This window comes from Dioscorea cayenensis, chromosome 19, assembly GCF_009730915.1.
Source record: "Dioscorea cayenensis subsp. rotundata cultivar TDr96_F1 chromosome 19, TDr96_F1_v2_PseudoChromosome.rev07_lg8_w22 25.fasta, whole genome shotgun sequence".
NCBI lineage: Eukaryota > Viridiplantae > Streptophyta > Magnoliopsida > Dioscoreales > Dioscoreaceae > Dioscorea > Dioscorea cayenensis.
Genome location: NC_052489.1, coordinates 5,215,882 through 5,279,633, shown reverse-complemented (window position 1 = coordinate 5,279,633; position 63,752 = coordinate 5,215,882). Strand labels below are relative to the sequence as shown.

Here is a 63,752-nt window from a genome sequence, read left to right as displayed (position 1 = left end):
CCCATATATATTAATTTGGGATATGTTTTCTTATAAATAGTCTTGATACAATTTAGGTTTAATTGCCGTATAGGTCCCTATAATTGTGTATTTTCTGCTTTTTTAGTCTTTCTAATACTTTTAGATATAATTAAATCATTATATTTGGTCGAGTTGGGTCATTCTAGTGCACGACAATATTTTTAGGTACAATTAAGTCCTTGCAATTTACACTGCTGACTAGAATGACCCAACTCGACTAAATATGAGGACTTAATTATACCTAAAAATATTACAAAGACTAAAAAGGCAGAAAGTACACAATTACAGGGACCTGTATAGTAATTAAACCTACAATTTAATAATAAACTCTTACCTTTCCTTGATTAATGTTTTGAGAGGGTTTTATAAAAGAAATTTATATATATATATATATATATATATGTGCATATCTTGATTAATGTTTTGAGTTGCCTATATATATATATATATATATACATGTTCTGACTTATGAGCTAGTTGCAAAAAAATTATGTAAGATGAAGCATGGGATCAACTAAGTATTAATAGGATGTGTGATGATTGTATACTCACATGGTAATTGATATTATGCGATTAATGTTGAGTCGGATTTTAGAAATGTAAACACAATAAAAATAATATCTTTTCACGTCTAATAGGGACAAAACATCATTGGGATGAGAGTAAATAGTGGAGTTTATAACATATTATAACATATTAGGTAAGATCTAGGTGTTTGACAAATTGAGTGAGTTTTAAACTATATACACACATAGGACTCTCCTTGTATAGAAGACCAACCCTCTAATTAAAAAAGTACCACGTGCCAACATTTGAGGCCATCATGGGATGAAAAAAATTTCTTCTTTTATAAAAAAAATACAATGAATGTCTATTTATATTTATGTTTTAGTATTTGAAAATGCATATATATAAATGTTGATTGTTTTGGGAAGAGTAGGGGATTGTTTGGCAAGTGTTTGACTCTAAGACCACAAAAGAACCTTCTTTATCTTTATATTTTTTTATTACATTTAAATATAAAGATATTGAGAATTACTTAGAATTTCTTTAATGAATTTACAATATAGTTTGAGATTTTACATATGGCTTTTGATAAGGGTCTAAGAGAATGAATTATTTAAAAAAAATCACTTCTATATATGTAATGTTTTAAATTGTTATATAAAATATAATTTGTAATTTAAATTATTGTATAAGATTTAAGTGAGTTTTGCAAATTCTAATTAAAAAGAAAAAACTATAACATCATAGTGTTAATGAAAAGTTTGACAAATATTGCTGTTTTATTAGTATTAATTTTTGATAATAATTGTTCTTATTATAGGAAAAAAATAAAATAAAAATAATATTTACATAAATACTTATTCCAAGTGAGATAAATACACATCTTTTTCCCTACTTACATCCACACAAATTATAGATTATGTTTTAGGTTATAGATTGATTGCATATCTATAATCTATTACCATATCTATAATAAAAATTTTATATTAATATTTATACATTACTTATTGTGATAATAAAGTGACATATGATTAGAAAATGTTAAATTTACTAATTAAAAGGATTATTTTAAAAAAATATCATACAAAATATTGTTTGGTTTTTTTATTTATTTTATTTATTTTTTAGATTTTGGTTTCATTGTGTGTTGTTAAGTTGTCAATAGGAACATCTATGAATAAAATTTTATAATATTATTTTTAGTGTTTATGTTTGGAAGCAGATGAGTTTTCATTAGAAAAGCAATAAGATAGATTTTTAATTTTTATATTGTTATGATTTTGATATTTGTTTTGACTAAAGAAAAAAATGTAAGAAATATTTTATTGCAAGTTGTAAAATTTTTAGACTTGCATTAGAGGAGATGATTTAAACAATCCAATAATTGACAAAATACTAAATTAAAAAAAAAATCATTTTAAATCAAAAACAAAGTTGATAAAAAAAACTATAAAATTAATTTTTACTAAAAAAAATAATTACGAATCATTCTTCACACATAGCTACCATCTCCCTACATACTTTTTAATCTTCTCCTCATCATAAAAAAAAAGTGAAAATTACCAAAAAAACCCTTTAAGTTTGTAAAATTGCCAAAAACACCCCGTTAGTTTTGCAATCCCCAAAATCCCTCTCCTTTTTAAACTCTATGTTTTTTTCAAACCCCCAAACCACTAGAACGGATGTGAGCGGAGTGAGTTTCAAATTTTTTTGGGACGAAAAATGCCCTTGCATGGGGAGTCGTGGGCTGCAGACCATCTCGGCGATTTGAGAGGAAGTGGGCGGTTTTCCGTAGGGGTAATCCCGAGAGGCAATTTATTGGAGCCTTTTACTTGCTTTTTTTCTCAACTCACGTCTTGACTTTTTCCATTTCGAGTCGTCTCCGAAGTTGTCTCTACGTGAAGCCTCCGTAATTGGCATTTCATCGACTTTTCCCTTTCCACGCAGTATCTCGAAGGAGAAGTCTCCCGCGCAACTAGTTGGCATTTCATCGCTTTGAAATCTAAGGTATTGAGTATGGTTTTTATGTTAAGCTGCTACATTACAAAGAAAGATTTTTTTCGGTTTTGTTTTGTGCTCCTGTTTTTGTTGGAAGATATTGAAGTTTGCGTGAGGGATTTCTACCTGGGGTTTTTGTTAGTCTGCGAGGAGATTTCTCGGTGGGGTTTTGTTTTTGTTTTTGCATTTTCGTATGTATACACTATCGAAATAGTTTTTTCGATTGTTATGATTTGTGTAATATTTATAATGTACATTTCCCCTTTCGTTTGATATGGTTGCAGTTTTACAAAGGAGGTTGACGTTTAAGAAATGAGATGTTACAGTTTAAAATTTGTTGTCTCTGTTTAAGTATTCTCGTCTCTGTTTAAAAAAAATGGGTCTCTGTTTAACATTTTATATCACTGTTTAATAACTGAGAGTTTACCGTTTAAAACCTTATATTTCCGCTTAAACTTTTGTCAATACTGCATGTTGAATGTGTTGTTATTGTCGCAGGCTTGTGATTATGGCGGTCAATCTAGTTAATGGGCGATGCTATTTGACACCGGTTGTGGAGACCTTAGCTGAATTGAAAGATAACATGACCCCTCGACATCGGGAGATTATTCGAAGGACACCTTTTGCGGCGTTCATTGAGCTGGAAGCTATATACCAAGAGAGGGTCCTTCTTGATTCTCTTTTTTGCAAAGATGACGATTGTCGCACCAATAAATTCGAGGATCGGGGAAAAGCTCGCTGAGTTTCGAGACCTCAAGATGTGGCCCTCATTCTTGGTACTGCGTTGCGATGGCGACGTAGTGGTCTTTCGGAAGAAGAAAACCGGTCGCGTCGAAGGGTCGTATCTATCAAAGACCTACGAGAGCACGGAGACTCCATCAAGAGCACTCGGTGCAACTTGTTCGACGAGAGGGAGAAGAAGATAATTTTGTCAAACTCACGATGGTGTACCTCATGGGGACGATCCTCTTCCCAAATACATCATGCTCGGTTCCGAGTCGGATCGTTGATTACGTCGATGATCTACCGGACCATGGGGGCGATACTGCGTAGGGCGCGAGCGACGCACAAGTGGCTTATGGAGGATATTCCACGAGCGGCCGCCCGAGTGCAAGATAGATGCTGCCGGGAAGAAGACCAACACGTGGTACATTAAGGGTTGCTCGGTCGCGCTTAACGTGCTGGTTTTCTGAGTGACCGGAGCGGGGAAGAAAGTCCGTTTCAGCGAGATCCCAAGGATCGTTTGTCTACGGTGAAAGTACTTACCGGAAGCAAGCGACGGTGAAAAGCGAGCTTGTCATCGCTCGATGGAAAAGAGGTAATAAATCATGGACAATGTTTAACATAAGTCTTTAATGTTTAAACATTTTATTTAGCGCTTTAACTTTAGTATTTACCGTTTAAAACTTATTCATACTGGTTTTAAATATTTTGTTCTCCGTTTAATTATATTCTATAACGTTTAAATATATAAACACTCTGTTTAAATATAGTTTTTTTATAGTTTAAAATGAATGATTTCATTTGAAATTGTTTGGTTTACATATGTTAGTTTCCTAAGTTTGGTTCCGCGAATCGTCGAAGAAGAAATATTTGTTGGGGCCAACCCGAGCGGATGGATGCCATTGCTCGGGAACCACTTGCTCGAAGGCAAGATGAGAGGCGGCCTCTATCGTGCTGCTGGACGCCGTTCTCCTACTTCCAGCCCACCACGTGCACGCATTCCTCGACGCCGGAGAAGCCTTCCCCTACCACGGCAGTTTGCAATAACCCCCCCTACCACGACAACGATAGTCCCCCCGATTGTGGCGGACCCCCGACCATGGCGAGCCCCTCCGCCGTGAGTAGCCCCACCCGGTGACATTAGGCGAAGATGTCACCGCAACTCTTATCGCGAGCATGCCGGATATTGATGACCGAGTTTCCTCGGCTTGTCGCTCGTGTTGAGGCGCGGGAAGGACGTTCACAACCGGCTGCGCCATCCCTCGAAAGAACTGAAGCACCCGGGATGAGCGAGGCGTCGAATTTGGCGATGATGACATCATCGGGAAGGTCATTCCAAGGCGGCCACATTCGAAGAGACTTGCGAAAAAGAGGAGAACAATAGTGCCTCTGTCTCCACCGCCGGCTGACGATGAAACAATAGCAACACCATCGGCTGGCGATCTTTGTTGTTGAGAAGGACATCGTAGATGATGTGGCCGTTGCTTGCTGTTGAGAAGGCCGTTGACTCTCTCTCGATGAAATCCTCGACCCGGTGGAACCGGGTCTGCGAGATGCGGCATCAAAGATGGACACAATCCACGAAGATCAAGAACAAGTTAAGGGTGTGTCTCCCAATGATCGTCGTTGTCATGGCCACGGTTGAGAAGATCGTCGAATCCGGGTTGCCAGTGGCAGTGGCCGTGGCCGACAAGATGCCATGACCCAAGCGAGACACAATCCCACCACAACAAAAACCATGTAAGGATGTGTCTGCGGTTGATCTTTGTCGCCGTCGTCCCGCGATCGAGCCGGACACAATCCCACAACAAGAACAACCATGTAAGGATGTGTATGCAGGTTGATCTTTCGTCGCCATCGTCCCCCGCATCGAAGGAAGATCTCTCGAAGACCCCGACCGAGCAACGAGAGAGATGATCGAGGCCAATCAAAAATTGGACCGAGACGGCTCGAAAAGCTTTTTATTCGAAGAAGAAGAAATGGGTTGGCTCGAGGTTATCTTAACAAATACTGACGAGGAGTTGATGAGGATCTTCCTCAATCGCTCTATGGACTCGAGTAAGTGTAAAAGTTTTTTTATGATATTATTTAAAGGTTTTTATTATAGTGTTTAACTATTACCTAATAGTGTTTAATACCTTTTATGTTATCATTTAATTTGTCTACTTAACATTTAATTATATATAATATCATGTAACAATTGATAATATCATTTAAATATTTACAATATGGTCTTATTATATCCATATCGTTTAACCTCAAAGACCATCGTGTAGGGAAGAATAGCCAGCTCGACCTACACGAGACAAATTATACACGCTTGAGGGGAAGGAGATGGTCAGTCGATGATGTGATGGGACGCTTTTCGTATGCATAATACAAAAAGTCGCCGAGCAAAGAGCCATATCCTTACAAGAAGCGCCGTCCATCACCGCATCGCTTACATATGTTTATGTCAAAGCGAGACGACGCACATGACACAATTATGGCTATGATCGGGGATGCGTGCATAGAAACTGCGTAAAGTTCAAATTGTCATCCTCCCGATAATCATGAATGGCCACTTCCATGTCGTCGTCCCGGACAATGATAAACAAGAATATGGCATTATTCTTCATGTCCAGAGTACGATAAGGACGCGTTGGACATGGTAAGTTCTTTAATTATGTCCGATTAATATCGTGTGGTATTTAAATCGGTATTCTAATCTCGACTTGCATATCTCGACAGCGGAATCTATTCGACATTTGTGTCGATATGGAGTTCGGTGAGTCGGCGACGGCAAAATACCCACTCGTGCTGCGACATAGAAACCCCACGCCAAAAACAAGGAAGCGTCGATTGCGCGGTCCTCACGTCATGCGGTTTATCGAGCAGTACTTTGGGGTGAGAAGTTACGACTACCGCTGACGGAGCGTTCCTTACCTCGAGATTAGGGTATGTTACCCGCATACTTAGGAGGGAGGGCAGATCGCCCTACTGAAGTGAGTCGTCGCAGCGGGTTAAATTTTGTGTTTTGAAGAACATGTCCTGTATATCCCGAATGTCGATTTTGTTTTCGAATGTAAATCTGGACAAAATTCAATTCATTGTTTTCGTGTTCGAAAGAGCATGACTTGTATATCTTAATGTAAATTTTTGTTTGTTTTGAATTGTAAATCGAAGTTAAATTCCATTCGGGTTTCATTTCATTGTTTAATTTACGTTCTAATTGTGTACATTTCACTTTCATTGTTTAAATATACTATATATCGTTTAAACATCGATTGAAATATTTCAAATTACAGATGTATCCGTTTAAAAATAACAATGTCTCTGCTTTAAATATGGAAAGTTGCCCATCAATACTCGCTCACACCACCCCTTCTATGAGGTAAATGTGGCACCCATCGGTTAAAAATTCCCTTTAACTGAAATCGACACCCTGTTTTTAAACAAAATCGAGACCTACTAAATCACAATTTACAACTTTACACCAACTACAGGTTCAAATACATAAATATCATGAATACTGATAACTCAAATTATGGTACAACCGCTACAAGATCACAACAATCAACGATACAAGAAATAAAAGAAAAGGGGGGGACCCATCTGCAGTCCTGGACTCAACCCCGACTAGCTCTATAGTCGATCGAGCAATCTAGGGTCCTCGCCTCCGCAGTTCTGACAAAGCATTCGGGTTGGTCAGTAGTGGCTTAATAATTTCAAATACTTAAATACTGATATATATATAGTATATAAATACCAACTTCTCAAATAATTTTTCCAACTTTTTCAAAAATACCGAATTTTTAGCAAAAATACAATCTTTAAAGAACTTTTGAAACATAAATTCAACATAGATCAACATCAATTGATTTTTCCTCAGAAAAACACAAATTTTTGTAAGATCACGCCTCATCACAATTCAAAAATAACATAAATTTCAAATTCAAAAATAACGCAATACCCAACGCTCACCCAAAGATAACATGAGTCTAGAAAACTCTCTAAACCTTCGCGTGGTCAGCAGCTAGGTTCGTAGCCGTCAAGGAACTCATGTCCTCAGCGTTGACCCATCGGTTCCACGCTCGCGTGACCCGACTATCCGATGAATATCCAGTCGGGGGCTCTCCGCTCCCACCCCGAACCGCCCTCGTAGAAATCAATACTCGGGTCCACCACGCCACCTCTAAAAGGGTCGGCCCGTGGGGACCCACTCATCGAGTAGTCGGGCCTTAGCCCGTCACCATCAAAACCATCAAGTAAATACATGAATAATACCATCGATATAAATCATATCACGGGATCCTTTTTCCAGACAAGTATTCACATCACTGGAAATAAACATTATTTTCCACAAAGCCAATGCCAAAAGTATAACCATGCATAATACCAGTAAAGATCCATGATACCATTCCTATACCAAGAATGAAAACCAATTCTACTAACAATCGCCGATAAAAACATCTTTAATATGCTCACATGGTTTCGTAAATCACTCCAAATCAAAGCATATATACCCATCAAAAAAATAAATAGAAGAATTGAATAATTAAATCACATATACATGTATTTTTCACTATTCACAAATACGTATAATTATACAAAAGCGATGAATCATCACGTTATCATGGCACATTGTAGGAAAAATAAATATAAGTATATTTCGACCTTTATCGTCAATTAAACATGATAAAATGAAATACTTAAACATTTATTTCCAAAATACTAGCCATTAAACAATTATTTCAAAAATAATAATAATTAATCATTTATTTAAAATAATAGCCACTACCAACTCACTGGTGTCCTTGGGTTCCTTACTAGACACTGAACTCCCTCCCAAGACCTGAACAACACCTAATAGAATAATAATAAAAAAATAAATAACATATTTAAACTCAAAAGAAAATACAAAAAATAATAATCAACTCTATCGCCCACTCACTCCAACCGGTTCAAACGCGACTTGCATAATCAAATTGGTCTCCAATTGCACTTAAGCCCAACTCAATTTGACTGAACCATTCGGACCAACCCCGAACCATCCTCAATTCCATCTGAACCAAGCTCAAATTCACTGAACCAAACTCAATTTCACCGAACCAGGTTTAATTAAACCAATCAGCCTTGAACCAACTCAATTCTTATACAAAAATATATTGAACCAACTTGGTTTCAGCCCCAAAACCCTTAGCCCAACATCCAAACCAAACCCAAATCAACTTCAACTAATTCAATTCAACCAAACCATTCAAGTCCAACCACACTCAACTTGATGTAATCAAACCCCGACCGGATCAATTCAATCAAACCCAACCAGTTCAATTCTCATCCAAACCCAATTCCAATTCAATTAAATGAACTCGGGCTAAACCAAATCAAACTCAACTCAATCAATTCAATTCAATTCAACTCAACCAAATCGATTATAACTCTGGTTTGATCCAACCAAATCAACTTGGCTAACTCAACCAATTCCAATCTAACCATCATCATTAACATCTTAATCATCATAATCATCAACTTAATTAACTAAACCAAACCCTAATCTCGGCTACAAGTAATTGCTACAAGAAAACCGAAAAATCTCATCCTTCGATTCAAGCTAGATTCATCACAACATACTATGATTTTTTTCAACACAAATCAAGCAATCATCTATAACCATTAAACATGTTTTTCTACTCAAATCCATCATTATCTTCATCAAATCCATCAAATACACATATATACATGCATACATACACTCATTCATCAAAAAATGCACAAAAAAACTCTTACCAACTAAAACCATCCTCCCATGGACTCCCTCCCGTGATCTCCCATCCCCCACCTCAAATCTCCCATTTTTCTCCTCATTTCTTCATTTTTATTTTATTTTTCTTCTCAGGATCAGTAGCACAGAGATGGGTAAGTAAGATTTGAACAATTTCTCAAACCCTAGATTTTTTTCCTCTAAATTACATTTTTCAGTCGAAAATTCACTTTCAATCCCTCCAAATATATTTTCTTACAAAACAGTCCCTGAAAAACTCACCAATGATCCCTGAATTATGAAATAGTATTCTCAAAAGGTCCTTTCAAATTACCCAACGGTCCCTGAGGTTATAACACAACATTTTTAAAAAGATCCCTTCCATCTTACTTTTCAGTCCTCGGTTTCCATAAACATTTCATGTCCATCCTTTTCATTTATTTTTTTAACCCAAAATTTTTTTAAAAACTTTTACATTTAAGTCCTCGTTCTTTCCGCTTGGGTTTCTCACCAAAAATTACTCCTATACAAAAAATATTATCAGAATCGTAGTAATACCTCGAATATATTTTTCGATAGAATTATCCAAAGGTTCGAGGTATTACAATCCTTCCCCTTAAAAAAATTTCGTCCTCGAAATTTCTTAGTACGCATCAACTCGATATCACTTTGAATTTCATTTATCGGTTCCAAGATCCGCTTTCTCTTGCTACAAATATGCTTAATAGTAAATAATCACACTCTGCAAATCACTCATGTACGATCAACAAACAACATGCCAAACACACTTCTTTGGCATCTTCAAGTCAACTCATTTTTGGATAAAAACAATTCACATGAAATATCTCAACCCATGATCCCGATTACAAGTACACTACTCACCTCTTTTGTCTCAAAATGTCAAAACCTACTCATCGGGTCCCTCAATCCCAACATGCAACTTAGGTTTAACCCGATTGGAGACTCTAAATACTTCTATTGGGCCCTCAACCATCTGTCTAACCCCTACTAAACCTCTAAGTCTAGACATCGACTTCTAACTTAGGCTCGGATCACAACCCGCGATCTCTACCAAACCGGATATCTCAACCCTACTGACTGACTACCAAAAAGATGTCACACCCAATTCTTCTAATCGAGGTAACGTAGCACCCATCGCTTAAAAATTCCCTTTTAATCGGAAACCGACACTCTGCTTTTAAAACAAAATCGCACTCTACAAATCACAATTTACAACTTTACACCAACTACAGGGTTCAAAATACATAAATATCACTGAATACTATAACTCAAATTATAGGGTACAACCGCTACAAGATCACAAACACCAACGACAAGAAATAAAGAAAGTGGGGGACCCATCGCAGTCCCTGGACTCAACCTCGACTAGCTCTATAGTCGATCGAGCAATCTAGGGTCCCCGCCTCCCGCCTACTACAAAGACATTCAGATGGCTCCAGTAGTGGCTTAATAATTTCAAATACTTAAATACAGATGATAGTATATAGTATATAAATACCAACTTCTCAAATAATTTTCCAACTTTTTCAAAATACCAGAATTTTAGCAAAATACAATCTTTAAAGAACTTTTGAAACATAAATTAACATAGATCAACATCAATCGATTTTCTCGAAAACACAAATTTTGTAAGATAACGCCCTCATCACAATTCAAAAAAATAACATAAATTTCAAATTCAAAAATAACGCAATACCCAACGCTCACCCAAAGATAACATGGTCTAGAAAACTCTCTAAACCTTCGCCAGCTGCATGGCTAGGTCGTGAGCCGTCAAGGAACTCATGTCCTGAACGCTGACCCATCTGGCTCATCGGCCGACGACCCTGGCCACCCGACGAATATCCGCCGTGGGCTCTCCGCCTCCCACTCGAACCGGCCCCTCGAGAAATCAATACTCAGTCCACCACGCCACCTCTAAAGGTCAGCCTGCGGGGGACCCACCATCTGCAGAGTCGGGCCTTAGCCCGTCACCATCAAAACCATCAAGTAACACAAAGAATAATACCATCGATATAAATCATATCACGTGATCCTTTTCCAGTGACAAGTATTCACATCACGAAATAAACATTATTTTCCACAAAGCCAACGCCAAAAGTATAACCATGCATAATACCGAAAGAAGATCCATGATACCATTCCTATACCAAGAATGAAAACCAATTCTACTAACAATGCTGATAAAACATCTTTAATATGCTCACATGGTTTTCGCAAATCACTCCAAATCAAAGCATATATACCCATCAAAAAAATAAATAGAAGAATTGAATAATTAAATCACATATACATGTATTTTCACTATTCACAAATCACGTATAATTATACAAAACTGATGTAATCAATACTTGCTATCATGGCACATTGTAGGAAAAATAAATATAAGTATATTTCTGACCTTTATACTGCAATTAAACATGATAAAATGAAATACTTAAACATTTATTTCCAAAATATTAGCTATTAAACAATTATTTCAAAAATAATAATAATTAATCATTTATTTAAAATAATAGCCACTCACTAACTCACCGTGTCCTCGTCTCCTCGCTGACTCTGAACTCCCTCCCAAGACCGAACAACACCTAATAGAATAATAATAAAAAAATAAATAACATATTTAAACTCAAAAAGAAAATACAAAAAATAATAATCAACTCTCTATCGGGCCCACTCACTCCAATCTGCTCAAACCTCGACCTAGATAATCAAATTTGGCTCCAATCGCACTTAAGTCCAACTCAATTCTGACTAGACCATTCCTGACCAACCTCGAACCATCCTCAATTCCACTCGAACCAAGTTCTCAAATTCACGAACCAAACTCAATTTCACCGAACCAGTGCTTTAATTAAAACCAATCACTCAACCAACTCAATTTTATACAAAATATATCGAACCAACTTGGTTCAGCCCCAAAACCCTTAGCCCAACATCCAAACCAAAACCCAAATCAACTTCAACTAATTCAATTCAACCAAACCATTCAAGTCCAACCACACTCAACTCGATTTAATCAAACCCCTCACTGTGATCAATTCAATCAAACCCAACCAATCTAATTCTCATCCAAACCCAATTCCAATTCAATTAAAACGAACCCTCGCTAAAACCAAATCAAACTCAACTCAATCAATTCAATTCAATTCAACTCAACCAAATCATTATAACTTGGTTTGATCCAACCAAATCAACTTGGCTAACTCAACCAATTCCAATCTAACCATCATCATTAACATCTTAATCATCATAATCATCAACTTAATTAACTAAACTAAACCCTAATCTCGGTGCTACAAAGAATTGCTACAAAGAAACCGAAAAATCTCATCCTTCATTCAAGCTAGATTCATCACAAATACAATGATTTTTCAACACAAATTGAAGCAACAATCATCTATAACCATTAAACATGTTTTTTCTACTCAAATCCATCATTATCTTCATCAAATCCATCAAATACACATATATACATGCATACATACACTCATTCATCAAAAATACACCAAAAAAAACTCTTACCAACTAAAACCATCCCTCCCATGAGACTCCCTCCCATGATCTCCCATCCCCACCCTCAAATCTCCCATTTTTTTCTCCTCATTTCTTCATTTTTTTATTTTATTTTTTTCTTCTCGAGTTATCAGAAAGCACAGATGGAGAAGAAGATGTAACAATTTCTCAAACCCTAGATTTTTCCTCTAAATTACATTTTCAGCCGAAATTCACTTTCAATCCCTCCAAATATATTTTCTTACAAAACAGTCCCTGAAAAACTCACCAATGATCCCTGAATTATGAAATAAGATTCTCAAAAGGCCCTTTCAAATTACCCAACGGTCCCCTAGGTTATAACACAACATTTTTAAAAGATCCCTTCCATCTTACTTTTTCAGTCCTCGTGCTTCCATAAACATTTCATGTCCATCCTTTTCATTTATTTTTAACCCAAAATTTTTTTAAAAACTTTTACATTTAAGTCCTCGTTTCTTTTCCGCTGGGTTTTCACCAAAATTACTTCAGACAAAAATATTATCGCAACCGTAGTAATACTCCCGAATATTTTTTTCCAAGAATTATCCAGAAGGTTCGTAGTATTACAAATACACAATGTTTCCGCCATCGCTCGGGCTTTATTAACAATGCCTAGTCGTGCGATAAGCTTTCATTACAAGATCGCTCGATCGCGACTCGGATTCATGGCAAAGAATGTACATTTCACTTTCATTGTTTAAATATACTATATATCGCTTTAGACATCGACTGAAATATTTCAAATTACAAATAGTATCCGCTTTAAAAATAACAACGTCTTTGTTTAAATATGGAAAGTCGCCTATCAATACACAATGTTTCCCCGTCATCGCCGAGCTTTTTATTAACAATGCCTAGTCTGCGATAGCTCATCATAAGATCGCCGATCGCGACCGATTCACGGCAGCTGGGTCGCAATGTAACTCATGACATCAAACGCCATGCGACTCGATCCTCTTTCGCCTAGGCCGCCCAGTCCGCCTTCTCGCCACAAAGTGCCGTCAGAACGAAGCTCACGATTTCCGCCCCAAGCGCCCGCCATCGCCGTGTACGGGGAATATAGCTTCTCAGTACGCCAGCTTGTAATTGTCGACGTGAAAGCACCCGCTAATAAATTGATGTACGCTAGTGTCCGTCTCCGCATTATCACGCGCAAGCGTTGTTTGCAAGGGATACCATAAACTCGCCACCTTCGACTACGAACAAGTTCTCGATGGCTAGATCCACGTAGTCTGTCGCGACCGGTCGATCACTCAGAACGATCATCGACACAACCACCAACACCTAAGACGCTCTACCGTCCCTCAACAATGATCTCTACCTTGGAATGTATGTCCGGGCATAAGTAGGTCTCCCATTTGTCTGCTGCTCACGCCAGCTACATAACATGCGCATCAACTCGAACTCGCAAATAAGGTTAAACAAAGACAAATACGGTTAAATAATTTGTAAACATGTTTAAACATTATTGTAAATACTTAAACGAAAGGACTAATATTTAAATTCAGACAAGTGTAATTAAACAAAGATTGGGAATGTTTAAAGGTTAACACTAAATGTTAAGTGTAAACCAACATTCGACATCTTACGGAGTCGCACCATTTTCGTCACCTAGAACGACTTTTGAGCTTCCTCGATCCAAGCATCGAACGACTCGACGACGCTTGAATACATCTCACCCCAACGATCACCTCCGAACAGATAATTCGACCAATGTGTCATATCCGATTTATTAATCAACCAGATGATGAGCTTCAGTGATGCGGCTCGCAGCTCATCTCACTAGATCATCGAAATCTTTTAGCCGTGGATGCTCACGCAACGCGGAAGCATATGACTCAAGACTCCTCCCTCAACGCCTTCCCAAGTCCCGACATCGCTTTCATAAAATTGGCCTCCAAAATGTCGAAGACAAGATGCATGTGGCGAAGAAGGGAAGACTCGCACATTGCGCTCACAAGGCCCTCGACCGTCTCGACACGAAGGTAATTATCTCATGATAATCTCCATCCTCGTATAAGGCATCGCCTAACTTAGATACGTAACCAAGTCCAATTGGCATCGGGTCTCGTCTGATCGACTATACCAAGGCGATGTGGAAAAACCATTATTTTCCATCTTTCCCTCTGCACCCAAAGAGTGTACCCCGATATTTTCCAAGGAGGCGGGTACCATCGAGAAAACGAAAGAAGTGGCCCTGCAAGCCTCTCGAATCCCACAATACACGCTACCGAAAGAAAAGAATGCATGTTTAAAACGATCACCGCCTCTTTTCCACGATCGCAACCGCCGGATTTGTCTCAGCCACTTTTATCCACATACCAAAGCAAACAAATATACCGGAGATGTCATCGCTGCCGAGGACCACCCGCATGCTCTTTTTCCCAACCAAGCTCGCTTGTATGGTATGTGGGACACCATGTTCCCGCAACATGTCCTTCTCGAATGTCGACGGCCTCAGCATAAGGGACGGTCCTCGAGCTTCAATCACCGTCGCGCTAACCCATTTTTCGACGCTCGGATGTGACGCCGAACCTATGCCACCACCGCAAGTGTGCGACGGTTGATTGTCTTGATTCGAAAGTATTTTTGTTATACTCTTTTGATGCATGAAGGCGCCAACGACAACCACTCGGCAGCAGATTCCACAACACCCGATGTTTTTCGTCTTTTATGAATTTGAAGTCAAAAATTCCTTTTTGATCGCATGATTTGAAGTACATCCTCTGAAAATGTTTCGACAATCGCCAAAAACATTGTCCAATATCCAACGACAGCCCTTCAGAATGATCTGACGAGGAAGAAAGACATCCCATAACGCCGTGGTCACCATGGGGGATGAATCGGGAGCACTCGCAAAATCAATTCCCCGCCAACACTTCACCAAATGAAAAGATCAATACGTTAAGCTTGAGAATATAATGTTTAAGCTGATAATGACAATATTTAAACGTTAAATTAAATACTTAAGCAGCTAACTAATAACGTAAACCACTAGTACAAGATGTTAACCAACGACTTTTGATATATTTAAACAATAACTGACCCCTGCATAACCGGAATAATTAAAAGAAAAGGAACTTACAACGAGTAAAACCTCGCTTTTCATTAGGATTCGGCAACGGCACATTTTCCGTCTCGACGACAAGATCAACTACAAAGACATTTGAAGATGGAGTGGATGCGACACATCCGCCGGAAGTCAACATCGCTTTTCTATCGGGCAAACCATTTTATATCCATCCGTGTGATGAACTTAACCCCCGACAAGAGAAACTTCGAGACCCCATCGCTCACATATCTCAGCCTAACACCAACTCCCAAGAAGTCTCGAGCCGTGAACATTAGCACTCTTCCTCCCCGTCGAATCTAGCAATACCACAAAAACTCTCCATAATATATCGGCCGAAAACCAAATCGATCAAAACCAAATGAAATGAAGAACAAAAAGAAGACGAAGAAGAATAAGTAGAAGATGTAAAGAACAAAAGCAAAGATTGTAAAGGCAAACAAAAAAAGTGCACAGATTGTATGATAGAGGTTAGACTAGACGTGATGTGATCGGGCGTATTTTTTTCCCTCCATCCCAAGGGCAAAAAGGGAAATATATGTCATCGTCATGAGGAAGATATATTGTCATCGTTCGAATGAAAGTTCTCAACTCAACATGAGTCTCGTGTAAACGCTAGCTTTTTTTATGTTTAAACAGATACATATAGTGTTTAAAAATAACGGTTAACCTGCTTTAACTAAAGTCTATATCATGTAAATAATATGTTATTGTTTAAATTGAATGCTTTCACCGACATCGCATAAGATGGGTACCTCCCCGGGTCACTGCTTAAACATCTTTTACGTATTTTCTTAAACACCGTTGTCATTGTTTAAAGAGTAACTTGAGTATTGTTTAACTTTTTCTATTGTTTACAATGACTTTCTTTTGTTTCCCACATTGTTTTTTTACTAGGTCTCTGCTTAAATTTCGTAAGTTCACAAATCAAATAAGCTTATTTCATTTTTATTTATAAAAGATTTACAACATTTACAACATTTACAACGTCCGCTCGGGACTTTGACACTCACGACTCGACCTCGTATAATCGAAACAAGTGTCTCAGTACATTCGAACGCTCACAACGATCGCATAACATGCGCATCAACTTGAACCTCGCATAACGCATAACATTAAAAAAGGTTAAACAACACACATTCATGAAAAACGACTAATAATCAATGTGTCATGGTCGGACTTAAACGAAGATCCTGATAGTTAAACACAGAACGTAATAGTTGTACACTGAAGTCATTTTCTTAAACGGTAATGTAAAAGTCTCAGCGGGTAAATGTCAACCTCGCCTTTAAAGGATAGCTTTCCCGATCTCCCTCCTCTGAGAATCCTCCGCAATCACGCACACGTGAAAAACTTTTTTTTCATTTCTAGTCGAAATGCTCCCTTAATTGCTTTCTCGCCATCCACCGCTGGGGAATCCTCCGCGATTCGTGCAATTATGAGAGCATTTCGCCTCTGGGCAGAAAAAGATAGTTTAACTAGTTCGGGTGATTACGGCTAATTGATTATCAAGATAAGGGAAGAAGGCTCACGAAACATCCTTTCGGGATAGAGCGGTTGTCCATGGGAAGAGGAGGAAGAGGAGGAGGGAGGAGGATGAGGATCGTGACTGACGAGGAGTGGTTGTCCACTGGGAAGGGTTCTTCCCCGGTTATTTATGGTGTGAAGTCCACAAGCAAGTCGACTCTTCATATCCGAGAAAAAAATTTAAACGCACAAAGTGGACCCACATCGATCGATGACAACGAACGGGTGTTCGGATAGTTTATAGTATCGCGCATAAGAATTAATGCCGCCATTAATTCTATGCACGTGATACCATAACCTTACCACCTGCCACGTGGCAACTGCCAACAATTCAGATCAAACCAAAAAGATCACGGCTTTACGCAGACTTTTGAGAATTTACACGCTAATACGATTAATTATACATATAAAGATAATGTTAAACGGAGATGACAAGTATTAAACGGATATGACAATTATTAAACATATTAGTAATATATTTAAACGGATAATAGCAAATATTTAAACATTATTTAAAATATACAAATAGATAACAATAAACGAGAAAAACTTTTACAACGAAATGAACTCGCTTTTTCAAACGGAGACGACAATGGCACATGCCTCGCCTCGACAATAAAATCGACTACGACTCATTTGAAGATAAAGTGCACTTGACCAATCCGATGGAAATCAACTTCATTTTCTCGTTGAGAAACCGATTTATATATTTCGGGTATGATAACCTTCACCCGCACTACCACAAATGAGTCGCCATAATAAACACCGCGGAATGGTCAAACCGATAGCAACGAAGAGATTCTCACCAGACACGAAACCGCAGTAATCAAGTCGAACAAATCAAATGAGGAGAAATGAGGATAACAACAAGATGTAATGCAACTCCTAGGCATTGTCTAAGCAAAAGCTCTTGAAAAAGGTCGAACACGATGTGATTCTGCGCTATCCTTTCCCACCATTTTCAAGGCCAAAAATGGGATTTCACAACATGGACCCTTTTGAAGTGAACGGTAGGGGTAAAAGGGAAGTTAAATACTAACGGAAGGGCTGTCCGGGGTGTGTAAAAGTAGGAGGGGGTTTTTGGGAAGTTTTGAATATTACGAGGGGTGAACAGTAATTTTCCCTAAAAAAACAAAAACCAAATCCAACAAACTCAAATCTTAAATCAAAATTCAAATAAAAAATATTTAAATGAAAAAAAAATAATCTTTGTAATTTTTCTCTCTCCATTTAGTACTGATAAAAAAATAAAACAAACAAAATCAAATATTGAATCAAAACTTAATGAGGAAAAAAATAAACAAAAAATTGAAAGAAAATAATACTTTCTTGAGCTATTTTTTTCTTTAATATCTAACCACTGAACAAAATCAAAAATAAAATTAAAACAACAAATCATATATTTGAAATTTGGATTAACCACCCGAGATACTTTGAGTTAAAACCAATATTATTTAGTTTTACTTATGATACCTCTTAAAACTTAGCCTCAAAACCAATTGAGAAGGATTCGGACCATCAAAACCCCACTATACATATCAAGCCACTTGGACATCCCCGCCACAACGACGGTGAGTGTGGTGTTGAGGTACCCGCTGGGGGCAGTTGCGGAGGCAGGCGAAGAAGAGGGAGCTCGCAGTGGTGATGGTGCCATGAAGGGTGCGGGCATCAAGGATTTGGTGGATAGCGGAGGAGGCGAGGGCAGAGGAGAGAAGGTGGAGAGCGAGGGCGGCGGCCTTCAAGAGGGCAAGCAGCGAGCAGACGGTGCAGATGGAGTCAGAGAAGAGGGTTGGGTTGGCAGAGGAAACGGGGGCCGTCGAGATGGAGGCGAAGATTGCGAGTGGTTTGGGAGGAGGGCGTGAGGAGATGCGGACATGGCGCCGCGACTGTGATGGTGCCAACGTCGGCATCGTCTGCATCCATAGAATTATTGAGAGAGAGATGAAGATTATGGTTTGGAGATGGGAGATTAGAGGAGAGAAAAACCAGTTAAAATGTTCTTGCAGGACACCACACCTCTTCGTAAGAATGCACCACGCGTCGATTAATAAGAACATTAGGGGATGAAATTAATATAGAGTATAGATATTCTAGTTAGTCAGAATATTTAACATAATCATAAAAAAATAATAACTTCCATATTAAAGGGGTGTTTGGTTCAAAAGTGACCTATCGAAGTGGTGGAAGTTTGAACTTCTCATTTCAGTGGAAGTGAGCTTTTTCAAGGAAGTCATCAGTTCTGTATGTTTGGTTGTAAAGGAGAAGTGTCACATCATCACCCACTTCATATGTTTGGTTTGTGGAAGTGAAGATCTTGAAAATTTGACTTCACCACTTCCTTGTGATTGGTTGGTAGGGAAGTAAGGTTAGAATCACCACTTCAAGGGATGATGAGATTACCTGCTCAAATAGTGACACCTATGTTTTATTTGGATTTGTGTTTTTGAAAATCAATTTTGTTATTTTATTATATGATTTATATTTAAGTTTTTACTAATGGAATTTTTCTATTGAAAACTTTGTTCAAAGTTTGGATTATATTTTTAATTAAATATAGTTTAGACATGTAACATATTAGATTGCATTTGACATTATGATCTAATTTAGTTTACAAATACTTGCAAGTTTCCTAAGTAAATTTTTTTTACATCTTATGTAATATGTTAACATAATTGTGATTTTCCTAAGTAAATTTTTATATATCTTACATATTCGGGCTCACATTATATTACTGGAAAGATAAAATTAAACATGCTACAATCTTGTTTAAAGAATTGACATAATTAAGGATATGTTACAGCATCCAAAATGTACACCTAATGTATACAAATATAAAAATAAAAAAATTCACAATAAGATAGATTGCAACCAAATCAAATACATAAGTCATTGTTCTTACAAGCTTATACAATTGCATAAAAACCAAAAAATGAGACTGGTGTTCTTACAATAGTATACACAAAGGTCCAAATGTCAACTAACACCCAGACTCATGAAACCATACGGTATAAGTTAACCTTGGCGAGAAGATTTCGTACTTACACTTATCAAATTTTCCTAAGCCCTCATGCGCCGCCCGAGCACGTCTGTCGCTATGTGCATCTCAAAAAATGGCTCAAGTGACATAAGCCCATGTACCAGCAACACTTCATTGGGATTTTTATGTCCATCAGCACACAAGATGCAAAATAAAATAGGGGAAAAGGCAAAATGCAACCAAAAAAGAAATAAGGTAAACACAAAGAAGCAGATAAAAACCTACAAATAATATAGTTTTATTTTCCCAAAAATTGCATCTAGCAGGTTGTGCAAATTCAGTAACAAGTGGCAAGTAGGCTGCAAATGGCGTCGTATGGCCCATTGCTCCGCCATACTCACTACACATTACGAGCTTGGCAACATGTGCTATGGTTTTAAGATGTAATTGGTTGCATAGATCTACCCCTCCAAAGCATCAAAATAACCCAAGAGCACAACAGAACACCATTTCATTGGATACAAATGCCTCAATGCTTTGTTTGACTCTTGGTCATTATCATTGCCATTAAAACTATACCATACCTGCATGCAAATAAAACAACAAATGCACAAACCCAAAAAACACAGTTAGCCAAACAAAAATAAACCATAACCCAAGAAAACATAACAAATAAAATAAGTACATGCAAATATGATTACTAGATACATTTGGTGTGAAAGACAACAAATATAATTATGATTTACAAAGCAAAATAAATTTTGCAGTTGTGACATCAGGAGACAATATAAACATGCTACATGCATAACACAATGACAAAAACATACATAACATAAACAATTACCAATTTGCATGCATGTTAGAGCACAACAGACAAGTAGTAAAGGTAGAATAATATGATACGAAGATGCAACACATGTAAATCTCATGCTAGATAAAGCCCATGTCGGTCCACAAAAGTATCATCAAAGTCTGATAGCATGCATGCATAGTAGATCACACGTAGTTTAAAATGAAAGAATATGAATGTAGATATCACATAAAGCAACAGAAAAAACATAAGTGAATCGAAAACCAGACATCCAGGTAGCAGAATTCAACAACACATAACATGTTCACGCGAAGTGGGAGAGATGCTTCTCAATCCAAGCTTGTCACATATCCATCCTTTTGACCATGAACCTTCTCCCCTCATTCTCATGGCCCTGAAGATAATCGAAAACATTCTTAAGAACTTGCTCATTGTATCCGTCTACCTCCATCAGCTTTGAATACAGTGTCTCTGACCAATGTGTAGGGTTTTTAATAGCAACAACCATTTCTCTAACTACAATAATAAGTTCACCCATTATGGAATTGCCCTTAGGTGCCCTATTACACTGGGATCTATAGGTGGATGATGTCGCAAGACTACTACTGATGGGTGGCACAGAGTTCCCACCCCCATCTCCATCACTATTAAGATTGTCAACAATGATTCATTATTGTCATTATCATTGACAGCATCCTCACCTACTAATTTTTTAGCAAAATCAGTATACAACGACGTTGCATATGAACCTGTTGCATTGTGCTTGCCAAAAATAATCCTAAGTCCTTCATAATTCTCAATGGTTTTGTTAATGAAGGCCTTCGCATTTGGATGTGCTTACGTATGAAACAAAAAAAATCAATAGGTGGGGAAAAAATCATCAATCAGTGTTATTAGATAACCCACAGCTAGTTATGATACAAACCTCAACATAATTGAGGACAACGATGGGGTCAAGAGTGATCATCTTTGTGTTATCATCCCAAGAAGCCCCGCTCAAGTCCTCACTTTATTTTATCTTAACATATCGTGCCTTCAAAGCCCTGTAATGGTTCTCAACATTCTCTACAGTGAAGTCAGTTCCAAATTCACCATTTACAGCACTTGCAGCTAGGGATGGCAATAATCCCCAAACCCGACCCAACCCGACCCGAGTTTGACCGGTAAAATCCGGTTTGACCGGGTTTCGGGTCAGGTTCAGGTAAAACCTGACTAATATAAAACGGGTATGGGTGCGGGTATGGGAATCTTGATATACGAACCCGAATCTGAACCTGACCCAAAATTCAATTAACAAATATACCCAATTATATATTCAATTTTTTTTGTTAGGGTTTTTTAAAATTCCCACTCTATGGTGTTGAATTTGTCTATTTTGTGTTGCTTTGAGTGTTAATTTTCAATTCTTACTCTGATGTTTATTTAAACAAAAAACTATGATTTTGGATTGACATTTTTAATTTTTTACTTTGTATTTTAATTTTATTTTAAATATTTTTAAATAGGGTCATGGCGGGGCGCGCAGGTATCCCCATGGGTACCCGATTTCCCGTTGGGTGCGGGTGTGGGTTGGGGTTTTAAAAACCCGTTAGATTTGGGTTTGGGTATGGGGTGGGGAAGCGGGTGCGGGTACGGGTATGACAAAACCTGCACCCGACTCGTTGCCATCCCTACTTGCAGCGTGGGCGAACGCTACTCTTTTGAAGGACTTATCGCATTTAAGCCCTTTGTTGGCTTGTTCAACCAACAATGGGATCAAAAAGTTGTCAAATTCAATTTTCCACCGTTTGTCTGTGGTACCACATTTTGCTTTGCCCGTCTTTGAATTGCCTTCATCATGCGCAGAATTCACATCCTCCATGATATTTAAATTCTAATGAAGCAGAAAAACATGGTGTGCATTGTGTATCAAATGCAGGAACATGGATTTCAGTATCAATATCAATAAGGCATGATGAATCAATTAAACATTCTAAAATAAGGATAAAAACAACTACATAACATTATGCTAAGTGAACTACATAATACACTAGTGATAAAAAAACATCAACATGGATTTCAGTATCAATATCAACAAGGCATGATGAATCAATTAAACATTCTAAAATAAGGATAAAAACAATTGCATAACAACAAGCTAAGTGAACTACATAATAAAAACTGCATAATACACTAGTGATGAAAACAACAACATGGATTTTAGTATCAATATCAATAAGGCATGATCAATCAATTAAACAACCTAAATGAATTATGAAACACATCATGATGCATCAATTAAACACTGTAAATGAAACAAAGATGCATAACAACAACTAGGAAAAGCTAACATATGTTTTAATTAAAAACATGATGAATAAGAACAACTCTAAAAAAAAGTAATAGATGTTTTAAAACACAACATGATGCATCAATTAAACACCAAATCTGAAACATAGATAAATAAAAGAACTCCAATGAAAAACATGTCTGCTAGATACAGTAATGAAGAAAATTAGTAAACATGCATACGGTAGCAGAAGAACGAAATAAAAAACTTGAAGTCAATACTGGCAAATGCAATAAAAGGTAAAATTGAAAACAATGGAAATACACGAAGGATATAGAACTCTTCAAGTCACGATAGGGATGGTCAACCATGACCACATCTCATTCACTATTCCTCTTGCGTGTTAGTATTGCTCAGAATTTCATCATTTGGGTCAACACCTGCTATGTAATTATGGAGAGTACAACACGCAATAACCAACAAAACTTGAGTTTTAAAAGGGGAAAAAGGGTGCAACGTTAGAATTTTGAAATGATTCTTGAGGGTGCAAATGCGCGCTCGACCCATGAGCCCAACAGCGACTGCCTAAGGTTAAACAGTTCCTTAGAGTTCGTTGGTGCCCTTCCGTTATGTTCTTTCAAATGGTATCTAACTCCTCCGTGAGGAGCTATGAAACCATTCATTCTGGTGTATCCCGCGTCTACCAAATAATATTTTCCTACATAGAAAACCTTAAGTTGAAGAAATTTAAAATAAAATGTAAGAATGTTGTATTCTTTCATTTCCAACCTTCTATTAGCTTTAGGCCTTTGGGATGTGGCCACGACAACACATCCCTTAAGATGGTTAAGTAGTTTGCCGAGCCTTCCCACCCTACTAGCACATAAGTAAATTTGAGATCAGGGTTTACCACTGTTAGCACATTTTGTGTTGGCCCCTTCCTACCACGAAATCGAGCCAACTCATTGAATAGGACGATGCATCAATGTGCATACCGTCTAACAACCCGATGCAATCCTATATGACACATAAACGTTGTATCAATTTATTTTAATTCTTTTTAAAATGTCAGATATATATTTTTTTATTTTAAGTTCCTAATTTTGCATATTTACCTTGAAATAAGGGTTTCAACTTGGGTTATTCTCGATTTTTGGGTGACAAGTGCCAGTAGGTGGTTGGACAAATTGGCATGCATTGCATAAAGGGCTCGTAAGACGTTGAAATATCGGCTAATTGTTTCACCCGATCGAACAAACTCTATCCGCATGGTTCCATTCTTTGTATTATGACCAACTATATGGAGGAATATCACCAATTGTCTCTCCACTGAAACATGCCTCGAATCCATGAGCAAATGCCTATCACGCATCATGGATGATAGGTGCATGAAAGGGCCTACATCCATGAGCAAATGCCTATCACGCATCATGGTTGGTGATGTTGGTGGGATGGAGGTGGTGGCAAGAGAGGAGAGGGAGGGAGGGAGTGAGGAGAAGGTGAAGAAGAAGAAGGTGGAGATGGGGTAGTGAGTTGATGGAGGGTTATGTCATGGAATTGCATGGGCATGTGCTGCATGTGAATGAAGGGGAAGGAGAGGAAGAGTAGGAGATGGAGATGGAGAGTTTGCTGTTGCATTGGTGATGGTGTGTGGGATGTTGAACATGTTTGGCGTTTTGAGAGAGGTTTTGAGAAAGGGAAAGGAAGAAGAAAGAAGAAGAAAGTAAGGAAGATAGGTTTTTTTAATTGTTGTGCTGACGTGGTGAAGTTTACTGACATGGCTAAGCCACGTCAGATAGCCGTTAACGGCGTTGGCATCAGTGACCAAATTGAAAGCAATTTATAAGTTTAGTGACCAAAATAGAATTTTTTTTTGTTTAGTGACCAAAATAGGAACTGGTGGATAGTTTAGTGACTAATTTTGTAATTTACCCTATAATTAATAGAAATGATATTAACATTCAACTATTTCAAAAAAGTATCACTTTCTTCAACTTTTCATTCCAACCCACTTTTAGTCCAACTGAATAATCATGTAACTAAATAAATAAAATTATTTTAAATAATAAAAATTTCATCACACAACCACCAACATCAAAACTATAAATTCAATCAATATTTCAACAATCAACCTTATATCAATTCAAATAACTAAAAACACAAAAACCCCCCTAATTCATCCCTCTTTTTTTAGCATTCACACCCCTGCAAAAATCCATTAATCCCCATATAACTAACAAATAATTAAAATACACAACAAGGTCTTAAATAAAAAAACCCCCCAAAAAAAATTCATTATAAAACATCCTTATTCTTTTCTTAACCCAAAGCACACACTTCTGACATCCCTTTCCCTCCCCGCGACCTCCATGAATCCTTCTCTCTATATCTACCTCGATGAACAGCGATCTCCACGGCCATGGCCTCCTCCTCCTCCTCCTCCTTCTTCTCCTCGGCCCCTCACCACCACCCCCATCTCGATCACATCCGCTCTCAGGTCGCCGTCCATGCTCGCCGCTTCCAAGACACCCTCACCAGCCGCATTGCTCGCTATGTCTGCGGCATTGTCCTCACCGTCCTCCTCATTGTCGGAATCATCTTCTTCATCCTCTGGCTCGCCCTCCGCCCTCACCGCCCCCGATTCCACCTCTCCTCCTTCTCCGTCCCTGCCCTAAACCCTAACTCCCCCATCTCCTTCTCCGTCCTTGATCGCAACCCTAATCACAACATTGGCATCTTCTACGACGCCATCGACGCCTCCATCTTCTTCATGGACCGCGAGGTGGGCTCTATCGCCGGCCTCTCTCCCCCTTTCTACCAGCCGGCGAATAACACCACTGAGTTCCGGGGAGCGATCCCCGGCAACGGGGCTTCCGGCGGTGAAGGTTCACCTGGCGCTGGTTCTCAAGCGCCCGATGGGCTCAGCGGGTTTCGGGTCGAGTTGAAATCTTGGATCCGATTCAAAGTCTCCACGTTCGACACGCACCGCCACAAGATGCACGTCAGCTGCGACGCCGGCGTCGGAGCCGATGGCCAGCTCCTCCCCGAATACCGTCGACGCTGCTCCATCTACTTCTTCTAGTTATTTTTGCGTTTTACTCCCTGAAAAAGTTTCAAATTTGTTTTTACTGCCTTGCTTTTCTAAATTACCCAAAATTTGGGTTGTTTTTGAAAAACGAAGCGCGTCGCGCATGATGGGTAAAAAATTCTTAAAAAGAAACTGTTTTTAGTTTATTTTTTGTGTTGTTGTATTAAAGGATTAGTTTTGTTTTTGTTCTTGAATTATACCCTTTGTTGGCTGTTTATTTACAATCAAGGCCATCGCTGGCTTCCCAAACCCTAGCAGTGATCTTCAAGGTCTATAAGTAATGGCCATTGCTTGGGCTGATCTCCAACGAGCTTTCAATCTGATCCTTCTTCTCCAATGGTATGCATTATCTTGTTATTGGATTGATTGCATCGTTTTGTTGGATGATTTTGATTTGGTTTTTGTAGTTTGGTGTGATGAGGAGGTTTTTTTGGTTGTGGACTAGAGTTTCAGATCTGGTCTGTGCGCCAGAAGCTGAAGAGTAATCCCTTGGCTGTCTGAGCACCAATTGTAAGACCTTTATCACATCAAAATTCCATTTTTTTTTTTAAGTACCAATATCTAAAATGGATTTGGAATGAGATGCGTCCATTACCAATTCCGGGGAGATTGCTTTGTTTTCCCCTGGTTTAATGGCTCGGGCGCAATATTAAACTTGATTTATGTGGTCATCCTGATCAATGGATTTTTGCTCCTGTTCCATTTGATCCTGGAAACGCTACATACATTGTTTAAATTCTGTTCTTTTGATGCATTTGATAGAATTTTTTTTTTTCCGACTTCGAAAAAAAATGTGAAGTTGTTGGATGATTATATATCAAGTTGAGTTATTGTAGCCATTTTTAGCAGTGATTGTTTGATAGATATGCATGGTGTGGGCTATATGAATTATGACCATTGGGTGACATTTAGTCTAAAGGACAAGTGCAAATGCAAATGTCTGGGGAACTGTTTATTTGATCTATTGCTCCTCAATTCTCTGGTCTGATGACAAGAGACATTAATTATCAGTAGCCCCAATGTGCTATACTTTATCAATCTTATCTAATAAGCAGTGCTAAGCCTTGAATAATTGAATAAGGTTGGTTTCATATTTAGTTAGCCAGACACTTGTATTATAGAAGGCAATTATTATGGTCAAAGATCTGTATTATTTTGTTTTTCTGAGAGTGGTATTTGTCAAGGACTCAGGGTGCAGAATGTGAGATATGTCTACAGTAAAAATCCTTAAAATGTGAGATATGCTGGATTAAATCTTTGTTGTTTACCTCCACAGCTTACACTAGCAGTACACTCTTGACCTCTTCAAGGACCAGATTATTGGAAGATTGCTTGTTATACTTTCTAAAGGTAAATTTTTTTTATCACTTTACTATGTTTTTATAGGTTGCTGATCAGATATGGCATTAGACTGCAGCGTAAATAGTGATGCACAAGATTCAAAGATTAGATAATTATGAGATTGTAACAGCCTGCCTCAGAGAAACATATGCACCATCTTGTGATCCTGATATTTTGGATAATTTGTTGATTAAAATCATGTAAAAGCATTCTGCTTTTCTTTTATTACTTGTAGATTAGTGAAATTGACACAGTTAGTTTACTGTCATTTGCATTTATGTGCTCTGGTTACTTGTATTATGTATGGATACCATAATAAATTAATAACTTTCCTCTCCTCTATTGAATCTCAAATGGGAAAAGAATTAGATTGTCAAGACTGGTGGTTATGGAAATTCTTTTAGGTACCTGTGCATGCGTGACACTGGGACCTTTTCACTTCAATTCTCTTTCCATGGGTTTGCCCATATGGGAGTCAGCTGCATGATGGACATATAACCCTTTACATGATGCTCATTGTTGTTAGTATCGGCTGTTTAATTTGCAATTCATCATATATTGCATGGATAGTTCCAAGTTTACTTGACATCACATGGTGTTCTTAACATCTTATTGAGTTCATGCGGAATATCTGTAATGTCAGATGGCAACACAAGATGAGCAGCTTGCTGCACTCAATCCAGGTCCTGTTGATGGATCGTTACTGAACCTGCAGAGTAGGCATCGCTCACAAGAGATTGGTGAGGGAAAGGTGTGCAATGTTTATTTCATTAACAGAGTATTGTTATGAACAGCTTTGAAGTCTGTTAGTGAAGGTGGGAATGTTTTCTTTGCAGATTGTACCACGCATCAGATTAATCGAGCATGGCAAGGCATTCTCTCAGTGGACTGTTACTCATGGGAGTGTCTTGGCACTTTTACGAGATGCAGGGATGTATTATGTGTCTCGCCTCAGTCGTGTCATTATAGATCATGCATTGTTGCGAGCACTTATTGAGAGATGGCGGCCCGAGACACAGACATTTCATTTCCGGATTGGTGAGATGACAATTACTCTTCGCGATGTTGCCCTACTAGCTGCATTGAGGGTAGATGGTGAACCAGTCACATGTACAACTCTCCGTGACTATACGAGGCTGTGTGTTCAGTTGTTAGGCCAGGCTCCAGATCATATCCAGGCTGGTTGTGTGAAGCTGAAGTGGTTACGAGTTACTTTCATGCGTGATATCGCCTCGGATGCACCACAAGAGGTAGTGGAGCGTTATACTCGTGCATATATCCTCTACCTCTTTGGCTCTGTTCTATTCCCTGATCCTTCTGGAAATAAGGTGAATCTAAAGTGGTTGTTATTTTTGGAGGACTTCAGAAAATGTGGCCAATTTGCTTGGGGTGCAGCTGTGCTTGCCCATATTTATAGGGAGTTGGGCAAGGTATCTTTGATGGGTCACACTGATTGTTGCTGCTTCTTAGCATTGGTTCAGGTATACCAAAACACATTGTTCACCTAATGATGTGAGAACTATGGTTTTCTCATGGTGTTTATCTGCTGCCCCGCTGTATACTTTCTCTATCAGCTGTGGGCATGGGAGTACTTACCTTTTGTACGCCCTCGAATATTTGCTCCCGTAGAGAATCAGTGTGAAGCTGGAGGGCAGTCAACTGAAAGTGAAGGACAATTAGCTGATGAGAGACGCCAGTGTGCACATCCTGTTGAGAGCGCACCTGAGGTGATTCAGCTTGCTCAGTTACCTGAAGATAGCCCAGTTGGTTGCAGGTATTACCTTTCAGTGGCTGCATTAGTTCATCATGCATTTTGTTGATAGATTTTTTATTTAACTACTATTTGCCTTTTCTTCCAAAAAGGTGGTTTTCTATGTTGGTCTCCACATCGAAGTTGAAGACATCCAACACAGAAACGTATCGAAATCAGCTTGATCTGATGAAGCCTTCAAATGTAATATAGCATTCAAGAATTTTCATGTCTGACCCTTGCATGATATGTTAGTGTATATGTTAGTACATATACTTATTCCTAATAATATTATTTTGCAGGTTATTTGGAATCCATACTCAACTGCCGTTATAAATGCTTTACCAGATATATGTAGAGATCACCAAGAGTTATGGATGTCCCGGACTCCACTTATCTGTATTGAGACAGTCCAAATGCACGTGCCGGACCGAGTTATGAGACAATTCGACCTACTACAACACATCCCGGAGCCTGTTGAGTCAATTGCAGCAGTTACACGACAAGGTAAAGTTGCAGAGAATTGGCAAGCTCACCATCACTCACATGTCACTCGTTGGCAACAGAGGCAGCAAAATATTGTGACAGAGCACGGAGAACTGAAAAATGCACCTAAGCAAGCGCTTGTGGCATACATGAAGTGGTACTGGCGTGTTACTCGACGCTGGATCATTACTCCATCACAACAACCAGAAGACAGACCATGCCAAGAACAAGCCCCTCTGGAGTTTGCATTGGTAAGTGACCTGTTATTCATCAGAAGCGAATCAGGTTATTATTTGTGTCGGAAGTGAACCTGCATTGTCTCTTACAGGTTGACGAGATCAGATGCATCCACAAGATTGCCACTGATATGACTAGGTCAGAGATGACAATAGAGGCAGCAAGGCGCGCACTGGATCAAATAGCTGCACATTGTTCAGGCATCATACAGAATCTCTCATTCATTCCTAATGGTGTTTCTATACCCCTGCCCGCTCCAACCGCGCGGTCCACCACCGACTTTAAGCATAAAATAGTGCATCGACGTCGCAATCCTGTAAATGATCAAACTCAAGAGGATAATAAGAGGCCTACTCATCGACGTCGATGTGATCATACCTCTCCAGATGTAGAGGTACTGGAGCATCCAGGATCATCATCGAGCAGGTCAGACTGCGTCGCAAATCAATCCGATGACACTATTCAGTCTCAGAACACAGATCTAACAGAAAAACAATACTAATCAGGTTGACAAATGAGGATGTTAGAGGACTGAGAATGTGAGCAGTTGGCCTCTTATGCTTATCTATTGTCTTCAGCTTAAATTGTGCAGCTAAAGGGTTAATCTTTTTGTCAAACAATTGATTAAACAAAGCGGCAATAACTGGATGAATGAATAGCTGAAATTCCACTGATTTTGTTAATAAATTTTACAGTGCGTATTTTTAAAAAAAATAAAGTAAAAAGTTCTTAAGATATTTAAAAAAACTATTATTACAAACTCTAGGTGTTTTGAATCAAAGTAAGGTTTTGAATTTGAATTTTTGTGCATGTCAGCAATGAAGAAAAGTTAAAAAACCATCATCTTGAATTCATCTTGAATTCCTCTTCAATTTTATATAAATTGTCACATAAATTTATGGTTTAATAGATATAGATATAAATGAACACACACTATTTTTTTAATATAAATGAACCAAGTCTATCTTTTTCCGGCATGTTTGGCTTTTTAATTATGATAAAGAGGGTGGTTTTATTTGATAAAGAGTTAAATAAAAATAATTCAAGGGATGTTTTCAAAAATTAAAAGGTCACAGGGGTTAATATAAAATTTCCCCTCTCGCTCTCTCTCTCTCTCTCTCTCTCTCATGCCTCAGGTCCTCAACTCGTTTCTCTTCTTCCTTGCAAGAGATCATGATGCTGCGGAGTTCTTGGCGGGTGTCTGGAGCTCTCATGACCAAGAGTGTTTTCAGAGTGGAGCATCCTCCCTCTTGTTTTCCTCACCGGCTTAAATCTATCACGTCTTCCTCTGATGATCCAAGTAAGTTGATTTCTTCTCCGTTTGATCATTTCTCGCTAAAATTTTTGCTATTTGATTTCAGAAATGATATATAATTTGTTCCTGTTGACTTTTTGTTGTTTAATTATGTTAGGGCACAATGAAACATACTCACACTTTGATTTTAGTATATGACGAGGAAATTTTGTTTCAAAGTTGGTTTTTTTTTTTTTAAATTAACTGAGTTTATTGGCATAGATATTATATTGATGTAGGAGGTGCTAAAGAAAAGCAAATGGCTTTGTTTCTAGATCTCATTAGTGATCTCCATGTGTAAATTTGGATAAATCCTATTCTGTTTTGGCTACTCTTTACTTGTGGGAAGTCATGCTGATGGATGCTAGGATAGAGTTGCAACCATATTGTGATACTCGAGGGAATGGGAACCAATGAGCTGAGTGTCTTCAACATTGAATGTTGGTGGATTGCTTATGATAGAGGATTCTGAATAAATATAAATGCAGAGGGTTTTTCAATTTTGTCTTTTTTTTTTTGGGCTGTTTAATTTTAGTTGAAGCGTTGGAGATCAGAAAAATATAGGTGTTAGTGTATCTGTCAGTATTATTAATACAAGTGGGGAGAGAAGACCTTCCCCATCTTAAAACATCTAGGAAAATGAAAGAAAATGGAGAAATAAAAAGGGACGATGTGATGCAGGTACAAAGCATAGTGGGTTTATGCACATGATATAAGATTCTAAATTCAATCTTGTGGTTAGACATGTAAAGTGTAAACTGTTTTTGTACATGATATAACACTTATTTATTAAATTTTCCAGGTTATTACTTAATTAGAAACTATAAAATTTTAATTTTGATGGTTCTATGTGCTATTAATATTTGTTTGTATAACAGAAGATGGAAATGCTACTGGCATGCCAGAATTTAAGAAATGGCCTAATGGGGGCGGGCTATTTCACTCAACTGCTTGTGTTGATCCTAGTGCATTCATAGAAGCCGGTGCCATAATTCATGAGAATTCTGTACTTGCTATGGATGTTCACATTGGCTCTGGAGCTGTAGTTGGGCCTTCTGTATCCGTAGGGCAGTCAACCAAAATCGGGTATGATTTTCACTCGTTACTTCAATGACATGGGCTACTGGGTTTTGGTCTCATTTCTCTTCCCTAAATGACTTTCAGATTATGGACATCCAAAATCTGCAAATCTTTTGTTCATGTATATTCTTTAAGAGTGCAAGAATGTAATTTAGTGAATTTCATGGCTGGTAATATGTGGATGTGATGCAGGTTTACTGAAAATGTGATTATATAACCCATCGCATCTGCTAATCTGAGTGCTGATTATTTTAGGTATAATGTGGTGCTGTCTAATTGCTCTATTGGCGCATCATGTATAATCCATAATGGCGTATGCATAGGTCAAGATGGTAATAGTAATTATGGCGTTTCTTGAATCCTTTATGCAACTAGAAAATGCCATGATGTCTCTATTTCTTCATGACTGTCAAAGGCAATTCTGTCATCCATATGAACCATATGTTTCCCTTTATATTTCTTGTTCTAAAATCGATTATGCAATGGCATCACCATGTGATATAATAAACTTGAGGCCTATTGGTATATGGATCAGTAATTTATACTTTGTGCATTATTATATTGTACACTTTAGATGCTAGTTATGACCAGTTTATTGGTAGTTCTTGGATTTGATAGACTCCATTACTAAATTTATGTAATAAATACAAAGTGATTTGCAGTGTGAATTCGATTGAAGTTTATGCCTCTTATAAAAAAAGTTCTTTAGAGATTTGTAAATACTCAACTTTCACTGGATTGGTAGTAGTATGATATGATTTACTAAAATTTTCCGAATGAGTCTCACGGGCTAGAATAGGTGGTGTCAAATATTGAAAAGTTGTCCTTTTCTTGTTTGTGATAGCAACTTTTCTGAAAAATACAAGCGTACTTGGTATTTTGCAAGGAATATTGTATTTTAAGAATCGGAAAGATATAAATGGACTTAAGAGTTCCACCAAGGAGAGAACTACGGGAAGAACTAAGGATCTACTTCATAGTTCATATCTGGGCATAAGCAGCAAACTTTCAACTCATTTGAACACTTAATTACTGGATGATGATCTAAGGAGACACTGAGTGGATATGCTATTAAGAAGATAGGAGACTTGAGACTAGAACATTTGTCTTTCTAAGTCCTGCTGGCTTCTTTTATCATATACTTCTTTCTGGAAATGTAATAGTCATTTCTTAAGAACTTATCAATTTTATTCATCAACAGGTTTTGGATTTTTCATAGATGGGGAGGGATGTGTACAAAAGAAGCCCCAAGTTGGTGCTCCCCGACCCATTGCCTCATTTAAAATTTTAGTTTATATGATATTGTCATTAGCTATTTAGCTGTTTACAATTTTTTTCCTTTACTTACTGCAAATTTATTTTTGTTTTCCATTATTAACTTGACTCTAGAACCAAATGTGTGCCCTATCAAATTTCATAAACAAAGCATATGGCTGTTATCTGATGCTCAAGCAATCAGCTAAACTTTCCGCAACCCAGTTATCTTGGGGTTGATCTTCATTGAATCATAACTGAGAATTAAATCACTTATTAATATGTCAATAAAAAATGTGTCAGGTGCAAAGATACTTTACTGACATTACATTCTTCATTCCCTCACCATCCAAATTTAAATGAAGCAGGTATAAGTTAATGGCTTTAGGCATGATTTCTGTGATCACTTAACATAGTTTTAGTTGGACCAATATTTCTTATGACTTTATTTAGAACTTCCTTGGCTCAATCTTCGTTTCGCATTAAGACTATCAATGGGATTTGCTATGTCTTTCCACATCCCATTCATTCAATTGCACCTTCTACTTCATTTTCAACCCCATCTAAATGATGACAGAATAGACAGAATATTGCATGCTGTACTTGTTTTTCACATTATGCTGAAACCTCCTATAATTAATTATCAAATGCATTGTATTTCTTTTGATTCTCAAGCTTATACAGTTATACTCTAGGTTCTTTTGGGTTTATACTCTTTGAATAAATGTAGGTTTTTAGTTATTTTTTGCGGGCGGTAGATGTGGTTATTATTGAAAATTTGTCCTTATTTTTATTTATTATTTCACTAGTGATTATTTTCATTTTATTTACATATTTCCCATGCATTTAGCAAAATCAAAAGAGACTTGATCTGAAGCACATTCTAATTTTTGCTAACGGTTGTCTATCTTAGAAATTTCTTTAGTATTCTTGACTTGCAGCTGAAATAGTAATCCTCAATATTTTAAGATCTTCAACAAGATCTGTATATGGGACTCGGGCTTAGCTTTGTAATATTTATCAATTAAGTGTTATCTATATCTGGATTTGGATTGCATTCTTACATTTGAGCTTCCAAATTTATATCCTTGAGGAGGCAGATTGGATGGTTTAGGCTTTTATAATAACTGTTTTATATATTTGTTTCTATCAGTTACTACATGTAAGAATTGGAGGCTATGTGGAGATAGGTGCAAACTCATGCATTGACAGGGGCAGGTGAGTTATGTTGTAATCATTCACTAGTAATCATATTCTGTTTAATTGATTTTCCTCCCTGTCATTCACAAAAGAGCATTCAAAATTATTATTATTTTTAGCACACTTGCAAATAGATCATCATTGTAAGTTAATATGATTGATACATGACTTGAGATTTCTTCTGATTATGCATTCTTTGATTCATTTTCTTCACAGCTGGAGAGACACAGTTGTGGGAGATCATACTAAAATTGATAATCTAGTGCAGGTTGGTTCAAACCCCGGCAAAAACAATTTTTGGTCCTGAAATTCATTGCAGTTTTTGTTGAAATTTTACAGTTTTTTGTTTTTATCTGCAGATTGGTCACAATGTAGTTGTTGGAAAATGTTGTATGCTCTGTGGACAAGTTGGCATTGCTGGTTCTGCAACGTATGCAATTTTTTTTCAATTTAGTTATTTAATAATAAAAGAAAACTGAATTGGAGATTCCATGAGTTAAAATCTACAAGTTATTGTTTGCAGGATTGGAGATTATGTAACCTTAGGAGGAAGGGTTGCTGTTCGAGATCATGTCTCCATTGCTTCAAAGGTATTTCGCTCAGGAACCTCATTAAACCCTAGTGATTTCATCAAACTGTCACAAGTATTGGGTTTCTTTAGATTTGAACTGCAATCTATCTATATACATGCTCAAATTTTGATGGAACTCTGTAGTTAACCTCAATTTTATATTTTATGATTAGCAGTCACAACCAAAAGCAAGCAAAGAGTTTTTTCGCTCTGTAGGTCTTTTCAATTTGCTCATTAGCACAAAATCCAGTTGATTAGATCTATTCAGATTGTGTGCAATTTATTCAATTGGGTGAAACTATTTTTCTTTCCACCGACAATTAGTGTTATTTCAACATAATTTTTGTGGAGTATGTTCCTGTCATTGTTCTATTATGATTCTTTCTTTTCCTTTTTATCTAATCTCTGATATGGTGCGTGTATGATTAAGGGTTTCCTGAAATGCTTGCTTGGATCAGGTTCAGCTTGCTGCAAATAGCTCTGTAACAAAGGATATCAAAGAGTCTGGTGATTATGGTGGTTTTCCGGCGGTAAGGGTGGTGATATTCTATAAGACGGTATTAGTCATGTGATCCAACACATTAACAGTTGTTGTTACCGTTTCCATTATTATTTGCTGCACAGGTACCAATCCATGAATGGCGCCGCCAAGCTGTTAAAATGCGTACATTGTTGAAGGATGGTGTGTCTAAAGGATAGCCACTCGATGCCTTCTTCTTAAAGGATACATAGAGAAAACTCACAAGCCGAACTTTTTTATGTTTTTTTTTGCATTTTCTTTACAACTTCAAGACTATCAGCAACTGTGAAGATTCAGGAATATTGCGCACAACTGTGCTTCATATCTGCTGCCTTTTTTGTTTTCTGGAATTTTTAAGTTTGAAAGATTGTTCTATTGCTTTATGAATTAAGGAAATGAAAGAAGATGCAATGATAGAATTTCCTCTTCTTTCAATTATGGAAATAATTTGAAAAAGGATTTAAATTTTCATGGGCAAGCAGCAAGCTGAGAAGGATTTTAGAAAAGCAAACATAAGCGGTTTCACAGGCAATCAAGATAGTCCAAATAGTGAGAGCTATTAATCTAGCACAAGACCTCACAAAGGAGCATCATTAACTTCAAAATATAAGACCACATAACAAGCAAAATGTGAGCTTACACAAATTTCCAGGAGAACATAAACGTTCCATGATTGTATTGATCATCAGAACTCTAAATAGAACATTAGGAAGTTCCAGTAATGAAACCAAAAAAACATCAACTTTCATCACCTTGCAGAAGCTCTAGCACTCATCGATGAATGGTAGCTGGTACTTCTTTGCTTGCGGTATGAAGTATAAACATCATCGTATTGACTGACCTCATTAGGATTTGCAGTGGCTCCTAATCCCAGACGTCCCGAGCCGCTTGATCCTGACTTGCGATCAATACTCCCATCAGCGAACATGCCCGTTTCTGGGTCCACCTGCTGCAAGTTTGGTGGCGGAGGGATACAAGCACCGCCCTTGCGAACAGGGGGCTCACGCTCATACTCATCATCTTCATCATTAGACTCAGATCGCTTCATTGGACCTTCCGATGGATTCACTTCTCCAATGTCCTTGAAGAACTTTGAGACCTGCTCAAGAATTTCAGATTGTGGTACAGTGGATGGTGGAATCGCAGTGGGAATGTCCAGAGGACTCATTGGTGAGTATGGAACACCACTGCCGATCTGCATCTTCCTGACCATGCCGGGGATAAGGCCCGGAGGAAAGAGAGGGTAGGGTGGTGGGGTTTTATCAGCAGCAACATTGGCAGTTGGAGGAACAGCAGGTGGGATAGGTAGGGGCCCTGGGAATGGTGCTTGTGCCACAGGCGGATACATGCCAGCAGGTACTTGGTGATATGGCTGAGCCATAGGAGGTGCAAATTGGGGCGGAGGGACTGCACCGTGGGGTAACTGCATCTCAGTTTCCTTTTCCTCTAGAGACCCCGGTGTGGAGTGTTGCTTCTCAGGCTGCCACTGTGACAGTGTTTGATGCAATCCTGGAGTTTGAACTCTCAATTAAATACTACATTTCTTACAAGTAAGTTCAGAATTGGAGGAAAATCAAATCCTTCTACTTTAGAACAACCAGATATATCATATGATGGGAGGTTTTCAGTTGGCTTGAAGTCCAGCAACAGTAACAGTTATAACGAAGACTGAAAAAATTTGTTTAAGGATTCCATAGAATATTTCTATGGCCTTGTCAAGGGGACAACTAACGATATCTTAATTTTTTTCACATGCATTCTTGGATCAAACTTAAAGATAGCGATATCCTAAGTATCAAGAATACTTTCGAAGGCTTCGGGCTGTAAAAAGAATGAATGGTCTCACAACCTAGGGCACAATAAAGATTTGCAGAAGCAAAATCACTGTTATCACATGCTAGTATGTATAACAAACAGAAATGAAAAGAATCAGAATTTCAATGAGGGGTAATGCCTTAACTTTATGAATTGAATTACTACCAGGATTTTCTATGCAAAGAGGAGTCAGCTTCTATACCGCACTTCCACAAAAATGAAAAGGGGATGGACTAGAGATATACCTGATGGATCCAATGCAGTTGACTCTTCCCTTGGTAACCGCAGTGATAGTCCACCTGTCATTTCTTGCTCAAGGCGACCAATGGTTTCTGGGTCATACACTTCCTTTGAAGCCCAAAATTGTAAGATCTTCTCCAATCGAGACTGATTTGCATCTTTGTTGTGTGGATTATTATAAATTCTAGCGAGCATTGCTCCCAAGACAGGTTTGAATGCATGTGCCTCATTATCAAGTTCTCGCATATTGACCCTCCTTTGCAGGCTGTATAACATGCATCATATTAAGCACAAGGAAACATAGTGAGTGGTACATCACAACAAAACAATGCATAATCAGGTTGGCTCCCATAGGTTTACAATAGCTAGAGAACAACAGCAATAAATTTGAATCACAAGCTCATTGGATGATATGAATTATATATTATAATTAACAACACAAACATTAACTTAACATTAAAAGTATTCAGTAAAAAAGAGTAATCACAAACAAACCCCAAGAAAGTATAAGTCACAGCAGATAAACATATAATAACAGCTTAAGCACAGGATATTCCAATTATGTTCAGAAACAAAAGCAAAATAACTCTTATGATGTGTGGACAAACTGAAAGGAAGGAGAAAAGGACCTGTCAAAGAGAATATCATTGGCCAAGAAGACAATATGGAGCTGTCTCTCTGAATCATCAAGAGCAAAAATCCTATCCCTAAGAGCTTCAGCCAGAGCAGGTGCAAAAGGTGATCTTTGCATGAACCAAATCTTGGCACCCTTAATTGACTCTTTGGTGCCATTCAGATTGTTCAACACACCGTTAAGCTCAGCTGCAACATCAGATGGAAGAGGACCGGATAGGCCCTTAAAAGACTTTGCTGAAGTGTCATAATCAGTTCGAGCTTGGGCCATCATAGGTTGGGAGTGTGGAGGCTGCTGGTGCGGATCATAATAGGGAGGAAAAGGAGGCTGCTGCAACTGCGGTTGGGCCATTATGGATGCTTGAGCTCCACCCAAAGGGGAAGGACTAAGAGCAGATGGATTTAACATAGGATTATGTGGTGAAGACATCATTTGCATGGAGGAAGGGTAAGCAGGGTTGAAGGCAGAGCTGGGTGGTCTTGTAGATAGCCATAGCTTATACCGGTAGTAGGCATGTCCCTCACCCCCAAAAAGAAAGCTATAAGCAGGGTTATCATGTTGCTTTTCACGGATCATAGCTTCAAACTCAGGGCCATTCTTTGCTGCGTATTCCACTGACTTATCAATTCGTTTCTGTAGTTCGGGATCAGAAGGAGGTGCAGCTGGTGGAGGGACTGCATCAAATGGCTGCATATAAGGTGGTGTCATGTGAGGAGGCATATGAGGAGCAAAGGCAGGAGGTGGTTGTGGTGGTTGTTGAAGATGGACAAGAGGATGGTGGTGATGAGGAAAAAATTGTTGCTGTGGAGCCATTTGGCGATGGAAAGGTAGTTGTTGGAGTGAGGGATGAGATGGGAGGAAAGGGGCATGAGCCTGCTGTGGAAACTGCTGGGGGTACTGCTGCTGCTGTGGATGGAAACCATACTGCTGTTGCATGCCAGATTGTTGTTGTTGGTGCTGTGTGAAGGCCATTGCCGCTGCGTACTCGTGCGGTTGTCGATCCATTAATATCCAACGATAAAGAAAGAATCTTACTAGCTCCTCAACACACTGAATCAGAAAATAACAGCAACCATTAGGTATTTGTCATTTATGTAGATCAGCTAACTGAATTTAGCATGATTTAGCGTGAGTAAGTTAGTTAATCCTAGAGCAGTCACAGTTAGTCAATCCTAAGATAAATCGATCCAGCTTGAATTGGTTAGTGGCATAGGAGCAAAATGGAATAGATAACCATAACTGAATTTGTCTAAAACAAAACATAACTCAAACAGGATTTCTTCATTTATGCTCAAGACTTTTGGTTGACCAATAATTTTAGGTCATGATACAAAATGTGCTATGAAAATCAAACTTATACACCAAGTCATAAAAATGAAATGATTACTTCCAAATTAAAAGGTTACATCCAAACTGCACAATCATCTAAACGAAACATATTAACTTGAGAAATATACTTGTGCAACACTATACATTTGCAAAAGTATTTTTAGCCACAAGCTACCATAATATCATAAATGAGGAAGAAATACATGAAAGTAGTTGCATGTCCAAAAAAAGGTCAATAATTAAATTTTTTTCATTCTAATTCTAATATCAAAATCAAGAGGCCAGGTTGCAAGCCAAAATAATTTAGAAATACTCACCCTTGAAAATGAAAATCTTGCAAATTAATCAGATGCGAAATTCAAGAAAAATAATCCACCAAAGATCAATAACACAGCACATGACAACCAAAATAAAACAGTTTTTAGGGAAACAACAACAAGAAATTCAACTAAAATAAAGAACAAGGAATAATTGGAAGAACAATCGCTGAAAATCGAACCTAAAAGATCAATTGATGATTCCTACTTCCGTTCTTTCTCACATGCCCTAGAAAAACATGGAAATAGAATCCCAAGAAGCTACTCTTGAGGGAAAAAGGGGTGTAATGATAGAAACATCAGGTCGAAGTGCTCACCGGCGTAAAGTAGGTGGCACTTCAGGGAGACCTTGGAGGCCGGAAGGATCATCGAAGTTGCCCGCCGGCGACCCGCCGGAAGAGAGAAAGATGGAAAAAGTTCCGATTTTTGAGATGCCGGACTACCAAACGCTGTTTAGGGCGAAGAGTTTCGAGTTTTTCCTGAAGAATTTTGCATAATACCCCTTGAAGAGTTTTATTTTTATTTTATCCTCAAATTATTTAAAATTACAGAAACTCACTTAGCCTAGAATATTTTTTTTTTAAATTTAAATATTTAACTAAATATATTAAATATTTAATTTAACAAATTAAAATTAATAAATAAATATTCTTAACTACGGAAATCAATTGTAAATTAGTCTTCGTTGTCCGTTAGGATTTTATTCCTCTCAAACTAGAATAGAAAACTTTATTTATTTTAAAAAAATTAACTTTTTTTATTATCTAAACCCAAATTGTTGTGGTTTACTATTTAGGGTTTGAGTAATGATAAATGTATTGAATTCATTTCTCAAGTTCGGTGCACTAATGATATGGTTGCCCTCGTGACAACCACTTTTTTTTTTTAACAAAATCTATACATACTAACGTAGATGTATAAACTACAGAATAATTTTAATATTTTCATTTATATTAAATATGGTATTAATATTTGAAAATTTTAATTAACATTGATTTCATCATGGTCATTAAATCGGTTTTATATTATATATTTAATAGAATGTTCTAATGAAAACGAATGGTAATTAGAGGATGGTTTTTAGGAAGATTTATTTATTTATTTATTTATTTATTTTGCATATATTTAATGTGGCATTGATTTCATATTAACCGTTAGAAACAAAACAAATAGTTGTAGTAAAGCACAACTATTTGTCTTGTACCATTTTTGATATTTTATGGATAGCTTCTCGATTACTGAACAAAAATATTATAAAATTACTTCTAATAACCTTTATACTTTGTTTTACAATAAACAACTTCACAACAAGCTCTAGTTTTCAATATTTTTAATTAAATATTTTTATAATTAATCAACTTAGTAAATTAGAATTATATATTTTTTTAATTTTCAAAATATATTCAAAATTAATTTCTTGTTAAAAAATACATGATAAATTCGGTTATGTTTCATATGTCTATGAAAATCATATCTATAATTCAAAAATTTAAGATATAAAGAGATTTATATTTTTTTTATACTATTTAAATTTTTAATTTTTTGGATAGAAATATTAAAAAATTATGTTAATTTTTATGATTCAAAATTTTAATTTTAAGATATTGATCTTACATTAAAAAAATTATATAATTTAAATTGAAATGAAAACATAAAAAGCATTAGGAAAACTACAAAATACAGTAATATAACACTAAATCTATCATAAATATAATTAAATCCCTTGTTTATTAAGTTATTGAATGAAATAGATAAAAAACTTATAATCTCAGCATGTGTTTTTTCAGCATGAATTTTTAACCGATATCTCTAGAGTCCCTGAAACCCTAAAATTTCAAAAAGACCCTAAAATTTGAGAGAGACGAGAGAAAAAAAGGAGGAAAGGGATAGGGTGAGGAAGTGGGAGAAGCGGACTATGAAGATGAGAAATTGGGTTTGGGGGCGAGAGAGAGAGGTGCAAGGTCAGGGACTTGATGAGATGATTGTAATTTTTATTCTTTATTAAGGGTAATTTAGTCTTTAATTATGCTGTACCACGATAAAATTTTTGTACCGAGGTTTTGGTGATACAAAAATTTTAACTACTTGTGTTGTACTCTAACATCCTCTTGTGTTGTACTCTTAACTTTTGAACAAACCAAACAAAGAACACGAGAAGTTGTGTTGTGGTGTACCTCAGCATTTTGCGTATCAAACGGACCCTAAAACTTTTCTATTTTTTAAAGTTTTTGGTTTAAAAAATATTTAACGATATTTATTTGGTAATATATTAAATATTAAAAATGAAAAAAATATAGGATTAAATAAAATCTTCTAATGAAAACGGATGATAATTTGATTACAGGGTTTCAAGGTAGATTTTTAAACTCTTTTTTAAAAAAAAATTTATAAACATATAAGATTTAATAGAATTGATTTTATCATGGGTATTAAGTTAGTTTTATAGTAAACATTTAATATGACCTACTCATGGAAACATATGACCTTTAGAAATCGAAACTTTTTGCTAAATTTATTTGGAATTATTTGTTTAGAAAAAAATAAACAATATTTATTTAGTATTACATAAAATATGAAAAATAAGAAAATTGTGTTGTTAATAAAAAAATATTATAATTAAATGAATAAAAAATTAGCAACATTTATTTGACATTACATTAAATTACAATGTGGACTTTATTTTTTTAAAAATTACCAATAGTTTCATATTTATTAAATGATATAGATTGGGTTTATGGGAAGATGAATAGACAATTGTAGAAGAGATGAAAAATCTAAAATAGAAGAAATTAAATGATGGCATTCATATATATTGCCCATATTTTAATGAAGATGAATAACAATTCTCTTTCTTGGTATAAGTTTGTTTTTCACATAAGTATATATAATGTTACTATTTAGTTTATCATAGTTTTGTTATTTTTTTTTAATTTGATTGTTCAATAATTTGTTATTTGGTTGTTTTTTTTAATAAAATTATCACAATTGTCTGATATCTTCTTATTTGGATTAATTCGCAGGTAGTGAAAAGCCAAGTGTTCTGCCAAAAGTTTTTTAAATCTGCTCCCATAGTGTTTCAAGGAACAAATTTAAAATTTTTATTATATTTAAGTTTTTATTTATATCACTTATGATATTAATAATTGAAAAACTTTAATTGCACTTATTTATTTATGCAATAAATGTCCATAAAACCTTTAAAATCGAAAGTATACACCAGTTTCTATTGTGTAAGTTGTTTAATTATATTATTTTTGTAATATGCTCCCAGAGTGTTTCTAAAAAAATTAATTTTTTTATTATATTAAAGTTTTTATTTACATTACTTGTGATATTAATAATTGAAAAAACTTTATTTGTATTTATTTATTTATGCAAAACTCCAATGTGAAGTCGGGGAGAATGCATATGTTATGTGTATCACTGTGATTTATTTATGCATATTTTTAAATAATTATTGTATCAAATAATTGAATTAAATTTTGAATTGTGTAAAGTTTTTAAATTGTATTATTTGTTATTTTAGTTATTAATTATTAATTGTGTTAATGGTTAATTTTGTAGATATGGAGAGGTTTTTTACACCTAAACCAAAAAGTAATGAATTGAGAACACATGTTTCTTCTAAAACAAGGGTTATAACACAAAAAAGAATTCGTGTTGAATTTAGTCCAAATGATATCATCGCTGATCCTGGACTTCAACAACTAATTAAAGAGTATGATGTGGGGATAAGAGATGAAGTTCGAAGAGCATATCTATTGAAGGGTCCATGTCAGCCATTTGGATATAACTTTCCTAAAATACTGCAAGGCAAAGAAATGTGGCGCTTTCAAGAAGTGTGGTTTCGGTAGTTTGATTGGTTAAAATACAGTGTGGCAAAAGATGAAGCTTATTGTTTTTATTGTTATCTTTCAGGCAAGATAGAAGTGAAAAAGGTGCAAGTGATATTTTTACAAAAAGAGGATATAATTGGAGAAAAGCACATGAAGCTTTTAATCAACATGTAGGTTGAGTGAACAGTGCATACAATGATGCTAGATGACATTTTGAGGATTTCAAAAGTCAAAGACAAAGTGTGTCACATGTGTTATTTTCTCATGGGCGTCAAATGGAGATTGATTATCGCTCTCAGCTGACAGCTGTCTTGGATGTTGTTCGTATTCTTTTGGTACAAGGTCTTGTTTTCCGTGGTCATGACGAGTCTTCTAGTGCCAAAAATAGGGGGAACTTTTTAGAGATATTCAATTGGTATGCAAAAAAGGTTGAGAAGATTAGGAGTGTTATTAATGAAAATGCTCTCGGGAATAATCAATTTACTTCTCCTTTGATTCAAAAATAGTTATTGAATGTATGCATAACAGAAACAACATTAGCAATTATTAATGAAATTGGCAATAAGAACTTCTCACTAATTGTTGACGAGTCTCAAGATAAGTCAGTAAAAGAGCAAATGGCTGTAATTCTAAGATATGTAAATAAGCAGGGACAAGTTGTTGAAAGATTTTTTGCTATTCAACATGTAAGTGATACTTCTGCATGTTCACTAAAAGTAACTTTAGATAATTATTTGCTCATCGCGATTTATCAATTTCAAAATTGAGAGGGCAAGGGTATGATAGAGCCTCAAATATGAGACGGGAATTTAATGGTTTAAAGACATTGATTTTAAATGAAAATCCCTCTGTGTTTTACATCCATTGTTTCGCCCACCAACTAAAATTGGTGGTTATCTCAGTTGCCAAGAGTATTTTGGTTGTTTTTGATTTTTTTTGTTATACAAGTATGATTGTAAATATTGTGGGTGCTTCATGTAAAAAAAGAGACACATTACTTCAAATACACCATCAAAAAGTTATAGAGAGATTAGAGACTGGGGAGATTTTTACAGGACGAGGCAAGCATCAAGAGACAAATCTTGTAAAACTAGGAGATACTCGTTGGTGTTCACATTTTACAACTTTAATCCGTTTGTTGACTATGTGGGAATCAGTTTTAGAGGTATTGCAAAATGTGTGTCAGGATGGGACTATTACAGATCAAGAAGATATTGCATCGAGTTTAATTGGAAAAATGGAGAGTTTTGAATTTGTATTTGTTTTACATTTTATGATGAAAATATTGGGGATCACGAACAAATTATCAAATGCTTTACAACAAAAAGATCAAGACATTGTTAATGCCATGGCGTTAATTGATACTGTGAAAGTTCGTATACAAGATTTGAGAGATGAATGATGGGATGAGTTATTAGAAGAGGTTAGCAGCTTTTGTGCTAAAATGTGTATTCAAGTACCCAACATGAAGGATACAATACCAGTTCGTGAAGGACAGTGGATTACTTATTACCATCATTATCATGCTGAAGTTTTTATTACAGTTCTTGATTTAATTGTATAGAGATGAATGGTCGGTTCAGTGAAATCACTACAGAGTTGCTAACTTGCATATCATGCCTTCATCCAAGAGACTAATTTTCTAGATTCCATCATGGTAAGCTACTTCGCCTTGCTGAAATTTATTCTTATGATTTTTCTGTACAAGATCTTCAAGTCTTGAAAGAGCAACTTCACACCTACATTCAAGATGTTAGAAGAAGTTCTGATTTTGTTGAATGTCATGATCTTGCAAGTCTTGCTGTGAAGCTAGTTGAAACTAGAAAGCATTTGGTTTTTCCGTTAGTTTATCGCCTTATTGAATTGGCTTTGATCTTACCCGCGGTAACGACATCAGTTGAAAGAGTCTTCTCAGTAATGAATATCATCAAAATTGAGTTGCGCAATAAGATAGGAGATGAATGGTTGAATGATATGATGATATGCTATATTGAACGATAGGTGTTCGAAACAATCAATGATGAAGCTATGTTGTTGAGATTTCAAAATATGCAAAATAGAAGGATTCAACTCTCATCTCGTAGGGATAGTCATTAGAACTTTGATGTATTTATATTTTTGAAAAATATTGATTATTATAAATTTTAAATTTGAATTAATATAATTTTTATATTTATATATTATTAAATTAAATTCAACCCCCCTTAATTTTATTCCTGGTTCCGCCACTGCCCTCATAGATATAATATATATATATATATATATTTTTATTAAGCTAAACATTTACCCACAATTTACCGAAGATACATTTTCATTGTGATTAATTTGAAAATAATCCTTTAAATTTTCTCTTAATATATTATTTTGAATTTTATTTAATTTTTATATTTATATTTGATATAGCATAATATTTTTTGGATATAAATATTAAGAACACAATTAAATCAAAAAAATAAATATTATAAAACAAATATAAAAAATAATGTTATATTAATTTATTCTATAAATTATAAAAACATCATGAAAAATAAGATACTAATAAAAAATAAATTGGTTATGAGAATCACTTATAATGTTTTTTATATTCAAAATCTCACTAGACATTTATAAAATTTGAAACTATATAAAATAGTAGATATATAAAAAATTTAAAACAAAAACCAAGATAGTTAAACATAAACAAAAAAAGATAGAGTTGCCATTGAGTCCTTAATAGACTCCAATGAAAATCAACAAACTTGTTATTTTGTATAAATTAATTTATTACATATAAATTTTATATAATATTATAATTTAAGATAAACAAATATATATCAACTTGTAATTTTGAATTTATGGACATATGTTTAAACATTGTATTATTATTATTATTATTATTGTTGTTGTTGTTGTTGTTGTTGTTGTTGTTGTTGTTGTTATTGTTATTATTTAAATTCATATTTAAATTTAATTCGATAATTTGAACAACGAGTAAGCGGGTACCCTACGAGTAAGGGTAAGGGTATGATTTTTTGTACCCTGGAGAATACGGGTATGAGATAGGAGTTACGGGTATGGGTAAGGGTTTTGGCATACCCTACCCATACCCTATTTGTTGCCATCCCTATTTTTGTCTATCTCTAACTTTTTTATCTTTTCTGGGGAACATGGAATGGATGTTATGTGTTTCTTGTGTTTGATTTCTGCTTTAAGGATGAATCTCCATTTTTTTCTCTCTCTTTTTCTTTGTGATTGAATTGGATGAAGATATTGTTATGGCAATGTGAATATCTGGGATTGTTCATTGTATTTGTTTATTTAAATTTGAGATATTTATTCCTCTAACTTTATATTAAATTACATTATGCAAGATCATCTATCACCAAAACAACTTTTTGGTGCTTGAAGGACTCTCTTGGGGATCTACATTGCTGATCAATGCCGTTGTTCAATAATTTGAACAAGTTTCAAATGTATGGAACTCTTTTACATCAATTTCAAAATCATGTAACTCTTATTTTTGAGATAATTTTTTGATACTAGAATCTAAACATCAATTCAACCAATCAAGTTAGATATTAGGAAACACCATGAGCAACACCAACAAATAATTCATGTATATGATTATTATTTTGTGGATCTAATCAAATATTTGGTTTGCATAGGCATGTAATCCAAAGTAGTGTTCGATTAAATATGGCGGAGGCAGAATTTGGGCTTGGGTCTTCTAAACCAAGTAAGAATGGGATAGAAGGGTATTTTAGTTTTGAAATATTAAATAAAGAAAAGGGAAAAAATGGTACACTTTGAAGATTCAATATGTGAAATTGGAGTAGCATCTACTAAAAAATATTTATTCTTGATGAAAAGCATGGATGAGGCAATGGAGAAGCTCATGGATAATTGTTGTGAGACTAATTCTAATCAAGTTATATCCCCAATGCTTTTGAATGAAGATCATAAGCAATATCAAACAATGTCTTCAACCGCGAAGTTCCTAACACCTTTAAAGGTGCGAAGCAAGGGCCGATTGTAGTTGGGCTTTGAGGCGTCTGCCCTTGGTACGAGCATGAATTGGTCATTCAGCCAAGAGGATGGCCGAAAGAAGATCATCCTCTAAAAACTAAGGCATGGACAGTACTGTCGGACACTAGACTCGCTCATTAGCAGGAATGACTTCCCATACAACCAACCTTACGGTGTGATCGAGGCGCATAGGTAGGGCTGCGCGTAATGACCGAGAGGGCTTGGTAGTACCGGACAACACTAGGCCGAGAGAGGCAAAATATATTCTAAGGCATGGGGCCGAGAATATATAGTCGTGACCGAGGAGGTCTTCGGCTCTCTTATCGAACGGCATGGGCGATATGGCTGTGTAAGGTCACCCGGCATGGGCCGGGCTAACATGACGAGACACAAGGCGTGGCCGATAGGACTAGGCTAACACAGTGGTATGGCTCAGCATGGTGTGACGTAGGGCGTGGCACGGTGAGGCATGACCCAACCGAATGACTGACGCGGCAAGGTGCGGCCTATCAAGGTATGGCAAAGACTGACCAGCGGTATGGTGATGTGACCCAAAGTGGGCGGTATGGCCCAAGTCATAGCTGGCCATATTCAAGAGAAGGTTCTCTTGAGCCATTGCCTATAAATAGGGGCCAAGGGCAAGCCATTGAGGGCGAGTTGGGTTTGGCCTCAATGTGTGGTTGTAAACCTTCTTCTTTAGAGAGTTAGTTTTTTCTCTCTTCATATTGATGTCTCCTTTCTTCTTCTTTCTTCTTGCCTTAGCTAATTCTTGGCCTTCATCAAGTGAGGCTAATTTGCAGAGTACAAGTGTTGCGCAGTGTCGATCAAGGCGGATCAACCCCGTGACATCGGCCACCATCCAAAAGAAAGAAGTCAAAAGTTGAAGAAATAATTACTAGAAATAAAAAAAGGGTATTCATTTTTAATATCATTTTATATTCAGTTTTATTTTTTATCTAAATAATGTTAATTATTTTAGAAATCTCAAACGAAGAGGAATATTCAAACTCATAATGAAGCACAAGCAGAACTTTGTACTAAAAAAAGTGTGGTAATGTTATGTCAATTAATATTTATATTTGTTATGATCTTGCATAAAATTTAATCTAAAATATTGGAATACATTCTTTCCTCTTAGGTGAATTAAAATTCTCTCCCTGATATGCTGAATATGCATGTTGATAGCTCCACAATGCAACTATTGGCATTGATTTTTCTTCCAAGGTAATTTACAATTCATGGTTGAAAAATAAATGGTTATGATTATAAGTATATCCTTTTTTTAGGATTTTTCTTTTAGTGTGTAGTGATGCATGTCAAAATTTGTGCTTCAGGGATGCTGAAGGCATGTGTAATGCTGCTGAGTTTGTGTTTCAGAATTTCGTTAAAATTTGAAATGGGAAGCTACCGGTTCCAATTTGTTGTTTAGTGGAAGCATTGAAGTTTTGGTGATATATATATATATATATATATATATCACTCATTGTTGTAGTTTGTTTTAGTTTGTTGTATTTTGTTATTAACCCAGTACACAACCAGCAACATCATAACAAGGTATAATACTCGAATTGGTCCCTCTACTTTTCTCTCTCTTTCCTTTTGGTCCCTCTACTCAGAAATGCGCCCCATTAATCCCTCTTTACTCTTGAAAATGACCCAATTTATTCCCTCTACCCTTACTCTCTTCCCATCTAGTTCCTCTACTCTTGAAAAATATAGTGAACAATTAACCTATTTTAGAGTAGAATGGATTAAGTAGAGCAATTTTCAAGAGTAGAAGGACTACTTGGCAGCATTTCTGAGTAAAGGGACCAAAAAGGAAGAGAGAGAAAAGTAGAGGGACCAATTCGGGTATTATACCTCATAACAACAACAAAACTAAATGTTGGTATAACAACGGACAACACAACCCACAACACAACCCGCAACATCATATCAACAACCCATATATATAATGAGACAATCCCACACGCTCCCGATGTGTTTGTTTGTTTTAATTTGTCCTGGTGCATTAATTAATTCCATGCATGGACTTATATAGAGAGAGAGAGGCTTAGAGAGAAGGATATAATTACATACATAACTTGCATGAGTGAGAGAATTTGTGCTTGCTTGTCTAGCTAACACCACCAAAGTAATTTATGTATAAATATTTACTATTATTTTATTGCTAAAGAATTATAAAGCATGCATGGCTTTAATTTCCTTTTGAGGAGACTGGCCATTGGATATATACCTTGCTTTGCTTTCATTGAACTCTAGCTCCAAAGGGATCAATGAAAGAATTAAGATATTTAAAATTATTTTTAAGAATTAATACCAAGTAATTAATGAGCTATTTATATATATATATATATATATATATATACTTTAAATTAGCATGTCTAATATTTTTTTTCTTCTTTTTCCATTGAACCTAGCTATTTCATTGAGGTGAATCCCTTGATTTTCACAAAGAACAAATAATTTGAAATCAATAAATCGTTGAGTCTTAAACTAATACATCTCTTCAATAAACAACAACATATTTTCTACATTTAGTTGGAAGTTATGTGAAAAAGATAAATGTGCACTCATTTCAATTGCAACCACATAGAAAAGCAATGTACATTCAAAACATAACCCTCTCACAGAAACACAAGAATCATTATCACCCAAACTTAAGTCAACTTCACAAGCCAATATAGAATAAAGCTATCCTTCACTAATATAACCTAGATGACAATAAGAACACATACAAGACGTTGACATAATAAAGAGCAAGCAAGAGGCTACTAGGATAAATGCAGGTGTTACACGCACATCACAAGTTCATCAAACATACATTACGAACTAGAATACTATTAATTTTGAAAACACAAAGATGAGAGCAGTTTGGAAGCCCAAGTTTTGCCTAACCCTGTGAATGTAGAGAAGAATAGACAACCTAGAAGATAGCTAAAACAATCACAAGACCACAAGGATCACTTATAAACTATTGAAACACCAGTCCATGGAACACCATTGACAACAAGAACACATAAATCATTCATAAAACCTAAACAAAGACGGTTTGATCAATCATCAAATGATCAAATCATAGTCCATGGATTCAAAGTCAAATGATCACTCATTAAGCCTCGTATAATAATCAACCATGCATAATTCCATCAAAACAAACTCAAGAACAACCAAAATCAAAGTCAAAAGGATGAAGAACAATCATCAGAGCAGCATTCACATTCGACACAAGCCAAATGACTTTCATCGCTAAATCAGAATACAAATAATAATACAAAGGATCAAAATGCCAACAAAATCGAGAATACCAAATAAGGGATCGTCCGGAGGTTAGCGGAGCTAACCCATGGATCTCTCCCCAAAACCCAAGGTAGGAACAAGAGATTAGTTGCCGAAGAGTGAGAGAGTGGGGATCACGAGCTAGGATGACAAGTGATGGAGGAGAAACCCTAATCAGGTGATAGGGGAGCCTGGTTTGCCACGGTCGAAGGAACGGTGGGTTGGGATGGCCACGAGACATTGCAGTTCGCTGGAAATGATTGAGTTAAAGCTGGAAAAATCGAGGAGGTTGGTAGTGGCGTGAGTGTGTGTGCTGGAGAGAGAGGAACCAACATTGACTCAAGTTTTGTAATAAATTTATTTTTTTAATTAAAAATAGTGGGGTTTTATTAAACCGGCTCAATAGGTTGATATAAAAAAAATTACTCGGTTTTCGAGGCGGTTTTTTAAAATCCCCTCTAAAGATTTGCTTTTACAAGTAAAAAATGGTGTAGTGTATGATAGCAGGACAATGCGTATAAAGAAAATTTATTTTTTTTTCGGCAAACTAAAATTAATTATCTTGCAAGGATTTTTATTCATTGACTAACTTGTTGATTTATAAAGAACAGGTGTATGTGCAACTAGAGAACTTGAGTAATGCAGATCCTCCATTCAAATCTGTTGCTGTTAGAAAAATCAGAGAAAAACACACAAAGAACACTCAAAGAAGAAGAGATTATTTTTGACACGGTCAACCAACTCACGTCCTTTTGATCTTTTTATATTAATATTGATAACTGAATTCAAACTAAGTTACTTAGCCATGAAAAAGCTAAACAGATTCAAACTAACAAACTTATCTAAACATAATCCTAACATAGTTTCAAATACAGATGCAATTTATTAAATAAGAAGGGTCATAACTGCAAACTTAAATGCATAAATGCAACAATGCTTAAACGTAATATATAAATAACATATGGTCCTAAATGCAATAACAGGATTAATTCTAACATTCACCCCCTTAATCTTGTTATGTCTTCCTCATGTCCTTCAGGCTATCTTATCTCACAACTCGATGAAAGGCTTTGTCAGGACGTCTTCAAGCTGCTCCTTCATTTTGTTGTGCTCAACTTCGATGTCACCCTTATGAACACAATCACAAATGGAGTGATATATAATGTCAATGTGCTTACTCCTTTCTTCATGTACTGGATTCTTCATCAAGACGCTCAATGCTTGAAAATTCAAATGATAATACCAAGCATACCATAGCCATGCCACATCTCCATGTTCTCCAAGCAAACACACAGGATGTACTGCCTTAACATTGAGTATATAGAATCTATTCTTTGATCTCTTCGCCCTAGCGAATAGCCTTCTACCTTTATCATAGACACACAAGTATCCTCCTTTTATCACCGACTCGCATCCATGCTCATCAAGTTGGCCCAAACTCACAATATTGCTGCACAAACTAGGTATGAAGTAAACATCTGTGAGAAGACGATGCTCACCATTTTGACACTGAAACATTACAGTGCCTTTTCCTTGGATTTCTACGACGAAATCATCACCGAACTTGACTCTCCCAACTATTGTCTCGTCCAACTCCGAGACTGGCTTCATCTCCCGGTCATGTGGTTACTTGCACCCGTGTCAAGATACCACAAGTTGTTCCTATACACTATTTCCTTAGTTCTAACACTAGGCTTGATGTTCACCTCATGCAACATGATCTCCTCTGCTGCATGCTTCATGTCTTGCAAGGGTTCACATACTTCTGTCATGAGTAGTGCAGACTCATCATCAACATCTTGTTTTTCCACAAGATGGGTTGTCATGAGTAGCGTCGGCTCATCATCATCATCTTGTTTCTCCACAAGATGGACTTCCTCATCCTTCTTCTTGGATCTGCACTCATAGGCATAATGACCGAAATAATGACAATTATAGCATTTCACCTTGGTCTTGTCAAACTTCTTCTCTTGATGAGTGCCTTCATTTCCACTGCTATTATCACTGCGTCCGCGTCCACGCCCACGGCCACGCCAGTTGTTTCCTCCTCATCCTCTCAACGAGTTTAATGTACCTTCACCTTCTTCTTCTTCTCTCGCTTTCCATTCGGCCTTTGTCAATAGGATGTGTTCTTCTTTCTCATCCTTGTAACCCCACAATCGCTCTTCATAGGCTTTAAGCGACCCGATGACCTCCTCCACGATCATCATTTGGAGATTGCCGAACTGCTCAATCATCGATGTAATCTGAATAAACTTCGAAGGGACATCACGAAGGAGCTTCTTGATGACGTAGGCCTCCTCTACTTTGTCGCCCAATGCACGAATTTTGTTGACTATTGTGGTCCACTTTGTGGCAAAGTCATCAACCGTCTCCGCTTCACGCATGCGTAGACCTTCAAACTCACTTCTCAAAGTCTGGATCTTTGCCTCCTTGATGCACTCGGCGCCCATGTGCATTGTCTTCAACATCTCCCATGCCTCCTTGGCCGTCTCCTTCTCAGTCAACACAAGGAGTGTCTCCTTAGTCAATATATTTAGTTTGTTCCAGCTATTTAATTACGCTGAAAGATGTGCCATTTTACTTTTTTAACAGACATCTGAAGCCTTAAAGGTGTTTGAGCATCTAGTAAGCCTAAGCATGAAGCCAAATGCCACCACATTTGCATTGTTGGTCGATGTGCATCTTATCAACCGAGACCAAAAGGCTGCTCTTTCGGTAATCGATGATATGGTACAAGATCTCTTGTAGTACTCCTAAAGCAACCTCTAGATTAATTCCAAAGATTTCTTTTGTTCACTGTTGAACAAATTTTGTATCGATCAGGTCAATGTAGGTTTTGCTCCTTAATTCCAAAGAGACACTAAAGAAGGTGTGGAGGCGCTGTTCTCGAGAGATAGACTTTGATAGTGACGAAAAGGTTCAGTTAGTCGCCCTGCAGTTTAAGTATAGGATGGTTGGCAAATTTCATAGGAAGATGCTTTACAATTTGGAATACAGTACTAACTACTAAGTACTAGGATAAGGTAACCATCTGAGTGTCTTGTAAGTCTGAATGCAAGGATCTGACCCATAATATTTTCTTATTGACTTAGCAGTTGACTATTGTTTTTGTTTATTGAAATAATTTGCACTTATGTTCTTGTTTGCAAGGCTGCTGTGAACTATCTCCTGATCATTGGAAAAAGAGTAGTAAATGTGTAAATTACTTATGTGCATTCGATTTTTACGCTTCTTCTGCATGAGGTGATGTAGGATTTAGACTCTAAGAACCTATGTTGTGCTTTGTATTTTTTGGCCTTTGAAGAATGAATGGTATCATCTTTTTGCGTAGTTATTTAACTCAGAATAAATCAACCCTACATTAATTTGTTATCAACATAATTGTCTCATGATCAGATTGTTTTTTTAAGACTATTTGTTCTTTTTTTTCCCTTAAAATGGTCAATTATTTCATTAGAAATTTCCATCTTGGAGCTCTACAATTGATTCTAATATCAAACATGATTAGTAGTAAAATTCTTATTGTATTGGGCTTCCAAGCATGTGAAAAATGACAATATGCATTCATTGTATATGTGTTCCTTATATGCAATATATATGCAAAAAAATACTAATTTATGGGAATATGCAGGAGGAATGCATTATTTATTATTCACACAACTGGATAGAATCATGATGAAACATATAGATACATTATTTATGTATTAATAATTTATTGCAATCAATATAAACATAAAGATCCTCCTACAGTGATTCACAAAGAAAGCATAGAAGCTAGACGTAATGAGTCTGTAGACAACCAGATATATGCCAATGCCAATAGGAGATACTTGGAGCACTGATGGAGGAGTTTTTCATTAACTAGATTCAGAATCCTTTTACATTTAGAAGATGAACCACCTGCACAGAAAATATGCACTAATGCACCCATGGAGGAGATTTTTGAATTTAGAAGATGAATGCACCTGCAAAGAAAACATAATTAGCACCATTATATATATATAGAGAGAGAGAGGGGTAAGTTGAAATTACCTTACAGGGATGAGTCTTTAGCACGCGTCTGTAGAGGATGTTTGTGGAAGCAATGTAACATCCAACTTAGGACAATCATCAATCTCGAAATTGCAAGTTGTTGGGAAACCAGAAATAATGTAGAGACTGTGGTTGCTAAAAAAAGTGGCGATTTTTACTGATGTGAATCCCTCAACTTTTTCAAGGCTGTGTGCTTTGTAAATTGTCAGAGTGGCCAAACTTTTTGCATGGTAAGCAAGACCTTGAGGAAGGGACTTGAGCTTTGGACAGTTGACGATCTCTAGTGACTCCAAGACAGGCATTACAAAATGAGATCGATGTGAGGGCTCCCATGTCCACTCTTCCCACTCTGGCATATCTTGCAGTATTAATGACCTCAACCTAGGAAAATTTCTCCACGGTTCAATGTCTAATTTGATGTGCTTTATGGACCATGCATCTTCGACTCGAAGGTGTTCCAACAAAGGAAACTGGTATAATGGTGGAAGTTTCTTGCAATATTTACACTTAAGCAAGTCAAGCCTTTTCAATTTATTGAAAGGTAAATTCATGATCCATCGAGGGAATTCTAGGCCAAAGTAACCATTGATCTTGATATGTTGGATTAATTTGGACCAAGGGGAGAGAACTTCAAAGAACTTTTGCACTTTCTCCTTCTCGCCTTCTTCGTATAGTTGATCCTCTCCTCCACAAGATAACGTGACATCAGTGAGATGAATATGGATAGGGAATATCTCGCTATAAGGAACATCGACAACCTCCAAATTCACAATGTTGATGGTTCGTAGCTCCTTAAGACGGCGAATTTCTTCCAATCTACAGAAACTTGTAGAGTCACTTGCCACGAATCCAATGAGACTAGTCAATTGAGATAGTTTACTTATCCCAATTGGCATGCCCATCAGTGGTGTTTGGTGAAGGTTGATGCTCTTGAGCTTATGTAATCTTGTAATGCCCTCAGGGAGGTCTAGTAGACTTCCACAGTACCTGAGGATTAAGTATTGTAGATTGATGAGATTCCCTAAGGTATCTGGAAGTGTCTTGATGGGCAAACATGAGAGATTTAGGTGATGCAGGTGCACAAGCTTGAATAGAGATTTCGGTAGGACTTCACAATCAGAGCCGCTTATATCCAAAATGCGCAAGAGCTTGAGCTTTTGGCAGAGATCTTTGGGTAGCTTGATTATTTCAAGTTTGCTTGTGAAGATAAGTGTTCTCACTGATGTCTGTCTTTTCACAATATTTGGAAATACATCCAACAATGCATGATTTGTAATCACCAAATGATGTAGTTTTGGTGCCGAATCAGACGATGAGGAGGAAGATGAGATTTTTCCCAATGTTTCTACATCACCTTGAAAATAGCCATAATTTTTAGCCAAATGTCTACCAAAAGAGTGCAAATTTTTATCCATACGACACATGGCTTCACCATCATAATAAAGGCATTCTGCGGCTGGTTGTAAAATATTGCTTTCAAGTAGTTCCATGTAGTAATCATTTGCTACATCTTCTGTCATAAGAATATTCTCTCCCATCTCTTCTGCTATTAATGATATTGATGGCTTTTTTACAAGCCCAACAACAATCCATTGTTGGGTCACAATGTTTTTCTCTAAGATGTAATCCTTGGGGAAGAAAGCACAAAAGATGAAGCATTGCTTGATATAAGGTGACAAGTTCTCAAAAGGGAACAAATAAATGGCCTTAGGTAGTGTTTCTGAGGGTTCTAGAGAAACAATAATATTTTCTAGGACATTCTCCCACTCACTAATATTTTTCTCTTTAGCATTTAGGATCCTAGCAATGGTTTTGATTGAAAGTGGAAGGCCATGACACTTGTTCACCATCTTTTTACCTATTTGTTCAAAGTGTTGCATGTTCCCCTTTTCACCATCATTAAATAATAATTTACACATCAAGGCCCAACCATCCTCCTCGGACAATAATGGTAACTTATGTTTATAAATGCTTTCATGAGTTATGACACTTTCATACCTAGTTGTGACTAAGACATTATTAGTGACATAACCCAGGTTTTTAAAGATCATGTTATTCATCTCTTCCAATACTTCTGAATCATTAACATTATTGAGAACCATGAAAATTTCCTTATCTCTAATTAAATCATTTAAAATATTTCTTAGATCAGGCCAAAAACTGGTGCATGTAGAATCACCACCAAATTTATCTATGATGGATTTCATTGTTGTAAAAAAAGTAGAATTCCTATGAACATCTACCCATATCGGTGGCAGTGAATGGAATTTATCTTTAATTTTTTTGTGGTTGAAGATTAATTTAGCTAGAGTTGTTTTTCCAATGCCTCTCTCCCCGACAATCCCATAAACATAGATTCCCTGAGAACTATGGGTGACTGTTAACATCTCTACTAGGTTTTCAACATCCTTCTCTATTCCACCAACTAAAGTATCATGTCCTATAGTGGTATCAAGATCAAATAAAGTCAAACCTAAGTTTAACTCTTGTTTGAGAATCTCTTCCAACCTAGACTCGATAGTTCCAAGAGTTCTAATTTGACTATTGATTTGCCAGGGAAAACAAAGGTCCTGCTGGTATAGATAAATGAAGGGAGAATACCAGTGTACCTGTGGTTTATTCACTCCATCAAAAACTAAATAATAATAATAATAATAATAATAACAACAGCGTACGTACCTTGGAAAACATTATCTCCATTGTATCCATATATTTAAATAATTCATCACTGATGTTTTTCAAGTCATTTGAAACACCTCTCAAATTATCAAACCAGGTGTTGGTGGTGTCATATGGGACAATCATCATCTTGTCATCAGCATACTGCAACTTGCGGTAGGCCATTTCTAGCCTTTCTTGTAACTCTGTGAGAATATCCCTCACTCTCGCCATTTTCTTCATCATCTGGTCCCGATGGGCCTTTGCTAGCTTTCCTTGCAGCTTCCTGTGTGTATCCCCTACCCTCCCCATGAACTCTCGCAACATCATAGGAACTTCGTCCCCCAGCATATTGATGCAATCCAAATCTTGGAACTTCATGAGACAATCCCACACGCTCCCCATTTCCTTCTTCATCTCCTCATCTGACTCATCTTCCATGATATATATATATGTATGCATGTATGAGTGTATTTTTTTATTTTTTATTTGGTTTTCTATGGATAATAGAATTTGAGAAGATGTGTTTGCTTGTTTTGCATGTCCTTGTGAATTAATTCCATGCATGGACTTATATATAGAGAGAGGGAGATATATACATAACTTTGCATGAGTGAGAGAATTTGTGCTTGCTTGTCTAGGTAACACCACCGAATTTATGTATAAATATTTACTATTATTTTATTGCTAAAGAATTATAAAGCATGCATGGCTTTAATTTCTTTTGAGGAGACTGGGCATTGGATATATGCCTTGCTTTGCTTTCATTGAACTCCTGCTCCAAAGGGATCAATGAAAGAATTAAGATATTTAAAATTATTTTTGAGAATTAATACCAAGTAATGAGGCCAGCATTCATATATTTTTGTGTTATAAATTTCTTTATATTGGCATGTTGAATTTTTTTTTCTTTTTTTTTCCATTGAACCCATTTCATCGAGGTGAATCCCTATTCACAAAGAACAATTTAATTATTTGAAATCAATAAATCGAGTCTTAAACTAACACATCTCTTCCATAAACAACAACAACAACAACATATTTTCCACATTTAGTTGTAACCAGACTAAATTATTATATAATAAAAAATATTAATTTTACAAAAAATTATATAACAGAATTTATGCTTGCTTGGGTAACACCATGCATCAATTTTTTCTTTGTTGAAAAACAAAAATATATCCCGTAATTATAAGCATCTTTTTTTTCTTTCCAAAGGAGATGGTGTGTCCTTTGTTTTGTCTTTGCTTTAATGAAGATTTTTTCATTTAACTTTTTTTTTAAGAAAGTCGATAAGCGACAAAACAAAGGATAAACGAGTACGGAGGTGCACTAGTTGTTACGATGGCTTAATTGATCTTCTAAAGATAAATCACCCTCCATGCAACCCTGAAAGGGAGAACAGGAGGTATTTCTCACATAGAACTCCCACAAACGATCCATAAAGTGAACTGTACTTTGAGAGTTTCAAACTTGAGACCTCTCCATAACAAACATAAGTAGTTACTATTGGGCTAACCTACAGTTCTTTGTACTTGCTTTTCTTTTTAATATAATTTATGACTCATTTTTTAAAAAAAAATTATATATAACTGTAGTGATTTATAAAAAAAGTTGAGGAGTTCTTTTTCCATAAAAATAAATAAACCTTAATTCTCACCATTACAATTAGTCATCAAGTATGCATTTTTATTCAAATATATAAAGAAATCATTTACGTTACTAAATGTAACTTTGTTAATCAAAAGCAAGCTCTTGCTTGCCATTGACTTAATTAATCATCAACTAAACAACTGATTGAAAGCTTTAGAACAACACCATCTTCCTAGATATCAAATACTAACAAAAAATATTTATGTAGTTCACCATTAAAAAAACTTTTAGTTTTGTGAGATTTTTCAAACATTTTCTCTTAAAAATAAGTTTATCACTGATTTCTACGGGTGATATAATTCACTGATCAAAGCTTTCAATGTTAACAAGCTTAATTAATGGACGAGTAGGAGTTTATGAACCCAGTAAAAAAAGAGAGCCAGTTTTGTATGTATATAGTTCCCCAGCTTACCGTCTCCTGTGTACATGAATATATATATATATATATATATTTTATGGTACTATTTCAACAATAATCTATTTTTGATTTTTATTTTAATTATAATATTAGATGGAAGTAGAATTATAGAGAGAAGATGTATGCTGATTTTTTTTATAATGATGATAATAGAATTATCTTTGAAAATAATACATTGGCCACTTTATTTTTATACAGAAATCCAAACATGTCAATTTAGAAAAAAAAAATTAAGCATGCTAAGATTTTTTTTTAAAAAAAAATAGATAAACCACTTCTATCAGAAACAACAAGAACAATAGTGAACCTCCACTAGACAAGAGTGGATAAAAAACAGAGAACAACAACAAAAAAACACAAAAACCCCGTCCACCAGCTGTGAAACAACATCCGAAAAACAAACCAAACAGAAAAGAAATAAGCAACAAAAGGACAAGCGAGGAACAACGGACCTCCTTGAAAACCCACTATAGCAATAAAAGTACTAGCCCGTGAATTGATGTCGTGCCTCCTCGGCCATCGTCGCTCCACTCAACTCCTCCGAGCACTGTCCAAGAAACTCCAAACTACGCCTGATGGTAGAAATAACATCTTCAAATTAACTTCGAGCAGCTACTATACCCTCATCAGCTACTGACAACCAAGATAAAATCATATAATTGCTTTTCAATACGATAGAAAGAGCAAGCAATACAATAACATTAAAAATACGATCATTTCTAGCGAACCAAATGTTCCAAATGATAGCTTTCACAATCAAATCCCCAAAAATCTCAGATGTTGGCCTCATAAGCGACAGCCACAAACCCCAAATTTGACACAAAGTCTGGGGCGGCTCAGGCAGCTGAAATAAACTAACAAAGTATTCCCAAATATTTTTAGCAAAAGAGCACTGAAGAAACATGTGGTCGACAGATTCAATCCCCCCATGACACATCACATAAGTTACCGTTGGAAGGTGGTTACATCTTTGTTTCTTGAGGTGTTCAAGAGTCAGAATTTTATTCTTCCACATGACCAATTAAATATGTTAATTTTTCTCCAGCAATTGTTGCACCAGAACCACCTATAAATTGAACATCACATGCCCCCATAATTCAGAAAAGTGTAGAAAGATTTCACCAAAAAGGACACATTTACTAAGAGAGTCCATCACTTCTTATCCCTGTCACTCCTCAAATTATAAAATAACCGATCCTGAAACAGGATCATCCGAGAAAGGAGCTTCGGATAATAGATGAGCTAGTTCCCACACAATGCCATTTTGGTGTTGAGTATCTCTATAAATATCTGGCCACAACAACATAGGGGCCCTACCGTTGAGCCAACAGTCTTTCCAAAATAAAGTCTCAATTCCTGCATTAATGCCTTACATGATGCAACCCTAAATGCCGGCAAACAACTTGACACCCCCTTCCAAAATAATGAAATCCATCCTGTTTGCCTAGGGAACAAATTCTAATTAGACACTCTGTAATTAAACTGGATTACAGTTGCTCCACACCGGTCAGAATTTGACATGAACTTCCACCACCACTTCCCCAACAATGCTTGATTGAAAGATACTCCAACCCCCTTGTTCGTGAGAATGATATAAATTCTTCCAACACACCAACCTACAACCCCGTAATATCTGGACCATACCATAAAAAATCTCTTCTAAGTTGGTCAATTATTTTTAATACCCAACTTTCTCACTTTCTCAATAAGACTCTCCCAGTCTTGCCTACGGGGCCTCCTTCCCGAAATCAGGATTCCAAGATAAGTCATTAGTAAGAGGCCAACAGAGCAATTTAAAGTTGTAGCAACCTTAACACCTGGAATATTCCCCACAGTGCTTGAAAATAGGCAAGTTTTGGAGAAGTTAGTTTCCAGACTTGTGAGACCTTCAAACACATATAAGATCAGCTTCATGATCCTAAGGTCCTCTAGACCGCCCATGGTTAAGATCAGCAGATCGTTAGTGTAATGAAGATTACATTTTCTTTCAAACTCCCCCCAAAGAAACACCAACCAGAAGTTTAGAATTCAACACATGTGTGAACATCTCGCATAACACATCCGTCACCAAAATGAAATGCGGAGGCGAAAGCGGGTCGCCTTGTCAAAGTTCCCTCCGATAACGAATGTAGCCATTCGTTGATCCATTGACAAGAATGGATGCCTTTGAAGAATGCAATATAGTTGTGATCCACCCCACCCAACAAGCCCTAAAGCCTCTAGCCTTCAGAAGATCCAATAAGAAGTCCAGTCAACTGTGTCAAAGGCTTTAGCAAAATCCACTTTCAAGATGTGACCCTGTAGCCTAAGCTTATGGATACTAAAGATTAACTCCTCAACAATGGCGATGTTATCCTGGACACATCTACCTTTTAGAAAAGCTAATTGGACATTGTCAACAAGACCATTCATGACCTTAATAAGCCCAGTAGTTAGTAACTTGGAAATGATTTTCAAGGATGAATTAATCAGGCTAATTAGATGATAATCCTCGGGCTTTAGGCGTGTGAACCTTGGGAATAAGAGCAATAGTAGTCCAATTAATCATCTCCAAGTTGATTTTCCCAAGATAAAAATCCTCGCAAAGTTTCACAAGATCCCCCTTGATCATGTGCTAGGATTGTTTAAAGAATTGCATGGGAAAACCATCCGGCGCCGGTGCTTTATCCCCGCCAAGATTAAACACAGCACCTTTAATTTCATCTAGTGTGAAGGGCCTTTCCAACTATGACAGATCAACAGCCGCTTTATTTACCATCAACATCCTGAAGTCGATTCTGAAATAGAAGTCATGCTTATGCCCAAACAACTGATTAAATCTCACCATAAAAACTTTGCCAATTTCTTTTGGCTCAGTGTACATATTTCCATCATGCAATATTCTAGGTATAAAGTTGCAGTTTTTGCTTCCATTGGCAACAACATGGAAAAACTTTGTGTTTTCATCCCCCTCTTTTTAACCACTGCAACCTAGATCTTTGCTTCCAATAAATCTCTTCTTGTTTGTGGATCTTCCCCAGACTCTCATGTAGAACATGCTTTTGTCTTGCCTGTAATTGGTTTAGCTTACGTGTTTCCTTAACGATGTCCAACTCTTCCAATTCATGCATCAAAGACAATTCCCTGAGTTTAATCGAACCAAAGCTACACTTGACCCAACTCCGCAACTTCTCCCTTAAATAAGTCAATTTCTTAGAGAAAATAAACCCATCACAACCCATTGGTGTAGACTTCGTCCACCACTAGTGCAGCAACTCCTGAAAGCCCTCTATAGTAGACCAGACCAATTCAAATCTGAATGTGCGAGGAGTAGACCAATGACTCCCAACTTCAAGCCGAATTAGCACAGACACCAATCTTAGGAGACAGTTTTGGAACATTTGAGGAAAGTGATCAACCCAAACATTATTAACGAGAAAGTGATCCAACTTCACCCAAACGGGGTCCGTCTGCTCATTCGTCTAAGTAAACCTCCTACCAACTGAGGGAGGCTCCTGTAGCCCCAGCT

The 63,752-nt window shown here is 36.6% G+C and overlaps 6 protein-coding genes and 2 non-coding genes across 12 annotated transcripts; 5 read left to right on the top strand and 3 right to left on the bottom strand.

Moving 5' to 3' along the window:
* Positions 1 to 25,536: 25,536 nt before the first annotated feature.
* On the top strand, positions 25,537 to 26,313 carry LOC120249897 (NDR1/HIN1-like protein 12). Its single transcript, XM_039258602.1, has one exon. It carries the CDS (start codon positions 25,624 to 25,626, stop codon positions 26,284 to 26,286), a length of 663 nt encoding a protein of 220 aa, XP_039114536.1. The 5' UTR covers positions 25,537 to 25,623; the 3' UTR covers positions 26,287 to 26,313.
* An 85-nt stretch (positions 26,314 to 26,398) lies between these two features.
* On the top strand, positions 26,399 to 30,789 carry LOC120249896 (serine/threonine-protein phosphatase 7 long form homolog). 4 transcript variants are annotated; one of them, XM_039258598.1, is made up of 9 exons: positions 26,399 to 26,631; positions 26,700 to 26,802; positions 27,569 to 27,642; positions 28,277 to 28,384; positions 28,470 to 29,114; positions 29,208 to 29,407; positions 29,497 to 29,587; positions 29,686 to 30,120; positions 30,198 to 30,789. In XM_039258598.1, exons 4-9 carry the CDS (start codon positions 28,277 to 28,279, stop codon positions 30,606 to 30,608), a joined length of 1,890 nt encoding a protein of 629 aa, XP_039114532.1. In that variant the 5' UTR covers positions 26,399 to 26,631; positions 26,700 to 26,802; positions 27,569 to 27,642; the 3' UTR covers positions 30,609 to 30,789. The 4 variants fall into 4 exon arrangements, with proteins under 4 accessions (XP_039114532.1, XP_039114533.1, XP_039114534.1 ...); XM_039258599.1 differs by lacking the exon at positions 26,700 to 26,802; XM_039258600.1 differs by lacking the exons at positions 26,399 to 26,631; positions 26,700 to 26,802; positions 27,569 to 27,642 and having other exon boundaries at positions 28,277 to 28,373; positions 28,449 to 29,114.
* LOC120250979 lies at positions 26,700 to 26,801 on the top strand. The gene has a single exon (XR_005533305.1). It is a non-coding gene; the product is annotated as a small nucleolar RNA Z157/R69/R10 (small nucleolar RNA).
* LOC120250990 lies at positions 26,886 to 27,022 on the top strand. Its single transcript, XR_005533315.1, has one exon. It is a non-coding gene; the product is annotated as a small nucleolar RNA snoR80 (small nucleolar RNA).
* A 423-nt stretch (positions 30,790 to 31,212) lies between the features above and the next one.
* On the top strand, positions 31,213 to 36,444 carry LOC120250579 (probable UDP-3-O-acylglucosamine N-acyltransferase 2, mitochondrial). The gene is made up of 10 exons (XM_039259407.1): positions 31,213 to 31,406; positions 32,279 to 32,486; positions 32,736 to 32,812; positions 33,682 to 33,731; positions 34,888 to 34,952; positions 35,151 to 35,202; positions 35,294 to 35,364; positions 35,458 to 35,524; positions 35,964 to 36,035; positions 36,130 to 36,444. Exons 1-10 carry the CDS (start codon positions 31,280 to 31,282, stop codon positions 36,202 to 36,204), a joined length of 864 nt encoding a protein of 287 aa, XP_039115341.1. The 5' UTR covers positions 31,213 to 31,279; the 3' UTR covers positions 36,205 to 36,444.
* A 146-nt stretch (positions 36,445 to 36,590) lies between these two features.
* LOC120249861 (calcium homeostasis endoplasmic reticulum protein) lies at positions 36,591 to 40,833 on the bottom strand. 2 transcript variants are annotated; one of them, XM_039258543.1, is made up of 4 exons: positions 40,678 to 40,833; positions 38,710 to 39,764; positions 38,086 to 38,345; positions 36,591 to 37,534 (listed from the first exon to the last, which is right to left on the bottom strand). In XM_039258543.1, exons 2-4 carry the CDS (start codon positions 39,717 to 39,719, stop codon positions 36,774 to 36,776), a joined length of 2,031 nt encoding a protein of 676 aa, XP_039114477.1. In that variant the 5' UTR covers positions 39,720 to 39,764; positions 40,678 to 40,833; the 3' UTR covers positions 36,591 to 36,773. The 2 variants fall into 2 exon arrangements, with proteins under 2 accessions (XP_039114477.1, XP_039114478.1); XM_039258544.1 differs by lacking the exon at positions 40,678 to 40,833 and adding an exon at positions 40,543 to 40,667.
* Positions 40,834 to 55,190: 14,357 nt separating this feature from the next.
* Positions 55,191 to 57,716, bottom strand: LOC120283899 (putative disease resistance RPP13-like protein 1). Its single transcript, XM_039290697.1, has 2 exons — positions 55,516 to 57,716; positions 55,191 to 55,448 (listed from the first exon to the last, which is right to left on the bottom strand). The coding sequence occupies exon 1, from the start codon at positions 57,615 to 57,617 to the stop codon at positions 55,533 to 55,535; it is 2,085 nt and encodes a 694-aa protein (XP_039146631.1). The 5' UTR covers positions 57,618 to 57,716; the 3' UTR covers positions 55,191 to 55,448; positions 55,516 to 55,532.
* LOC120283992 (putative disease resistance protein At1g59780) lies at positions 57,664 to 58,616 on the bottom strand. Its single transcript, XM_039290818.1, has 3 exons — positions 58,195 to 58,616; positions 57,759 to 58,124; positions 57,664 to 57,675 (listed from the first exon to the last, which is right to left on the bottom strand). Exons 1-3 carry the CDS (start codon positions 58,612 to 58,614, stop codon positions 57,664 to 57,666), a joined length of 798 nt encoding a protein of 265 aa, XP_039146752.1. The 5' UTR covers positions 58,615 to 58,616.
* Between the last annotated feature and the right edge of the window lie 5,136 nt (positions 58,617 to 63,752).

Coding starts and splice junctions, on each gene's coding strand:
- LOC120249897 (XM_039258602.1), top strand. CDS start 25,624: ATGGCCTCCTCCTCCTCCTCCTCCTTCTTCTCCTCGGCCCCTCACCAC.
- LOC120249896 (XM_039258599.1), top strand. CDS start 28,277: ATGGCAACACAAGATGAGCAGCTTGCTGCACTCAATCCAGGTCCTGTT. Junction 29,115..29,207: donor GCTTCTTAGCATTGGTTCAG/GTATACCAAAAC, acceptor TTTCTCTATCAG/CTGTGGGCATGGGAGTACTT. Junction 29,588..29,685: donor ATCTGATGAAGCCTTCAAAT/GTAATATAGCAT, acceptor ATTATTTTGCAG/GTTATTTGGAATCCATACTC.
- LOC120250579 (XM_039259407.1), top strand. CDS start 31,280: ATGATGCTGCGGAGTTCTTGGCGGGTGTCTGGAGCTCTCATGACCAAG. Junction 35,203..35,293: donor AAATTGATAATCTAGTGCAG/GTTGGTTCAAAC, acceptor TTTTATCTGCAG/ATTGGTCACAATGTAGTTGT. Junction 35,525..35,963: donor ATGTCTCCATTGCTTCAAAG/GTATTTCGCTCA, acceptor TGCTTGGATCAG/GTTCAGCTTGCTGCAAATAG.
- LOC120249861 (XM_039258543.1), bottom strand. CDS start 39,719: ATGGATCGACAACCGCACGAGTACGCAGCGGCAATGGCCTTCACACAG. Junction 38,346..38,709: donor AATGATATTCTCTTTGACAG/GTCCTTTTCTCC, acceptor CATGTTATACAG/CCTGCAAAGGAGGGTCAATA. Junction 37,535..38,085: donor AACTGCATTGGATCCATCAG/GTATATCTCTAG, acceptor TTCAAACTCCAG/GATTGCATCAAACACTGTCA.
- LOC120283899 (XM_039290697.1), bottom strand. CDS start 57,617: ATGGTTCTCAATAATGTTAATGATTCAGAAGTATTGGAAGAGATGAAT.
- LOC120283992 (XM_039290818.1), bottom strand. CDS start 58,614: ATGGAAGATGAGTCAGATGAGGAGATGAAGAAGGAAATGGGGAGCGTG. Junction 58,125..58,194: donor TGGAGATAATGTTTTCCAAG/GTACGTACGCTG, acceptor AATAAACCACAG/GTACACTGGTATTCTCCCTT.